The 57200-nt window shown below is 45.3% G+C and overlaps 1 protein-coding gene across 1 annotated transcript; it reads right to left on the bottom strand.

Moving 5' to 3' along the window:
- Window positions 1-38094: 38094 nt before the first annotated feature.
- PSMD2 (proteasome 26S subunit ubiquitin receptor, non-ATPase 2) lies at window positions 38095-56655 on the bottom strand. Its single transcript, XM_066603214.1, has 21 exons — window positions 56492-56655; window positions 51799-51855; window positions 51484-51648; window positions 50449-50570; window positions 50098-50322; window positions 49165-49323; window positions 47038-47182; window positions 46899-46959; window positions 45944-46090; window positions 45747-45853; window positions 45066-45193; window positions 43150-43237; window positions 42814-42976; window positions 42602-42703; window positions 40882-41015; window positions 40583-40666; window positions 40266-40434; window positions 40089-40183; window positions 39011-39137; window positions 38804-38922; window positions 38095-38398 (listed from the first exon to the last, which is right to left on the bottom strand). The coding sequence occupies exons 1-21, from the start codon at window positions 56597-56599 to the stop codon at window positions 38216-38218; spliced, it is 2688 nt and encodes an 895-aa protein (XP_066459311.1). The 5' UTR covers window positions 56600-56655; the 3' UTR covers window positions 38095-38215.
- Between the last annotated feature and the right edge of the window lie 545 nt (window positions 56656-57200).

The following is a 57200-nucleotide window of genomic DNA, read 5'->3' as shown; positions in this document are numbered from 1 at the left end:
CATGGTGATGGCAAATTTCTTGAGTATTACAATATTACATGTTATAATTATTAATTACTTCAGAAGGGTTGATGATGCAGGAATTATTCCAATTGCCAGATTGGAGCCAGGAAGGAATTTTTTTTCCTAAATGAGGAAAATTGGCTTCTACCTCAATGGATTTATTTGTCTTTCTCTGGATCACCATTGAGGGGTAATAGGCTAAACTAGATGGACGTGTGTCTTTTGTCAGCCTTACACACTGTATTACTATGTTTATGTTTCTATGTGATCTGAGTAAAGGATTTTGTTTAAGATTCCATGAGACCAATGAAGGATTCACTTCAACATCCGGCTAAGTGGCCTAGACATTGTACTGGGAGAAGGACATCTATTCCATCGTCTGAAGATGATTTCCAACCTTGGATGAGACTCATTCCTTTTCAATAACTGATAAAGAACAGGAAGAAGGAAAAATGCTTTTCTCCATAGATAAGATACGCTAGTTGCTAAAGTCCATCCAATCAAGGGACCAGGATGTTGACCAGTGGGACACTATAACCTACCTCTAAGGGGCCCATGGCTTTCAAAGGACAAGGCTTTCAATAAAGCCATGGTGGCTGAATGGAAACATCCAAAAAAGGCTCCAGTTCTCACCAAACATTTCAAAACAATGATTCCCATTAATCACTTAATGCCACAGGATGTAAGTTTATGTCCTGGCAGAGTTGTAATAAATGCAACAAGATGTTAACTGTGGATGGCACAGGTTCAGAAGTGAGACCACGCCATCTCGCAGTGGGAGCCAGCTATGACTGATAGCCTGCCTCCCACTGCAACAACAGGGATCGATGAGAACATCGATCCCCACTCTGGACCCTTTACATGCCATGATCAATGTACATTGCAGCATGTAAAGGGCTCTCCCTCTGTAACGTCATCAGTGCTCCAAGATGTAATCACGGAGGGCCGATGGTTTGCCATGGGTCTATGATCACTATTGTGAACGATAATGCATTGCATTATAGAAGTATTGCAATGTATTATCATAACGATCAGAGCTTTTATGGTTTTAGTCCCCAACAGTAAGGTAACCAGACAGCCCGATTAAGGCGGGACAGTCCCGCTTTAGGACCCTGTGTCCCGCTTTCTGCCGGGACAGTCATTTGTCCTGCTTTCGGGACATCTGGTCACCATGAAGGTGATTACCAGCCGGAGTGCCGCAGCTCCCTGGCTGGTAATCACTTTGCGGCGTCACAGTTGGATGCACACACTGACGACAGTGTGTGCATCCGGGATCTTCTTCCTCTGACCTTCTTAGTTCCGCAGGAGGAGGCGCTGCTGCAGGGACACACACTTCTGCCTGCAACAGCTGTGAGAAGTGCTGTGGCACTCTGGAGACCAGGAGGAGGGTAAGTATGTGGGTTTCATGGGGGCTCTTTTAGTACTGGAGCTACTGTGGGGGTAACTGTTACTACTGGGGTCAATATAGGGGACACTATTATTATAGTGTCTCCTATATCAGCCCCATTATTATTAGTACTGAGGCCACTGTGGGGGTCACTATTACTACGGAGACTACTGTGGGGGTCCTTATTACTTCTGAAGCCACTGTTGGGAGTTACTATTACTACTTAGGTTACTGTGGGACTCACTATTACTACTGGCGCCACCGTGGGGGTCACTATTACTTCTAAGGCCATCGTGGGGGTCACTATTACTACTGAGGCCACAGTGGGGGACACTATTATTACTAGGGACGATATAGGGGGCACAATTACTACTGGGGTTGATATAGGGTACACTATTATTACTGGGACAGATATAGGGAACACTATTACTACTGAGGCCGCTTTGCACGTGGCAGCATACCTTAATCAGACTTGGGGAATGTTTACATATGGCAGGAATGTCTGCAGCAGAAATTTCCGCTGCAAATTCCGCAGCATTTCTGCACCCAAAAAAACTGTCAAAATCCATAGCATTGGTGTGGATTTTGATTGAAAATCAGCCGCATACCTGCAGCTTATTTCATGCTTTGTGACGCTCCCCTTCACTTCCTCCGTAGCCTTCCCACTGTCAGTGCTCCCCAGCTTCCAGTTCCGAGTGGCCTGGTGAGGTGTGGCGCTGTAGGTCAGATGAGGCCACTACTGGTCGCTGGGAACTGGAAGCTGGGTAAGGGCGACAGCGGGAAGGCTTTGGAGGACGTGAGGGGAAGCACCACATAGTATGAAATCTCTCCTGTTCTTGTCACTACTGTCAAGTTTCTCACTATTTTTTCTCTTCCCATTAAACCTTTTCCTTGTCGAATGCATACCAGATCTTACACTAGAATCAATGAACCAACACCCAATAGATAAACTACTTTCAGACATTGATGATAATCAGTGCTCAAATCTCAATCTTGATTGCAGAAATGTATTATGTTTTAATGGTGTTATGGGAATAAATCATATTTCAGAAGACTTCACTGATCTGCCCCAAATTGGTTATAATGAGGAGATTCATGCATGATAATGTATTTGAACTGACTGGTGTTATCCGTCAGTCTTCAATACCTTACTGATTTATTTTTAATATCACAATACAGATGTAGTTGAAGATGTTGCACCAATTACATGCATGCCCCCCCCCCCCCAACATCATAACAACTCATGATTGGCCAAGTATGTAATGACGCTAATGATTAACATATGTTTACGCCCCAGGTGTATGTCGCTATGTGAACATGTAATTCCTATACACCCAAGTAGCATTGATTTATTAATATGCCTGTCTGAACCAAAGGAATGCAGTAAAAGATAAGTAGTTCTTCTTGTGAGCCATGCTGGGAAGATGCGTAGGGGTTTAGCTCAATATTGTACTTGGACATACCAGGGTACAATATTGAGCTCGTTAACCATTTAACTGCTAGCTATTTCCTATGAAGGTGGATATATATATATATATATATATATATATATTTGCCTAGGCTGATATAATAATCTTTATTTGTATAGCGCCAACATATTCTGCAGCGCTTACATAGACAGGGGGGATACAGAAAGACAAAAAGTACAAACATTACAGAACCACGGTTACATAGTAATCAATTGATGGAAAAAATAGGGGTGCGGGTCCTGCTCCAACGAGCTTACATACTACAAGTAATGGGGTGATACAGAAGGTAAAGGGGCTGGAGATGTGCATGGTATGGAGAGGTGGAGAGTGAGCGATGTTATACACATAGGCAATGGTCAGACATTTAGCCGTGTGACGGCAGAAACGGTATGACTGCAGGAGCGGTTTATGATGGCTAGCAGGGAATGCAGTCAATAGGTCAGGGAGCATGTTATCAGGCAGCGTACAGAGGGGTTTGTTTAGGGAATGCGGTATGCCTCTCTGAAGAGGTGTGTTTTTAGAGCACGCCTGAAGTTCTGCGAGTCCTGGATTGCTCGGGTATCCTTTGGCAGTGCGTTCCAGAGGACAGGTGCTGTTCTGGAGAAGTCTTGGAGGCGGGAATGAGAAGTTCGAATTAAAGGGGCGCTCAGTCTGGTTTCGTTAGCAGAGCGGAGAACCCAGGCTGGGTGATGGATTGAGATGAGAGAGGCAATATAGGGGGGCGCTGCACTGTGGAGGGCTTTGTGGATGAAGGTAGTGAGTTTAAATTGAATTCTGTATTTAACGGGCAGCCAGTGCAGTGACTGGCACAGGGCAGAGGCGTCCGAGTAGCGCCTGGACAGGAAGATGAGCCTGGCTGCCGCATTTAGGATGGATTGGAGAGGGTAGAGTCTGGTGCAGGGGAGGCCGATCAGCAACGAGTTGCAATAATTTAGCCGGGAGTGGATGAGGGCAACAGTAAGCGTTTTTAACGTGTCCACAGTGAGAAAAGAGCGGATTCTTGCGATGTTCTTGAGGTGCAGCTGACATGTTCGGGCCAGAGATTGGATGTAGGGGGTAAATGATAGATCAGAGTCGAATATGACCCCAAGGCAGCAGGCATGTTGTCTAGGAGTTATGCTGGCGCCACACACTGAGATGGAGATGTCAGGATGAGGTCGGTTAGTGGAGGGTGGAAATACCAGTAAGTCAGTTTTAGAGAGGTTTAGTTTTAGGTAGAGAGAGGACATAGTGTTAGAGACATATAAGAAACACATTTATATTATTACTACAACAATGGCAATTCACAGAATGGAAGGGAATTGAAGCATTATAAAGATCTGGTATATAAAAATGGAGATTTGGTGGAACAAGGTTATCTTGGAAAACTATTTGAGTTCGTATGTTCTCCCTGTGTCTGTGTGGGTTTCCCCCTGATACTTTGATCCTCCCCTCTCCAAAAGCATACTAATGGTGAACTTAGACTGTGGACCAAACCAGACAAGCGATGTACAGCGCTGCTGAATAAGTATGCACCATATAAATGTTAAGGCTTTAGAATTTGTAAGAGGTAGCATGTAAGTGCTTTCTGCTTTCTTCGGGTCACAGGGAAGACCCGGAGTGAGGAGAGGTGAATTTAAGCCTATTTGGTATTGTACTGCACGCAGAAGGGGTTTTATCTATAATCTATAACTAGTTTATCCAAGGACTTTTTGTTTTAATATACTCTTTTATTTTCCATGATCAAACAATAATAGTATACCAAAAAAAAAAAATAGACTTACAAGTAGAAGAGGAAAATATGTAGGTACGTGTGGTGAAGAAACAGATCAGGAGGATAAATCAGTGAACATAAAGGCGCATTTAGGCACAACGATTATCGCTTGCCTTCTGCATCCCGATGTTTTCTGCAAGGAGCGCCCGACTGTTATACAAATGAGCGCTCCGTGCCGGGTGTGGAGAACAGAGCTGGACCGCTGTGTTCTTCATATCCAGCTGTCATCAGGCATAACAAAAACTGCACGATGTCAGTGCAGTTACACACAACGATTATCACTCAAAAGATGGCTTTTGAGCAATAATCGTTGTGTCTAAATGGGCCTTAAGTCTAAACAGAGATATCCTGTGCCTTAGTAATCGATGGCCAAAAGATGAGAGAAAACCCCTTAAACAGCAGATCAAACCCAGAAGGTAATTGAGCATAACTTACAACAGTGACCTAGATTATAAATATAATATGGGACAATTTATATCTCGCTTCTTGGTACTTGTGAGTAAACTCAAAGATCACATCTCTCTGGGCCAGAGTAAATGAGATATCCAGGTCGCTTTCCCATTTAAGCAAATATGATGGTTTAAATTTTTGTGGCGGGGAGATCAGTAGAGCATAAAAAAACAAAGAGAATGACGAGCAGGGCCTCATCTCATACAGACTTTTTCAAAAGGTGTCATTTGTCAACAAAATCCTTTGGATGAGGGGTAAAGAGCTCACAAAATGGAAGGGGCTGCATAGACCTCCAAAGGCCCCGTTGGACAAGGGCCAAAATATCTGACAAATCCGATTTGGAAAGCCAGCGAGTTTCGAATTAAAACTGAGACACATATCTGCAAGGCACCAAGTTTTAAATGGGCCATTCGATAAGCCCGCAGAGAACTGTGGATTTTCCAAAATGGAGAGACAAGATCCTTTGGAAATAAGGTATCATAGGTTACCAAAGTGGGTCCTGTAGTTGGGTTAGACTTTAAGATCATAGGGATAGGGGGGTCCCATCCAGAGAAGCAACTGTAGGGGGAATGGGTGTTAAGGTTGTGCATCGGACCTGTGGTTCTACAGGTTTCCTGGTGAACACCTTCACAGGCAGGGGTTAATTGAGATGGCTGGGTGTGGTATTTTCTGCAGATAAATACCAGCAAACTCTTGGGAGAGATTGATGGTCATTTTAGTACTTAACTGTGTTGTGCCCACTCAGAGCGGGTTGTATGCATGCTAGTCTGTAGTGTCCCTCTCTCCTCCCCTGAAGACGGTCTGGACACCTGTAGTCCTTGTCTGCATCATGTGCAGCCCCCCCTCTTCCCTTCCCTCTGACAGATGCGGGCCTCCAGACGTCTTACGTCTTGTGTGTGTGTCAGACGGGTGATGCCTGACACTGTTCCCTATGTCAGCATGGTGGCTGATTCTCTATTCCCCGGATGTGAGTACACTTGGACTGCCTATGGTTTACCATCTGTATGCATGTGAGCTCTGGGTGGGGTTCCTGTTATATGTTGTATGCACAACCTGGTATGTAGGTGTGAACAGCAACATGTTTTGTATGTCTGTGCAACTGCTCTATGTGCAGCCCTGCTCTCTGTGGTTGTGTTACTCTGTATGTTGGTGTGAACAGCGACGTATGTCATGTTCGTGCAGGTGGCCAGACATGTGCTTTATGTGCAGTTCTATTCTGTGTTCAGTGTGTGTGAACAGTGTCCTGTGTGTTTAGTGCACTTCTCCAGGTTCCTGATCAGGGATAGCTAGGTCCCAGATGAAGACAGTGGGGCCAACCTTATCAGGATGATAACCCTGCTTTTAGGCAGGGGTTCCCCACTTTCCCTGATTAGTAGGGGACAGAGGTCCTTTCAATTGTACCTGGAGAGTAAAATTGTATATAAATGTGTTTGCAGGTTTTGAATGGACACACTTGCATCCGTATTGAAGTGTGGTGCTTTAGTGCGCTAAGCGGACGTAACAGTGGGGCAAAAGAGTGTTCTGTTGATACCCATTGTTTTGTGGCCTGATGTGTGCACCAATCAAGGACACGTTGTAAGAGGGAAGCATGGTAATAACCCTGTATGTCTGGTAGACCCACCCCACCACTAGTCTTCATCAGAAAGAGAATCAAGCACACTAGTCTGTCTAGTTTATTAGTCCAAATAAATAATTTTAATGGGGAGTGTTTGCAAGATATATAAAATGTGGGGCAAAATGTTTATTTTATAGATGGTGCGCCAACCAAACCAGGTATACAAGCCTTTGGACCATCTGTTTAGATCACTCCTCATGTTCCTAAGTAACAGTAGATGATTCAGAGTGTATAACTCCCCTTGGTCTCTCGAGATCCACACTCCAAGATATTTAATGGCTTCCAGAGCCCATTTAAATGGAAGGGTGGAGGCAAGAGAGGTCTGGATAGAATATGGTAGCAAGACATTTAAGGCTTCAGATTCTTGGAAGTTTATTTTAAAACTACAATTTTCCTGAAAATGGTGGAGTCCCATCAACAGACTTGGGAAGAACTTGATCACATTTGTTAGAAAAAAGAGCAAGTCATCCACATATGTCACAACTTTTATATCCATATTCTAAATAGTATGGCCTCTAATACCTGGATTTGTTCTTAGTGTCCATAGCAGGGGTTCTAAGGTTAAGACGATGATCAAGGGGTAAAAAAGAGGGCAATCCTGTCATGAACCATTTCTTATGTGAAAGAAGGAAGAAATAACACCATTATCATTGGTTGAGGCAGTGGGGGCCTGATATAAAGAATGAATCTATGAACGCATACCCTGGCCCAGACCAATATGTTTCAATTCTGAGAAGGGACCAACTCACCCGATCAAATGTCTTTTCTGCATCAATAGATAAGAAGCATTGTGAAGAAAAAAATTATACAGCTCACTGATAGATGTTGACTTAGAATGATCAAATGTCCTTGTAGAATAATCCACAGGTGCACGGATGTTGCAGGCTGAGCCCAGTCCGAAGTAAAGCCTAGAAGTATGAAGATTTGATCCAGCACCAATATTTTTTTTTTTTTTTTAAATCACTTCTTTATTGAATACATATTAAAAAATTCCCATGTGCACATGGGTTAAAAGACAAGCTGATACGTTTCGGCTGTTATACAGCCTTATTCATAGCTATGAATTTTTTAATATGTATTCAATAAAGAAGTGATTTTTTTTTTTTTTTTTTTTTAAATCTTCATACTTCTCAGCTTAAAAGCATTGTCCCAGGCTTCTAAGGCTGGGATAAATCCAACTTGATCAGAATGGATGATACTAGGTAGTAATGGGGCTAGGCATAAGGCAAGGACTTTGGCAAATAGTTTGGTATCGCCATTTAGCAGGGAGATCAGACAATAACTAGACCAGAGTGTGGGGTCTTGGCCATCTTTATGGATTACTGAAATGTGGGCATGGGTTATATCCAAAGGAAGAGGGCATCCGTCCTTGATGGAACTAAGGCCTTGATCCAGGGGATTGAATATAAGGTCTGTATATTTCTTATATTAAGAGGCGGTAAAGCCATTTGTGTTAGGTGCACTGTTCAGACACAAACTTCTGTTTCGGTATCTTGCAGAAATGGGCATCGTCCCATTTTCCCTGAGCTTATATTGGTGGTAGATCAACAGAAGGAAATCATCAGTTTACAGAAGCAACTGCTGGGCTTGCATCACTCAGGTACCAATGTCCGCATGGCACTGCCCACAAAGTTCGGTAGGGATCTCCATCAGTATACAGGCTTCCTCAATCAATGCCGGATTTATTTTCAAATGCAGCCCACACTGTTTACCAGTAACCGGAAAAGGGTATTTATTATTAACCTCCTCACTAATGACGCGCTTGCCTGGCCCTCGCCATACGTAGAGACCAACAGTAATCTCCTCGACAGCCTCGATGCCTTCATGACCGCTATGGGGCAAATCTTTGGTAATCGGAACCGCTGTGCCACAGCTGAAGGGAGGTTACATAACCTACGACAAGGGTGACGTTCCGTTGCAGAATATACGGCGTTTCATCACTGGGCAAATAATACCACGTAGAATCATGCTGCACAACAGAGCCAATTTTGCCAGGGATTATCTGAGTGGGTAAAAGATGAACTTGCCAGAGTGGAGACTCCTGAAAACCTGGAAGACTTCATCCAGTTGTGCATCCTGATTGACCAGAGACTTTTCGAGCGGCGAAAGGAGAGACTGCAAGGTTCAGATATCAGCACCTCATACTTCTTCAGTCAATTGACGTTGAGTCCCCACCCAAGGACTAAAGCTGCTCCTGAACCCATGCAGGTCAACATAATCTGCAAACATCTATCTACCACGGAGAAGGAAAGGCGCCGAGCTGAAAATCTGTGCCATTATTGTGGGAACTCAGGACATTATGCCCTAAACTGTTCAAACAAGCTCCAAAGGACTCTCGCCTTGTTAAACCCATAGCCAATCCAGTCGTCATGAAACAAGGGGATACCACCAAACACACCTTTCCACTAGTACTTCATGACAGTGTGGAAACCCTTTCCCCGATCCACCATTTTGTCCTCCCAATTGAGATTGTAACAGGTGATCACAAGACACAGTGCTCGGCGATCTTGGATTCGGGAGCAGAGGGGAACTTCATAGACTTAACATTCGCTAGTGACAAAGACATTGCAACAAGACTTAAGTGTTTCAGTGTTTCACATTCGCTATGTGAGGCACTGAACGAGAAATGTTTGAATGGAACAACGATTTTTATGCCTGTGACAAACGAGAAGCGAACGATGAACGAGAATCGTTCAGTCATTGACTCGCATTTAGACTGAACAATTATCATTCACTTTTGTTTGTTTGAACGATTTTTTTCAGTAGAATTGTTCCATCGAAAAGCACCCTTATGGTGACTTTCAAAATACCAATCAAGTTATAATTTTACCAGGTTTTGTCCAGATCCCTCCTTAGAGGACCAAATCAGACTTCATTCTCTGGATCTTGTTAGGTGTCTGAACATTTTCCTTTATAAATTTCAGGATATTGGACTTGAATAAAATCTTTTAGGTACAGTTCTCTACAAGGAACAAGGATCAGAAAGCCTCTAAACCCACCTTCAGTAGGTGGATCAAAGAGGCCATTAGTGTGTCATTCATATCCCAGGGCTTGAAGCTGCCTAATTTTGTAAGAGCTCATTTGACTTGTGCAGTGTCAACCTGTTGTAGCAGAGAGAAGTTTACTTCCTTTGTAATATATTTGTTCCCATGCAGCAGCACAAGATTCCCTGCAGATTTCTGTAGTCTTTATAATCATCACAGAGTAGGTAAGCTTTAGTTAGCCATATGAAGGAGGGGATGTGGAGCTAGCTGTTAATTTATTACTATTTCACGAAAAAATCCAATCTGCCCTACCAGTTCACAGGGGCAGGAATAACCTCATGGTTGTTCTGCTGTTTAGACTAATAGAAAGCAGATTAACATTGGAAATCAACGCTTAACACTGTGTTTTCTCCTCATAGCCAGCGGTCCCATCCCAGCTTACATCTGCAATCCCAAAAGTGGTTGGTTCCGCGAGAGCAGGGGGAGGTGGTGTCTGGCAGCATCACACTGACGTCACAGTCTGTGCCAGGATCATCACAGAGCAGGGGAGCTTCCACGCGGAGGAGAGGGTATGTGGGTCTCGGGAAGATAGGGGGCCGCTGGGGGATGTCACTGTTGGTTCTGGGGGCCGCCGTGGGGTGTCACTATTAGTACTTTGGGCCAATGTGGGGTGTCACTATTACTACTGGAGGCCGCTGTGGGGTGTCACTATTACTACTGGGGGCCGCTGTGGGGTGTCACTATTACTACTGGGGGCCGCTGTGGGGTGTCACTATTAGTACTGGGGGCCGCTGTGAGGTGTCACTATCATATTGGGGGCCACTGTGGGGTGTCACTATTATACTGGGGACCTCTGTGGGGTGTCACTATTATACTTAGGGGCTGCTGTGGTGTGTCACTATTATACTGGGGGCCACTGTGGAGTGTCACTATTCGTACTGGGGGCCTGCTGTGGGGTGTCACTATTATACTGGGGGCCTGCTGTGGGGTGTCACTATTACACTTGGGCTGCTGTGAGGGTCACTATAACCGCTGGGGCCACTGGGAGTGGGGTCACTAATACCATTGGGGTATGTTTACATATGACTGCTTTCTGGATATGAAAATGCTGCTGAATTTTCCACAGAGGACATTCTGCAGCATTTCCGCATCTAAAAAGCAGTCAAAATCTGCATGCTGCCTATTTTGAAGCGGCCGTGTCCTTTTTAGAATGACGGTGGTAAAATCCTACATTGTGGTAAACCCCGCCCCCTGATGTTTCGGCACTTTGCGATGAATAAGTGGGTTTTGGGTTTGCAGTTTGGGCACTCGGTCTCTAAAAGGTTCGCCATCACTGGACTAGACTAACTAAAAATAACCTTTAATTAATGTAATATATAAAAACATATAAAGGGTACTTAAAGGGGTTGTCCCGCGCCGAAACGGGTTTTTTTTTTTTTCAACCCCCCCCCCCCCCCCCCGTTCGGCGCGAGACAACCCCGATGCAGGGACGTACAGAAAGCTCACCGGAGCGCTTACCTTAATCCCCGCGCTCCGGTGACTTCTATACTTACCTGTGAAGATGGCCGCTGGGATCCTCTGCCTCCGTGGACCGCAGCTCTTCTGTGCGGTCCACTGCCGATTCCAGCCTCCTGATTGGCTGGAATCGGCACGTGACGGGGCGGAGCTACACGGAGCTACACGGAGCCCCATAGAGAACAGGAGAAGACCTGGACTGCGCAAGCGCGGCTAATTTGGCCATCGGAGGGCGAAAATTAGTCGGCACCATGGAGACGAGGACGCCAGCAACGGAGCAGGTAAGTATAAAACTTTTTATAACTTCTGTATGGCTCATAATTAATGCACAATGTATATTACAAAGTGCATTAATATGGCCATACAGAAGTGTATAGACCCACTTGCTGCCGCGGGACAACCCCTTTAAGACGAACACCTAAACATAAATAGTACCAATAGAGATTGATACGCTAATGTAAACCTGAGACAGCCACTATAGCTGAGTTAGTGGGAAAAATCTCGGTTTACCAAAACAAAATGATATTTAGATGTAATTAGGTTTTAGAACAATACATGTACCTCCACTGAAATAGTGTTCTAAAGGTGGAATCTGTCACTGGGGAGCAGTATGATGGGATAACTCCCCTAGCTAAGCATGGATGAGATCATGCAACTGATCCACCTAGGGTCTAGAGCAACTACTAAGCACTGGATGCATCTTTACTGAAGTGGTGTTCTACCCTGTTTCACCGACAATAAGACAGTGTCTTATATTAGTTTTTGCTCTCAAAGATGTGCTAGGTCTTATTTTCAGGGGATGTCTTTTTTTTCCATGAAGAATTCACATTTATTGTTGAACAACAAAAAAAATGCACATTTATTATGTACTGTACAGTAGTTCTCATCACAAACCAGCATAACCAGACAAACTGTGAATCCGATCAAGAATTTCTTGTTACTACCATTATTTCCATGTACAAACTGTCTGGAGACTGTAACAATCACCGCCCCAAGAATCAAAGTGACACACTGGTTGCCTGACTCACACTCAGGGTCACAAAAAAAAAAGGGCTGTAAAGTACCGGGCTCCCACACACTGTCTGGAGACTGTAACGATCACTCACAGTAGTTCCTGGACCACGTGTACAGCAGGGACGGTATTTCAGCTTCCGGACACCAGGGAGAGCTCATCCCAGCAGACTCACAGAGCAGGGACAGGGCTAGGTCTTAATTTCAGGGAAGGCCTTATTTTTAGCACTTCAGCAAAAGCTTTACTAGGTCCTATTTTCAGGGGATGTCTTATTTTTGGGGAAGCACGGTAGATTTCTAGCGTGGGATCAATAACCAATGAGCACTATGATGAAATATCTTCCCTAGCTTAGTAAAGAAGCAATCATGCAACTGGGCCAACAAGTTTCTCCAGAGGGCATAGATCATCAGGGACTTTGATAAAACCTCAGAAATAATTTCAAATATCCAGATATGAATGGTGAAAGTGTGCTAAACGGCTAACCGGAACCCCTCACTTCATATCCATTAACCCTTTCCAATCCACTGTCCGACGTCTGAAGACATTCTGATTGAAGGCTGTACAGCTCCGATGTCAGAAGACGTCTGGCAGGGTATTCTTACTCTATATTACTGGCCGCTCTGCTGTAAGGGGCCTCTCCAGCATGTCCCATACTGCAGTACTGGCTCTAGCCAGCAGATGGCGCCATTGTATAATAGGAGAAAGAGAAAGCTCTCTAGGAAACCCTGAATCTAAAATTGGATTGCAAAGGGTTAAAGGTATCAAATTCCCACAAACAAACTTGGTCAGAATCTCAACTCTTACTACCAATATTTAAAAGATTCCCAATGCTCTGATGAGGTCTTACCATAAACTGCAGTCCCCGTAGGAGAAAGAGGTAATAACTACAAAACTGCAGAAATGGTAATAATGCGTTCAGGAGAAAAATGTTAAATTTGTCTCCGACGCATGCTATGCAACGCACAAGAGTGGCTCAGGCCCCTTTGAAATCAATGGGGGATTATCGTTATCCACTGCCACTGCTGTAACAGCAGTGGCAGAGGATTCCTTCACCCCCGCGGGAGTCCCCTCATCGCTGAACACTGTGACAGTGTTCAGTGATGAGGGGACTCCCCGCGGCGGTGCTCTTCGGGGAAGGGGGGGGGCAGGACTTGAAATATAAGCCCTTCCCCAAAAATCATCCCAAATGTGTGTAAAAAAAAAAAAATAAATAAATAAAAATATATATATATATACACTCACCTCTCTGCTGCTATCAGGGTCTCAATGAATTCAATGAATGGATTGAGCGCTGCCTGTGATTGGCTGAACGCTGTGACCAATCACAGGCAGTGCTCAGCTGTCATTCAATGAATGGCTGAGTGCTTAGCCAATCAGACACAGCACTTTCAGCCACGCGGCAAGACCTGCCGGACCCCGACAGCGGTGGTGAGGTTAGTATATATATATTTTTTATTTTTAACACAAGCTAGGGAGGATTTTTATGGTACCATTTGGAGAAGTGAATATATGTATTTTTTTATTTTTTACACAAGCTAGGGATGATTTTCAGGGAAGGGTTTATATTTCAAGCCCTTCCCCAAAAATCACTGCTGGGATTCCCTGCATCTCATTGCATCATATCTCCTAAACTATACTAAAAATTTTTAAAAACATTACACTCCCAAGTACAGAAAAAAATCATACAATTAAAATTGCTAGTAAAAAAGTGTCATTTTTAACCCGCAAATAATGAAAAAATTCGTCACTTAAGTGGTTAAAGGGGTTGTCCCGCGCTATTTTTTCAATAGCCCCCCCGTTCGGCGCGAGACAAACCCGATGCAGGGGTTAAAAAAGAAAACCGGATAGTGCTTACCTGAATCCCCGCGCTCCGGTGACTTCTTACTTACCTGGTGAAGATGGCCGCTGGGATCTTCACCCTCGGTGGACCGCAGGGCTTCTGTGCGGTCCATTGCCGATTCCAGCCTCCTGATTGGCTGGAATCGGCACAAGACAGGGCGGAGCTACGAGGAGCCGCTCTCCGGCACGAGCGGCCCCATTCAGAAAAGAAGAAGACCGGACTGCGCAAGCGCGTCTAACCCGGCGATTAGACGCTGAAGATTAGAAGGCACCATGGAGATGGGGACGCCAGCAACGGAACAGGTAAGTGAATAACTTCTGTATGGCTCATAATTAATGCACAATGTACATTACAAAGTGCATTAATATGGCCATACAGAAGTGTATACCCCCACTTGCTTTCGCGGGACAACCCCTTTAAGGAAAAAAAAGTCTATGCAGCTTTGATTAAAATCGTATTCTATTTTGCAGGACACTAGATGGTTAAATATGTATGCTGTCAAAGAAATCCATAAATAGGCTAACATAATGGGGATATTCTCATGCCCATAGCGGTACCACATTATTATATGAGGTAAGTCTCAAACCATTTAATAAAAACTGCCATTGTGCTAAAACTACACTTTAATCCTGTGTTAAAAAAAAAAATCTGCTGGGCATGTTTGTCGGAGTTCTAGTCATGGGACCTGAAGGCCAGAAGAAAACTGCAGAGTACACAACCTGTAGGGGAGAAGCCACAGAACTGGATTCCTTACAGCAGAGGTCAGTGATATCGTGATGGATTTCTCAAAAAACACACACAAAACAACGCAGAGTGCTTCTTTTTAAACAAGTTGCCCAACTTAAAGAGTGACTACACTTTTTGCTAACTTTAGACATGTCATAGAGACATGTCAAAAGTATTGATCAGTGGGGGTTCATTTGCAGGGATTCCCGCAGATTGATAAATTGCTGTGCCCCCTCAGCTATCTTCTCTGTTTTTCAGAGGTATATAGAAATCAATAATTTTGACATAGATCTATGATATGTCAAATTAACTGAAAGTGCAGCTACGTTAATTTTTTTAAATGGGTTTGAGCACTGAGGTCTGTGATTGGCAGTAGCAGCCTGTGATGTTGAATAAACCCGCTGCTGCAGCCTGTAATCACAGGGCAGACCAGTGGCATATTATGTTTACGCATGGGCAATCAGTTGACAAATAAATCAGACAACCCCTTTTTGGGTCAATTCACATGTGTGTTACGGCTCAGTTCTGGGTTTCCGTCTCTCTGTTTCGATTTTGGAGCGCCAGAAACAGAAATAAAATGGAATTAAATGTTTACATTTTTTCTCATTGATTTCAATGTGGCTTCCAAAAAATTCTGAAAGATTTCCGTTTGTTTCCATTCCATTAGGTTTCTTCGTTTGAATGGAAAAATAGTGCTGCAGACGGCTGATGCTTTTTCAATGAAGCGCCGGATAATTCCTGGTATGTTACAATTTACAGATGGAAGTGCGCTTCTTTTAGGGATGGTTAATTGATAGAATATGCCATCATTTTTTAATAAACAGGCATCTGATTACTGGTCATTACATGTACAATAAATATTGCCAACAGTTGTGTCTTTTTATGCAGATATTATGTGTTTGCTGCTTCATTTTTGTAGCCATGCCTTACTGGGGATTTTCACACTTAAAGCGGTTTTCTGACAATCCCATATATTGGTGGCAGTGGGGGAAGGGCAGAATATGTAATAAAAAAAACGTGCATACTCCCCTCCCGCTGTCCGTTGCTGGCCCTCACTACGGTCTTACATTGGTTGCAGCGGTGTTGTGGGTTCCTCACCCATTGTGACCGATAAAGCCTATAGAAGGACAATAGGCACATCATCAGTTACTTCCCATAAACCCGCCTCAGGGTTTCTACATTAGGGGCCCTTGTGACAGGTTTACGGGATGTCACCTGTCAGATGCTGTGGCGACAGTCGGCCATGGTGAATATATAATTTTTGGCATGGGGAGCCCAAAACCCATCTGTTAACGTTCCCCTGGACGTAGCAGATGGGCTTACACAAATTTCATCCTGCATTGAGCAAGTGTTTGGACCTGATGACCCTGGAGCTCTCTTCCAACGCTACCATTCTATGATTTTATTCACTTTTGAACACTAATGTATATAGGCTGAAAATTGTGTGCATATTCATCTTTTATAGCAGTTGGAGCTTCATTTTGCTGCCACAACAGTCTAATCCCCTACATGTACAGAGTTAAATGATAACATTTTCGGCTGGCTGCAATCACCACTTGGGTAATCTTAGAACCTTACTATATAGTTTTACTATGGCATTCAATGCATGTACAGTATAATCCTAAAATCCCCTTAGTGGAGGAAAAGACTGGCACAGATTCTACAGGAGAAATGCCATGCACTCTAAATGCAAAAGGGTGGAGTCTGTAATAAATCCCCAATAGGTATGGAGTTTACCGCTGCAGAGACCCGACCCATAGGACCACAGGCTTAGGATGCTTTCACAGAGGCGTTCGAATTGTGGTGATGAATATGGAATAATTCTGCCCGTCTGAAAACACCCTTAGGCCGTTTTCACATGGCCAAGAAAATAAAGTGAGCTTTGTGCGTTGCGAGGCGCACAAATCTCACATGTATATAAACCCCATTCTTTTGAATGTGGTCATATACGATGCGGGAAATAAATCACCGCAAGCTCTAACTGTGGGCGTACCCTTGTATTGCCCATTGTTTTCAATGGGGCAGATGGAGCATCGCACCAAGTGCTAGGTGCACACAAGTGTGATGCGAGCTCTCCTCATTGAAAACTTACACATTTACTCCCCGTATGAGTCGGTTTGTCAGGGCATTTTCAATTTTTATGTACAATTTTTAAAAAAAAGAAATGGCCTGGTTTAGCAGAAATTTAAACGTTAAAGTTGGAGGTTGAGGGTCAATTCATCGCAAAAAATAGTGTTTCTCTAATAAAGATACGATGGTATTGTTGCCACTGCTCATTATCCAATATTCCAAATAGACCAACTAAAATCTCATTAGGGACTGGAATCTGTAAAGGGATAAGATCAATCACCTGACTCCAAAATATATTTAAAGAGGAGCAGCCCCAGATGTGCCAAACATCAGTAGGGGTGTGATAACATCAAGGGCATAATGGAAATAGAACTTTACCCATTCTATGGAGCCATTCAGGGGTCAAATATGCTTGGTGTATAATATATAACTGAATGATTTTGTCTTTAGGGGCTAGTGAAATTAAGGTGTGTGATTCCAAGATCTCAGACCATATACCATCAAAAATTTCAGGAATTTGGCTCTGCCACCTAGCGTGCAAGGAAAGAGACCAAGGACATGTTAACATTGAGGAGATGCGTGTGTATAGGAGTGAATTTCTTACCGAAAATTCCGTTTTTCCGAGTCATCCTGACGGCATACCTGGAGGTTGCACCTTGACCTTGTAGGGACAGGAAGCAAGAGACTTCAAAAGGCTCCTCTCGCCTCCCATTCACCAGTGTCTTCTAAACTACTTACATGGACATGTCGTGGTTAACCAGGGAAGATATTTATTTGCTCCGAAACAAAAATAACATGGTTAGTTCTATTTGAACATAAGCAAGAAGAGGGTAGCTTACCCGGACTTAAACAAAGGATAATATACACAAATTTTCCGCATAAAAGGAATGTCCGTCATAGGAGCCTCTGGGCTACAAATTCGTGCCCGCATAAACGTAAATATAAACGTGTGAATTTTGGGAAGGAAATACGTGCCGTCAGGATGACTCGGAAAAAAGGAATTTTCGGTAAGAAATTCACTCCTTTTCCCCGGCGTCATCCTGACGGCATACCTGGAGTATACCAGATTATCTCTTTAGGGAGGGACCACTGCTTGCAAGACCTTTCTCCCGAACGAGAGATCGGAGGAGAGGTCCGTATTCAGCCTGTAATGTTTAGCGAACGTGTGCAGGTTGGACCATGTGGCTGCCTTGCAAATTTGGTCTGGCGTCGCCATAGCCCTCTCTAACCAGGAGCAGGATACTGCCCTGGTTGAATGGGCCTTGAGTCCTTCCGGGATAGGTCTGTTGCAGGAAGAGTAGGCCTGCTGGATGGTGGATTTTATCCAGCGGCTAATGGACCTCCTAGAAGCCGCTCTTCCTCTGCCCGGCCCTAAAATTGAACAAAAAGACAGTCAGCCTTCCTAAAGGATGATGTCTGCTCTAAGTAGCATAGAATGGCCCTTCTTACATCCAGGCTATGGTAATCTCTTTCCCTATCATTTTTGGGATTTTGACAGAAAGATGGGAGAATAATTTCTTGCTGTCTGTGGAATTTTGAGGCTACCTTCGTAAGAAAAAAGGGGTCTGTTTTTAGTATGACCTTATCATCCTGGACTAGTAGATGAGGTGTTTTACAAGATAGGGCCTAGAGCTCGCTTACGCGCCTCGCTGTTGTGATAGCTACCAGAAACACGGTTTTAAAGGTGAGGAACCTAATTGGTATCTGGTCGATAGGCTCGAAGAGGTCTTTGCAGAGATTTTGGAGAACTAGGTTTAGGTCCCATGGGGGGACCATACTACGGCTAACTGGCCTCATTCTTTCTGCCGCTTTCATGAACCTGTGGATCAGTCTATGATCCGCTAAGGGTTGGTCTAGAATGGCCGAGAGCGCTGATACCTGTACTTTCAGGGTCCCTGGTCTCAGGTTTTTATCTAGACCCTCCTGGAGGAAGTCCAAAATCTCCGCCACCGAAGTGTCAAGATTGGAGACTTCCAGCCCCCTCCAGGAGGAGAATTTTTTCCAGATTTTGTTATAAATAGCTGAGGTCACAGGTTTGCGAGACTGGCATAGAGTCGCGATAACTCTGGAGGACAGACCTTGTCTTAGTAGCGTCTGTTCCTCAATATCCACACTGCGAGGTTCAGTCTCTCTAAGTTGGGGCACAAAACTGAGCCCTGCGCTAGGAGATCCTTCCTGGGTGGAAGGCGGATTGGCTCCGTGATGGCGAGTCTTAGGAGTACTGGAAACCATGCCCTTTTTTCCCAATATGGGGCGATTAGGATCAGCGTGATATGGCTTTGCTGGACCTTCTGAAGAACTCTCAGGATCAGGGGTATGGGGGTGAGGCGTACGCCAGACTGAAGTCCCAACTCTGGGAAAAAGCGTCTAACCCCTCGGCCCTTTCCCTCGGATCTAGGGAAAAGTAGGCGGGGCATTTTGAATTTTTGCTGCTCGCAAACAGGTCCACCTGTGGACTGCCCCAGGTTTCTGTAATAAGACAAAATTCCTCTTGATTCAGAGACCATTCCCCGGGGTCTAGGCGTCTTCGACTGAGAAAGTCAGCTGTTAGGTTCTGGGACCTTTTGAGATGGACCGCTGTCAGGGACTGTACCGTGGTCTCGGCCCATCAGAAGATCCGGGCTGTTAATTTCAGCAGATGAAAATTTCTGGTGCCTCCCTGGTGGCGAATAAGTGAAACGGCGGTCACATTATCAGAGAAGATCTAAACATGTCTCTTCTTTAGGATATCCTGAGCTCTGTGAAGCGCCTCCCAGATGTTCTCTGAAATTTGAGGTCTGGGCACGCAACGTCGGACCCCATTCGCCCTGGAGCAGGCACTGCCCCACTTGCGCTCTCCAGCCAGAGTGGCTTGAATCGGTGACTACAGAGATGAAGGGCTCTGCCACCCATGGGGACTCTGCTTCTAGATTGTCAGTTGACCGCCACCAGCGGAGGGACCCTGTGACAGATGATGACATGGGCATTCTGCTGTCCAGAGAGGTTGTTGCCCCGTCCCAGTTGCCCAGGATGGCTCTCTGTAGCGTTCTTGAGTGCGCCTGGGCCCAAGGAATAATGCCGATATAGGAGGTCATGAGGCCCAGGAGCCTCATTGCGTGCCTAATTGTTATTTGCTTCTTCTGGCCGCATTTCCGTGCTGCCAGTCTAAGGCTTTCCTGCCTGGGTGGAGGCAAAGACAAGGTCTGCGACACCGAGTCTATCTGTACCCCCAGGAAGGTTTTCCGCATCTCGGGGAAAAGACTAGACTTAGGGAAGTTAACTATCCACCCCAGTCTCTGAAACAGGAAGATGACTCGGCTGGTATCCTCTTTGAGGGTCTTCAGTGAGGAAGCAATTACCAGGAAATCGTCCAGGTATGGGATGATGTTTATGCCTGCTCCATGGAGATGCGCCACCATCTCTGCCACTATTTTAGAAAATATTCTGGGTGCCGTAGAAATGCCGAAAGGTAGGCACTGGAATTGAAAATGGCGTACACGGCTTCCTATCCTGACGGCAAACCGCAGGTACTTGTGATGTTCTGGCAGGATTTGGACGTGGTAGTATGCGTACTTTAGATCGACGGTACTCATAAAGTCCCCTCTTTCGATCAGAGTTACTGCTGACCTGACGGTTTGCATTTTAAACCTTTTGTAGGTAATAAATTTGTTCAGGCCCTTCAGATTAAGGATCATCCAGAAACTGCCGTTTGGTTTTTTGATCAAAAATAAGGGTGAGTAGAATCCCAGGCCCTGCTCTACTGTGGGGACCCGAACTACCGCCCCCATTTGTAGCAGCTTAGAAATTTCGTTTTATAAAGATAGCCTGCAGGGCTGGGGATTGCGTGGGGGTGATTCTGAAGAAATTAGGGGGCCGGCTGAAGAATTCTATTCTGTACCCCTGGGCTATGAGCTGCAGGACCCACGGGTTATCTGTAATCTCCTGCCATTCCCGGGAAAAATTCAGTAGTCTGCCCCCCCACCTGGTACTCCTCTATGGGGGTAGGGGTTGTTTTTGTCTTACCCCTGCTTCCTTTGGGGTAGGACCAGCGCCCCATCTTTCCTTTGCCCCGATATGGCTTGAAGGATGGCTGACATTTGTGGGGAAATCCCGTTCTCGCCTGGTCCGGAAAACTGTGGGTCTTGTCGGTAGCCTTTTTAAGGATCTCCTCCAAGTCCGCGGCAAAGATGTGCTGACCATGAAAAGGAATGTTACACAGTCTTCCTTTGGATGTCGTATCTGCCTTCCACGTTTTCAGTCAGACCGCCCACCTGGCCATGTTAGACAATGCGGCGCTTCTGTCCGCCAGCCTCATAGATTCGGCAGATGCGTCTGCCAGGAAGCCTGTTGCTGATCTTAGTAGAGGCATGCATTCCAGTAACGCGTCTCTAGGGGGCTTCTGTTTGATCTGGTTGTCGAGTTCACCTAACCAGAGGAACATTGACCTTGCCACAGAAGTTGCTGCGATATTGGACTCCAGCGTATAGGCCGTTGTTTGCCATGCCCGTTTCATCAAGGCGTCTACCCTGTTGTCCATCGGGTCTTTAAGATGAGAGGAGTCCTCGAATGGTAGGGCTGCCTTTTTGGCCATTCTGGCCACCTGCGCGTCCACCTTGGGAACATCCTCGTAGATGCTCACGTCTTCCTCCGCAAAATGGAGTCTCTCTTTATACTCGCGGGATAAATAGAGGTGTTTGTCCGCGCAAGCCCATTCATCCGTGATCACTTTTTTCAGGGTATCATTAACCGGAAAGACGATGCGGTTCCTTGGTCTGAGCCCGCCGAACATGTCGTCCTGTACGGACCTTGGCTCGACCACATCCTCGACCTTCATAGTATCCCTGACTGCTTTGATCAGGTCATCGAGGTCCCCTGATGAGAAATAGTATTTTTTATTCTCACCCTTGGCGTCAGGGGGACGGTCAAAGAGTTCACCATCTGACAGGTCGCCCAGGGATTGTTCAGACTATGTGGCTAGACCTTTTAGAGGCCCTTCTTTCCCGCTGAGCTGAGGGGGGACTGGAAATCGATGTCCGGACCTCCTCTCTAACCAGGGATCTAATATCTTCCCTAAATGCGGCCTGTTCATCCGTAAGGATCTTGGAGGTACAATCAGGGCATAGCAGCTTTTTATACGCCTCGTCCAGTTTTTTAAGACACAGGGCGCATTTCCTGTGTCTTTTCTTAAGGTCCTGTTTAGACCAGGTGGATTCCCTGTCCTGCAAAGATATATGCATGCACATAAGGGGAAAAAAAAAACCCCACACAATGCTAAATCCCTGAGCATAACATTCCTGCAACAAGTCACACTTACAGTTTGCAGGGCTTCTATCTCTGATTCCTTTGTAGTCATGATGCCAGATAGAGTAGACAGAACCAGATAGACAGATTAATCCTTCTCTGAAGGTGTGCTGTCAGTGGAAGCTTGCCGGGGGGTCTCCATTTTTAAATCCCGACACTTCCGGGCTCTGCCGACGGCGTCTGACGTCACCGCGTCACTGGCTCCGCCCCCCCGACGTCGCGCGCGGTCACGCCGGCATGCCTGGAGGAGAGAGGCATCTGAGCCTATGGCCCGCCGCTCTCCCCGGCTGAAAAACGCTGCATAGAGCTCTGGAAGAGGAAGGAGGGGACTCAAGGACCTATGGTCCGCCGCTCCGACTGCTGCGGTGGTGAACCACGGGCGGTCAGACCTGTGGCCCGCCATACTCCCGGACCGCGCTGACACCCAAAGGGAGATGGGAAAGGAAGCAGCCCTGTGGACCGTCAACCCTACTGTCAGCCTGCTTGGAAGAGAGGTGAGGGGGGAAGCAGCCCTGTGGACCGTCCCCCCAGCTGTCATCCTGCGGCTCCCCGGAGGGAGCTCCTCTTGCATGTCCCTGTAGGGACAGGAAGCACTGGAGAATGGGAGGCGGGAGGAGCCTTTTGAAGTCTCTTGCTTCCTGTCCCTAAAAGGTCAAGGTGCAACCTCCAGGTATGCCGTCAGGATGACCCCGGGGAATATATATATATATATACTGTATATATATATACTGTATATATATATATATATATATATATATATATATATATATACTGTATATATATATATATATATATATATATATATATATATATATATATATATATATATATATATATGACTGAAACCAAACCACGAGGACCTTGAGACAACACGACTCCTATTCAGGCCGCATGCACACAGGCGGGTCAGATTCCGACCCTGCGCCCAGCCGCCATCCGCGCGTACTAGTATTTTATTTTTTTCTGAACTGCAGATGGTCCGAACAGCTAGCTAGATTTTAAATTTTTTTTAAAACTCCTGCTTTTCCCGCAGAAACCACGGCCCATCCCCAATGTCAATTGAGGATGGGCCACGGGTCAGACGGCTTTCACTGACTGCAATGGAAGCCATCTGTGCAGAATCCGCAGAAAAAAATGGAGCATGCTGCGATTTTTAATCCACAAGTTAAGTTCCGCTAGTGTGGATGAAGAATCACTTTTGCACTGTATGCTATAGGCGGGATTTGACACAGAATCCAGAGGTGTCCGCTCATTACGGATTCCGCAATACAAATCCGCCCGTGTGAATTCAAGCTAAGGGGTACCTGGAGAGAAGTCAGTGTACAGGGGAAAACTGTACAGAGGGCGCATCGTAGTTGAAAAAACTTAAGGATCAAATAGTTGCTTTAAACATCATGAAAAGAGCACATACCCTAATAGAGCTTTACCAAGATTGTGTTAGTAACACCATGTGATATCCAGAGAAACAAGATGGGGATGGCATTGATTATATCATAAGGGCTTATCTGCTATAAAAGCAGTGAAGGACATTATTTCTTTAGCAGCCATTCAACCACTGTGGGTCAGTCTAAGCACAGAGGCTAAAGGGCATGGTGCCATCACAGAGACTTCTAAGATGGGCCACAGTGTATGCCAACCTAGGTAAGTGAGAGGATAGAATCCTGAGTTAGGAAGTGGGCTAAGGAAAAGCCAGTAATCTAATAAAACAAAGTGGAGCTGCCATTATATAAAGAAATCAGGTAGAGCTAGGACCCTAAGAGCTGGATGTTGTAGAGTTGATCATTTAAGCATATGGCAGGATGACCCTCAGACAAAGGGAGTTATAACCAAGTTGACCTGACTTAAAAAGGTTTGAGGGTCAGTATTTGAAACATGTTCCAGAACATACATGAATTATGATAATTTAATAAGATTAAATACAACCAGTGACATTAAAAATGAACTTATCACATCCCCACAGCACCATAAACTGAGTTATGGTACTGTTGGGGATGTAACAGAGCTGGGGCGGATGTAACAGAGCTGGAGGATGTATTTTTTTTATACTCACCTGCTTCTGTCATTCAGCAGTGCCCCCCTCTGAAAATCACGTGGTGCTGGAAAATCGGGCTTTTCAGAGACCCCATGCACATGCTTCTCCCACAGACTTGTATAGGAGAACATGCACAAGGACTCTGCAAGGAGTTAGATTTTCCAGCGCCATGCAACCTTCGGAGTGTGACAGCGCTGGATCGTGGGAGCAGCAGAGTATTAAAAAATACTTTCTCCGGCTCCCTATCACCTCACCTAATAGTACCATAACCTAAGTTTAGGGTGCCATGGGGACGGGAAAGTTTCCCTGTAAAAGGGAGACCTCTCCAGACAGAAAAAGGAAGCTTGGAAATATTCTTTAAAGGGGTTGTCCCACGAAAGCAAGTGGGGTTCAGCACTTCTGTATGGCCATATTAATGCACTTTGTAATGTACATCGTGCATTAATTATGAGCCATACAGAAGTTATTCACTTACCTGTTCCGTTGCTAGCGTCCTCGTCTCCATGGTGCCATCTAATTTCAGCGTCTAATCGCCCGATTAGACGCGCTTGCGCAGTCCGGTCTTCTCCCTTCTGAATGGGGCCGCTCGTGCTGGAGAGCTGCTCCTCGTAGCTCCGCCCCGTCACGTGTGCCAATTCCAGCCAATCAGGAGGCTGGAATCGGCAATGGAACGCACAGAGCCCACGGTGCACCATGGGAGAAGACCTGCGGTCCACCGTGGGTGAAGATCCCGGCGGCCATCTTCGCAAGGTAAGTAAGAAGTCACCGGAGCGCGGGGATTCGGGTAAGTACTATCCGGTTTTTTTTTAAACCCCTGCATCGGGTTTGTCTCGCGCCGAACGGGGGGGGCTATTGAAAAAAAAAAAAACCCGTTTCGGCGCGGGACAACCCCTTTAAGTGAGGTGATATTGCATTCATAAGCCAGGTGTGGGTCTTTAGTAATACCCAGATCTTTAAATTCGGTCACTACCTACAATCCATACAATACTAAAGGGCCAAGGTAAAAGGCACAGAAGCTGACCTGTGTTTGAGCAGACCTGTTTTACTGTGAAGTGAAAACCAATAATCGCAATGCCATTAGAAAAGGAGGAGAAACATTAGCGTTATCGCCAACTGGGCAGATACAAAAATCATTAAACCACAAACATTTAAAAGGAGCACGTAACATGGCTTAATTAATAATGGGCAGCCCACAACTGGGATCAGGTCTCTTGGGCACATAAATAACTTTAGCAATGTGTGGTTGCTTAATATCAGAGAAATCAATATGGTACGGTCTACCGTACAACCTGGGGAATCAATGACAGGTTAATACAAAACAAAGGGTTTTTTAAACTACAAGTCATCCCAACGAACAGTGCATAAACACTACAGGAGAACAGTTCGAGCGGAATCCGTTTAGTGTAGAGTCAGGTGCTCTCTTTGCTCAAGCCAATCATTTGCATGCTTTGGAGAGATTAAAGAAGAGCTTTGTCAGCCACCACCCTGGGATGCACAGGCTAAACCATGGGATATTGTATATTTTGATCTCAAAGAAATCTCTTAATATCCACAAATGATGGTCTTTGATGTAATTCCAGAGAAGTGTATTAAAAAGAAACAAAAAAAAAAATTGAAGACTGAGAATTTTCAAATCGCATCTCCTTGGCACCACAGGCACTTTATAAGATCTTATCTCTATCCGTGCAGTTTAGTAGGTGCGCCAGCAATGGACGCGGAGGTCTTGGAGGTAGAGGATGCGCAGGGCCTCTGTGTGTTCTCTCCACAGGAAAAGCATCCAGAAAGCTTTCATCAGGCAAGGCCTTCTTGAGCCAGGATTCTACAAAAGCGTCTGGACTGCTGTGGCCTCAGTGCGGTCTTCGAGTTGATATGCAGTTCTCAGTCTGAGACACTCGGTCCCTCAACATCTGCATGTCTTGTCTCAGCAGCCCCACATTTACCTTCACCTTGTCGATTTCGCTTTACATGCTGCAACGGCGGCCAAATCCTGCTTGAATACTTGTTTAAGTGTGGGTTCTGGCTCAGTTGTTGGACTGACATTTGTGTGGAGGCGATATAGGAGAACTTCTAGAATCCTGGGTGTCTTCAGCAAATTTCCTGAGCCACTTTGTGGTTGAATTAGAGCTGCGTTTCTCATCGTAATAGTGGAACTAAACGCTTCTTCTAGTGCACTTAATGCGAAATAGGAGGGAAATGAGAGCGTATGTGGGTCTCTGGAATGAGGAGTACAGGGATATCTTTCCCAAACTGCAGATATGCAGACTAATATCTAATAGCATTCCCTAGGGAGCTGAGGGGGAGGTCACTAGTTACGCCTGCTGCTATTCCAGTCTAGTTCACAGCCTTTTGGTAAAGCTGAGACATAGTGATGACTTAACGGGGGTGGGGGGGGGGGCACTCAGGCTGAGCTGTGAAAAGAGAGGAAAGCTCTGTATATCAAAAGATGTGAAGCATGCAGTGCCAGGGCGGGTGCAAACGAGCAAGGAGAATACGTGGTACCAATCTCCCATAGGCAGCCATGTTACTGCTCGCACGATTTGCACAAAATACGCACACACACCAAGATAATACATGGCGATGGGCGGCACGCAGCAAGTACGCGATGTCATTGTGCGCTGTGAGATATGGCCGTGTGAGCCCAACCGGACTCTCCTAATGCCGCCAGGCACAGCCAGCTCCTTCTCACAGTCCCTCGGTATGAAAGCTGCAGTCTCTGTTGTTGTACTCCCACTGGGCAGATGGAACATGTGGGCTGAATTATATGCAGCCCGTTTGAGTCCGGCAGCTACTGGGGCAGGTGACACTGTAGTGATGGCACAACCAACATTCACAAGGATCCTGGGGGAACAGAGCACAGGCCAAGATGTCTGACACCTCCTGCACGCCAAGCACTGGGAATCCACTGCAGGGCAGAACCTGAAGGCACTCAAATCATGTCACAAGATGAGCACCACCCATCCAGTCCCCCCCCCCCCCCCCCACCAGACACACACACACACACACACACACAGACACACGCACCCCTTTAAAATGCTGCATACAAATCATTGCTGCACAAACAGAGCCTTTCTGTGGTGGCATTTCCCCCCCCCCCCCCCATCTATTGTGGTTTTTTGGGTCTATGGCATTTTTAATTTTTTTTGTACAGTGGAGAATGACATCTTTTGCCGTTTTCCCATAGTTTTTTCTAGAGCAGTGGTGGCGAACCTGCGGCACGCAGAGCCCTCCCTGCTGGCACGCGCCGCCATCGGCCGCTCACCACCTTAGTGAATGCCTGCAGGGGCCGCGGCTCCCCTGCTGATATTCACTCAGCGCTGCTATCTGTGCTGATCCCGGCGCACACTGTGAGTCAGTGTGCAGCTAGGATCCTTCTCCCCCCCTCTTCCGACGTCTCCTACTTTGGTTCCGCAAGAGCAGGGGGAGAAGGCATCCAACAGCAGCACACTGCCTTCAGTATGCACCTGGGATCAGGCAGGAGAGGAGCGGCGCTCCCGCGAGGAGGAGGGGTAAGTATGTGGGGCAGGGGGCGGGCATTCTGAGAGCTGGGAGAATCGCTGGGGGAGAGGCATTCTGACTGCTGGGAAAATCGCTGGGGGGAGGGAGGAGGGGGGCATTCTGACAGCTGGGAGAATCGCTGGGGGGGAGGCATTCTGACTGCTGGGAAAATCGCTGGGGGGGAGAGGGGGCATTCTGACTGCTGGGAAAATCGCTGGGGGGGGGGCATTCTGACTGCTGGGAAAATCGCTGGGGGGGGGGGGAGGGGGGGGCATTCTGACTGCTGGGAAAATCGCTGGGGGAGAGGCATTCTGACTGCTGGGAAAATCGCTGGGGGGGGGAGGAGGGGGGCATTCTGACAGCTGGGAGAATCGCTGGGGGGGAGGCATTCTGACTGCTGGGAAAATCGCTGGGGGGGAGAGGGGGCATTCTGACTGCTGGGAAAATCGCTGGGGGGGGGGGGCATTCTGACTGCTGGGAAAATCGCTGGGGGGGGAGGGGGGGCATTCTGACTGCTGGGAAAATCGCTGGGGGAGGCCATTCTGACTGCTGGGAAAATCGCTGGGGGGGGAGGGGGGCATTCTGACTGCTGGGAAAATCGCTGGGGGGGGGGGGGGCATTCTGACTGCTGGGAAAATCGCTAGCGGGGGCAGGGGGGGCATTCTGACTGCTGGGAAAATCGCTGGGGGGGAGGGGGGCATTCTGACTGCTGGGAAAATCGCTGGGGGGGGGCATTCTGACTGCTGGGAAAATCGCTGGGGGGGGAGGGGAGGCATTAGGACTGCTGGGAGAATTGCTAGCGGGGGAGGGGAGGTATTAGGACTGCTGGGAGAATCGCTGGGGGGGGAGGCATTAGGACTGCTAGGAGAATCGCTGGGGGGGGAGGCATTAGGGCTGCTGAGGGAACCGCTGGGGGGGGGGGGCGCATTATGAGTGCTGGGGGAACCGCCTAAGGGGAGGGGGGCATTATTGCTGGCAGACAGCTGGGGGTGGCATGGTGACTGCTGGTGGACCACTGGTGGGGGTAATATGACTGCTGTGGGAATCGCTGGGGGGGAAGCGGGCATTATTACTGCTGGGGGACCGCTGGGGTATGTCACTATTACTACTGGGGGGGTCACTATTATCGCTAGGAGGGCCACTATTACCACTGGGGTATGTTTACATGCGGCAGAAACTGGCAGGGCTGTTTCAAAATAGACAGGGTGCAGATTTTGACAACTTTTTGGATGCGGAAATGCTGCAGAATTTTCCACATCCAAAAAGCAGTCAGAATCTGCACCCTGTCTATTTTGAAGCAGCCCTGTCCTTTTTAGAACGACGGGGGTAAAATCATGTGATAAGCCCCGCCCCCCGATGTGCTGGCACTTTGCGATACATAAGTTGGTTTTAGGTTGCAGTTTGGGCACTCGGTCTCTAAAAGGTTCGCCATCACTGTTCTAGAGGGTCTTTGGCACAGGCAGATTTCAATGAATTCCGCACCCAAATCCGTACGGCTCCGTTTAGATTTTGATTCAGAATGAAAACAGCTTAAATCAGCCTTCAATTCTGCATTAAAATCCACGGCGGATTGTAGTGCAGAATTCCGCAGAGTCACAGTGGAAATATTCCGCCGATGTAAAAAGACACTTTTAGGAGGAACAAAAAAAGTCTTCATAGAAAGCAAGTGGAAGGTAGTGGGCTGGGAGGGGAGAGGATTCCATGCAGTTAGTTTTTTTGTCTGAAGGAAGTTTTAACTGAGTTTAAGCAATTTAAGACAAACCCTCCACCCACCCACAAAACAGAATCCAATTGCTATGAGCAACAAGGACAATTTTTATATTTCGATAAGGTTTACAGTAAATGAGGCTTCTTCAGTCAAGGTAAAAGTCATAAATTAGTAGATCGATAAATTAATCCATTCTTCTGTGTTTAGAAAACAATATACAAACACATTCAGAAAGTCTTTACACCCCTTTATTTTTACATCTTATGTTGTGGATTTGTGCAAATTTAAAAAAAAAAAAAAAGTTTCCCCCCCCCCATCATTCTGCATTCAATGCCCCCAGATGAAAAATCTTTATAAACATATGCTAGAAAAGGGAGGGAAAAAATGATCACATGGAAAGAGTGGGACATATCTAAAGAGGACAAGCTAAAGCTAATAATTTATTGAGGCTTGCAAGAGAGGCCAAAGTCAATAAAAGTCAAAGATGCTGTAGGATATTTTAAAGATAAAAATGGTGAATTGGTTAAAAATGTTGATAAGGCCGAACTTTTAAATTCCCATTTTGTATCGGTTTTCTCTCAGAAAGTAAATGTAACGTCAACTAATCTTCCCTGTGCTATTGAGGGAACAAAAGAATGCAGACTAAATAAAAAATAAATCTTATTTGTTTAACGTCAATGTTTTCCGCAGCGCTTCCAGGCAATTTTTTTATTCATTACCCCCTACTAAGCTAGGAACTCATTTTACCAATCTTGAAAGGATCAAAGGCTAAAGTCAACCTTGAGCCGGCTTCCTGAACCAATCTTTACATCTATAAGCAAAGATATGGGGAGGGAGTATTTAGCTAACTTAAATGAATTAAAGACTCCAGGTCATCCAGATGAATTACATTCTCGGGTACTAAAGGAAGCAGCAGAGGTAATTGCTGAACTACTCACCCTAATCTTTAAAAATTCCTGGAGAACGCCATATTTAATAGAGGTACTTCGGAGACTCGAATTTGGAGGATCATTTATTAAGTGGATCTCTATTTTGTACAGATCTCCGGTAGCCATGATCGTGGTGAATAGCCTGACTTCCACCTCCTGTTTGCTATTGCCATAGAGCCTTTAGCTCTAATAATTTGGCAGCGTGTATCATACAATGGCATAGGGATCAGATCTAGAGACCACTGGGTCTCTCTGATAAGTGGGTTTAGGAGATTTTCAGGCTTACGCATTAACTAGCAGAAGTCTGCTTTTATGCCCCTGAGACCCGAGGGTTGGCAGATAGGAGACGTGTTCTACAATGTACAGGTCACTTCCCAATTTAAATATCTCAGGATTTATCTCTGTAGGGATCATGCTCTGAGCTTTGATCTGAATAGGGTCCCCCTATTAACATCTCTGCAGCATAAACTTAACACATGGAGTAACCTGCCATTATCGATGGCCGGTAAAACAAATCTTATTAAAAGGATTGTCCCTCCCAAGTACTTATACTGTCTAGAGCATGCAGAGACAGTACAGAAATTTTCAATAAGACCAACTCATTAGTAGTGTCCTTTGTATTGGGGAATCTAGAGCCAAGCTTCGTATGGAGACTCTACAACACCCATGGCGGGAATGGCGCTACCAGATTTGAAGCTGTATTATTTGGCCAGACAAATTAGGTATATTGGCCACTGGTTGTTGAACTCTCCTCTCCCAAACGCCGACCACTTAATGTTTTTTTTGTCCGAAATCTCCTTCTGGATCGTCCTGGAGAAACCAGGGCTACTGGCCAAGCAGATGCTACCTATTCACAAACTGCCGGTTAGACTGTGGCAGACATGTACATCACTGACTAAATATATACGTACCCCTTTGAAAACCCCTCTGTGGAATAATAGAATGCTCCCATATCTTGTGAACCTGCCACATAAGCAGTTCTGGGTGAACCAAGGAATTACCACATTGGCGGGGTACTAGCCTCCTATGAGCAACTCCAGCAGGTCTACCAGGTCCCTAGTACTGGTTTCTGTAGATACTTGCAACTCCGGCATGCCCTTATGATAATTCCCAGAACCAAGACAACCTCTTTCCCTGTACCCCATGATAGGCATAATGTGCACCCAAAAACCCAGGAGCCTGACATCAAGAATAAATTATGAAATTTACCTAGGAATACTCCGGGTCATCCAAAACACAATTCTAAATTACCCAAGGCAAAAGAAAAAAAACAAAAACAAAAAAAGATAATATCCCCTAAATTATAATCCAAATACTTAAAAAAAAATTTATTCAAAAACACAAAATCGAATGGCCAACTCCCAAAAGCCTTCTGTAGAGATTAATAAATCAGCACCACCAAAACTATTAAAATGTAATCTATAGCCACGCGGTATGTTTTGCCTTGCAGCGTCCTCAGGGGGAACAACCACCAGGGCTATAGTGACTCAGAGGGATTAACGCTATTCTCATTTGCACAACATAAACTAGAAGCAATGGGATGAAACTGAAAGGGAAGAGGAAAAAAAAAGTGTAGAACAGGTTGCTATACAATTTGCACAAGGCCACAATATAAATAGTCAAAGGGTCTGAAGATTTACCAAATGCACTGTAAAAAATTGTCATTACTGCAGTTTTAGGAGGACCTGCTGACACTCCTGACATGCCCGTTTTAGTTAATTCATTGCATTACATAGTAACATAGTTCGTAAGGCCGAATGAAGACAATGTCCATCTAGTCCAGCCTGTATATCTTCCTGTGTTGTTGACCCAGAAGAAGACAAAAACCCCAAGAGCAGAAGCCAATTAGCCCTTCTGGGGAAAAAATTCCTTCCCGACTCCCTAATGGCAATCAGACTGTTCCCTGGATCAACCCCTAATAGTTCCTACCTGCTGTATACCCGGATTAACAATTAAAGGAGATGTCTCGAGGAAGCAGTGATTTTTTTTTTTGCCCAGTCCCCCTAATTAAACATACATTACTAATTACCCCTGTAAATGACTTTCCTAGCTGGTTTGTACTTACCGTTCCAGCGTTTCAGCAACTTATAAAAGTTTCCCCAAGATGGCCGCCGGCTCTTTCCCCGTCGCTCGCTGCAGCCCGACGTGCGCGCTCCCGAGACGCTGCCAGCTGTGTCTCCATGGCAACCGGACGCCCTGCAGCCGCCGACCAGACGCCCCGCAGCCGCCGACCAGTCACCCACCGCCAGGCAGCAGGTAACCGGCGCTAGCCCCCGGCTCCCCAGCGCTACGCTCCCGGCTCCCCAGCGCTAGACCCTCAGCCCAGGTGAAGGCCCCGGAGCCCAGTGCTAGGTTCCGGAGCCCAGCGCTAGGTTCCGGAGCCCAGGTGAAGGCCCCGGAGCCCAGCGCTGGGCTCCGGGGCCTTCACCTGTCAGTGAACATCACCCCCGACCCATCACTTACCCCCCTGGCCCAGCGCTAGTTCCCCCGGCCTAGCGACAGCCCCCCCATCGCAGCGACAGCCCCCCCCCGGCCTAGCGACAGCCCCCCCATCGCAGCGACAGCCCCCCCCGGCCTAGCGACAGCCCCCCCATCGCAGCGACAGCCCCCCCCCGGCCTAGCGACAGCCCCCCCATCGCAGCGACAGCCCCCCCATCGCAGCGACAGCCCCCCCCGGCCTAGCGACAGCCCCCCCATCGCAGCGGCAGCCCCCCCCCCCCGTCCTAGCGACAGCCCCCCCATCGCAGTGGTAGCCCCCCCCGGCCCATCACTTACCTGGACGGCAGGACAGCTGGGCGGCTTCTCCGGACAGCTGGGCGGCTCTGCACCTTCCTCTAACAGAGGAAGGTACAGAATGGCCGCTCCAGCGCGCTCCCGAGCAGTGACAGCTGATCTGCGCATGCGCAGAAGAGCTGTGGCGGGGAGCACACTGAAGCGGCTCGTGCTGAATGGAGAAGACCGGACTGCGCAAGCGCGTCTAAAAAAGCAAGCTGCCAGCGAATTTAGACGGAACCATGGAGACGAGGACGCTAGCAACGGAGCAGGTAAGTGAATAACTTCTGTATGGCTCATATTTAATGCACGATGTATATTACAAAGTGCATTAATATGGCCATACGGAAGTGTATACCCCCACTTGGTTTCGCGAGACCACCCCTTTAACCTAAGATTTATAACCTAGAATATCCTTCCTCTCCAGAAAGACATCAAGTCCCCTTTTAAAGTCCTCTATGGATTTTGCCATCACCACTTCCTCAGGCAGAGTTCCACAGTCTAACTGCTCTTACAGTAAAGAACCCTTTTCTATGTTGGTGATGAAACCTGCTTTCCTCTAAACGTAGCGGATGCCCTCTTGTTAACGTCGTAGTCCTGGGTATAAACAGATCCTGGGAGAGATCTTTGTATTGTCTCCTCGTGTATTTATACATAGTTATTTGGTCGCCCCTTAGCCATCTTTTTTCTAGAGTAAATAATCCCAATTTGGATAGCCTCTCTGGGTATTCCAGTCCTGTCATTTCATGTATTAGTTTAGTTGCCCTTCTTTGAACCCCCTCCAATACTGTAACATCTTTCCTGAGCACCGGTGACCAGAACTGTACGCAGTATTCCATGTGAGGCCTGACAAGTGCCTTATATAATGGAAGGATAATGTTCTCATCCTTCGCCCCTATACCTCTTTTAATGCACCCAAAGACTTTATTTGCCTTTGCAGCAGCTGACTGGCATTGGTTACTCCAGTTTAGTCTACAATCCACTAGTACCCCCAGGTCTTTTTCCATATCGCTTTCCCCTAGCAGTACCCCATTTAGTGTATATTGGTGACATCCGTTTCTCCTGCCCATGTGCATAACCTTACATTTATCAACATTGAACTTCCTTTGCCATTTCTCTCCCCAAGCCCCCAGTTTATCCAGGTCTGTTTGTAGCCGCACACTGTCCTCCGTTGCATTAATTATATTGTATAATTTTGTATCATCTGCAAATATTGATATTTTGGTGTGCAGCCCCTCTATCAGGTCGTTGATAAATATATTGAACAGAATGGGGCCCAATACTGAACCCTGTGGCACCCCACTAGCGACTGTTGCCCAATCAGAGTACGAACCATTTATTACCACCCTCTGCTTTCTATCATTGAGCCAATTCTTTACCCAATTACAGACGTTTTCAGCCAATTCGAGCTGCCTCATTTTGAATATTAGCCTATTATGTGGCACGGTGTCAAAGGCTTTAGAGAAGTCCAGATATACGGGATCAATAGACTCTCCCAGGTCCAGCCTAAGGCCTCCCTCACACAGGGCGTTTTGTACAGCGTTTAGCGCTGCCTTTTCAGCCCAGCGCTAAACGCTGTACAACACTCCCATTCATTTCAATGGGGCTGCTCACACAGGGCTGAAAACACAGCGCCTTCCAACGCTGCGCTTTGACAGCGATGCATGTTCTATTTTGGGCCGTTTTCAGCCCTGCGTCGCCCATTAAAATGAATGGGCAGCGGTTTTAGCACTGCTAAAAACGTGGCAACACTTGGTGCCGCGTTTTTGGCAGCGTTAACCGCTCGCCGATTTTCGGGGTGAGGGCTTGTAATAGAAGCCCTACCCCGAAAATCAGTCCCTGCTAGGCTAGGTAGAAAAAAAGAAGGTAATACTCACCTAGCCGCTGCAGTCCGGGTCGCGGCCGCTGCTCTCTGCCGCTGATCCGGGCTTCCTCTGCACTCAGAAGTCTATTGACGGAGGCCAGATTTGAGAACCCCGGCTCCGGCAATAGAGTGCTGTGATTGGTTGTCGGCGCCCAATCACAGCCCTTCATTGACTGTCTCAGCCAATCAGCGCCGGCAAGCTCTGATTGGCTGAGACAGTCAATGAAGGGCTGTGATTGGGCATCGAGCAAGCGCTGACAACCAATCACAGCACTCTATTGCCGGCAATAGACTTCTGAGTGCAGAGGGAGCCCGGATCAGCGGCAGAGAGCAGCGGCCGCGACCTGGACTGCAGCGGCTAGTGAGTATTTAGTTTTTTTTTCTTTTCAGCATTCTTGGCTGCGTTTTCAGCCGAGCTGAAAACGCAGCCAAAACGCTGGCATAAAGTATGCCAGCGCTGCTGAAACGGGGCGGAATCTGCAGTAAACGCAGCGTTGCAAAACGCTGCGTTTCTGCAAACGCCCTGTGTGAGGGAGGCCTAAAGCTTACTTCATCGTGAAACTGATCAGATTTGTCTGACATGAGCGACCCTTCATGAATCCATGCTGGTGAGGAGTTTTTCCCTTGTTCTCCTTGAGGTACTCATCAATGGCGTATCTCAGAATCCCCTCAAAAATTTTTCCCGTTACTGAAGTGAGCCTTACTGGCCTGTAGTTACCAGGCTCACTTTTGGTCCCCTTTTTGTGAATTGGAACCACGTTGGCAATGCGCCAATCCAATGGTACAACACCGGTCTTTATAGTGTCTAGAAATATTAGATATAGCGGCCTAGCTATCTCATCACTTAGTTCCCTTAGTATCCTTGGGTGCATTCCATCTGGGCCTGGCAATTTATCGATTTTAATCATCTTTAAATCGGTTCCTCACTTTTTCTTGCGTTAGGTATGACATTTTGTGAGGGGTTCGTTTTATTCCCCTGCAGCTCGTGTGGCATTACCTTTTCTTTTGTGAATATGCTTGAAAAGAAACTATTTAATAGATTTGCCTTCCCTCCATTGTAGTAGACATGATGATTAGTTAGCGTAAAATGTCTATCGATTTGTAATAAACTAGAAGGATTACGCAGCTGTAGTGACTAACTCTGTAGAGGCTAATGGCTGCATAATCTCATTATGGTAATTGCTGGACAATGTCATGGTGAAAGATGTGTGTTTCATAATGTTAGCCTAATACAAAGTTCCACAAGCAGCCTCTAAGAGTTAGTCACAATATTATGTATACGTGCATTCATTATGTGTTACCCCAGCCCTACCTTCCCCCACACCGAAACTCCCCCCCCCATACTGAAACTTCTTAGAGACTGCCACATACACTGAAATTCCTTCAGTCTGACCGCATGCTGAGGGGACCAAGTCCACACTACACTGGACTTGAGAGAAGGTGGGCAGGGGGAAGGGGGGGGGGGGGGGGGGGGAGAAATTCTATATGACCCAGCGAATAAGAATATATATATGTTACTGATGCAATCTGTTGCACGCCCATAAAGGGCAGGTATTATGTGTTTCAATAAAAAACCCGAGGCCTCTTGTAACTAGAGAGAGCTGGTTGAGATTCAAGGCTGATGACTTGTGTCCGATTGGTTTCTTTCATTATGTGTGCACACTAAACAATTAGTAAGCTACAGAATACCCTGAAACCTGCTGGAGGAAAATATGATCCAGATCACCATCATCTTCAATGATTTCCCCTGCATTATTTGTTAAAGGGCCAGGGCTCTCCCTGTAAATCCTTTTGCTGTTAATATAGTTGAAAAATAGTTTTGGGTTGTTTTTGCTCTCTTTAGCGATCAGTCTTTGCCTCCTCCTTGGCTATTTTGATCCTATCTTTGCATATTTTCTTTTCCCCTGTACGATTTTAGCGCTTCTTCGCTGCCTTCTTGCTTTAGTAGTTTGAACGCTTTCTTTTTTTCGTTTATTGCCCCTCGTCTTGTCGAGCCACATTGGTTTCCTTTTAGTTGAGATTTTTATTTTTAAAAAGGGAAGGAACTGCTCACATGAGGCGATTAGGATCCTTTTAAACTTCTCCCATTTGTCCTCTGTACTGATATTTTTGAGGATGTTGTCCCATTTAATGTTACCGATAGTAGTTCTAATCTGATCAAATTTTGCTTTACCAAAGTTTTGTTTATTGGTTGCTCCCCGATAAGGCTTTTGTTTGAATGACAGCTGGAAGTTGATTATATTATGATCACTGTTCCCCAAGTGCCCCTCAACCTGTACTCCCTTTAGTCGGTCCGGTTTGTTAGTTAGTACTAAGTCCAGAATGGCCCTCCCTCTCGTTGGTTCCTGCACTAGTTGGTTCAGGTAATTATCTTTAATTACTCTCAAGAACTTATCACTATAAAAAATTATGATTCTGAATCATTTTTGCTTAGAAATCTATGCTGTTCGTCCGACAAATGGCCATTACATTCTTCTTCGGCTATAATCACATGATTGCAAGACACAGGCAAGTTTTAGGAGCTGAGCCATGCAAATATGAACTCCACTCTTTTGAATGGAGTCCTACAAAATGATGCTGCGAATTAAAAAAAAACAAAAAAAAACTGCTGCATCACCTAATATTTTCAATGGGACAGTCAAAAAACAATGCATGCCATGCGATGTGCAAGTGAGTGCTATGTGTGGTTTTCCATTGAAATCAATGGGGAACGCTTGCTGATCCTGATGCAGGAAACAAGCAATTGAGGAAAAATTAAAATACACAGAGACCATTAAACTTTGTCTTAAAACCCATAGAAACAGAATTCACTTTATTCTCCTGTTCCTGTAACAGTAACAGTAGGTTTTAAAAAGGGACCAAACATAATTACTATGTGTGTTCATGGAAAAGTCCTTTGGGTAAATGTTTTATAGAATATTTTATCCATTTTACTTGGCTTGTGTATAGAAGGAATAATTTGGGAACCCAAAACAACCCATTTACTATAGAAATAAAATGCTAAAAAGTAGACGAAGCTTATCCAGTGATACTATTTGTCCAATAGATCCTCAGAGATACTCGTTTCTAGGATATCAGTACTTTCCAAAACGCATAGATTTTGCTTTTGATCAATGGGAAAAATCTAATAATTTAGATTTTTTTGTAGACGAAATGATAAAGTGATGGGAGGAACCATTAATACAGAATGTAGTTATGGTCACGAAATTATTTAATAAGATTTAGTAACAAAGAAAAAAAAACAAACAAAAAAAAAAACACAACTAGTCCCATGTTCCCACAACATTCCCACCCACCCACTTTTTCAAGCACTACACATCATAATTAGGGTTCTTTCGAAGGATCACAAATCCCTCAAGAATAGGGGTTACGGGCAGGTACTCTTCTGTGGCCAGTTCTGCCCGTTCTCCATGTGCCAGCAATACAGGCGTTGTGTGTGTCTGAAATCCGGTGATGGTCTTCGGCTTGCCAGCCTGGCCAACAACGTCCACAGCCTGCAAAAAGACATTTGTATGTAATCTTAAAAAGGATCGTGGAGCCTTCATGTCTAAGTGTATTGTAACATAATCGCTGTATGACATGAATAAAGCTAAAAACTATTTTATTCCTTAAAATTTTAATAGATTATCCCGTTATGAATAAACCTTTATTTTATAGACACTTTATTTTTTGGTGTAGGATGCAAATGGACTTCCGAAACTGAATAGGTGTCTCACAAATGTAGCCCAAAACGCTGCCTACCAACTGATCAGTGGAGTGCCAGTGGCTGCTCATCACCATTTTATACCTGCGTTACCTCTGCAATAACACATTGTGGTCTGTCTACACCCTGAAACTGGTATTTTATGTATCAGTAACTAGTTTGTTTCCTTGAGCGATACACAGAACAGAAAACTTACCTGGCCAACTCTGACAGAAACTGGTAAAGGCCGTAGCTCCTCATCAAATGTGACCAACATTCGCGGTTGCATTGCAGCTACTAAACCGTACAGTATATAATGGGATTTGCCCAACACAACTATAAAAATAGAAGAAAAAACACACAAAAGTAAAGATGCATATAGCAGGCAAAAAGCACCAATAATTACAATAAAAATACTACTTACTGTTCCTAACATCCAAGAAGGAAACGAGGACAGTTAGTAATCCAGCCACCGCCACTTGACTCATGAGCTGCCGATCACTATGGTATGGGCATAGTGTGAGTGTTCCTTTACCCAAATGAGTAAGTCCCTAAGAATACAGGAAATTCACACATTTCAAAAAATAGCATCTCAACCTATCACACAATTTGAATAAATGCATTTATTGCCATGTTCCAATATTTGAGATTAACCACACGCTCACTCCTGCATATCTTCAGGATTGCCTGAAGTGGAGAGAAGGTTTTTTTTTTGTTTTTTTTTTTTTTAAGATGATCCACAGTACTATATATGTTTTACACATGGATTTACAACAGTTCCCCTCTATCTATATCTCTATAGATCATCATCTTTTTTAACCTGCCAGTTTAAAACCTACAGAAAGAGGTCCAATCCAGAGGGAATACAGCACTGGTTAGATTTTTTAGAAGTCCCAATCTTTCCCTACACATTCCAATTGGCAATGCAAAGCAGATGCAATCATAAAAATGAAGGATCTCACCGCATTCCTATGGGACACCCATAACAACTTTTTGTCTTCTTGGACCCACTGGTTCTTGTTCAAAACTTCAATGCATATAACCGGTTTCCCTGAAAATAAGCCCCATCATGATTTTTGAGGATGCAGAATGATTTTTCAGGATTTGAGGATCCTTGAAATAAAAGTCACTCCAAAAATAAGCCCTAGTTTCAGTTACTAAAAAGTCAGTGTCCAGTTACCTATACATGTAAAAGTGTAAAATCTTTTGGAGCAAAAATGAAGACCCTGTCTTATTTTCAGGAAAACAGGGTAGCTGTCTTGAGTGGGACAGACTCATCTATTTTTTTTTGCATCCTCTCTCCGCTCACGCCAATAGTTTTGCTTGTGACAATGGCTTGTTTTCTTTTATTAGCATTTCTTAGGTTACTAGGTGTTCAGAACCAAAAGTGCGAATTTTTTTCTTTCAAAATCAGCCCTCCATTTCATCGCAGTTCTAGACTGCGTTTAGTCCTCCAGCCTTTATCATAAGTTGTGAACATTCTTATTAGGTTTTTAATTTACCTGTGCCAGTCGCACCATAAACAGGTTGTTTGGATCTTTTGCATGATACTGGGCTAACTGTCTCAGCATAGCAGCAAGGCGAGCATTGTTGGTGCCTATGGAAATTGAGAACAAAAAGCTCTAGAAACTGAACAAATAGAGAGTAAAAAAAAAGACAGACAATATACAATTGCTTACCACTGCCCACCATGCCCATAGCAAAGATGGAGTTATAGGACACTTCAGGGTCTGCATCATGGGAGAACTTGCTCAAGGTATCCAAGATATTCAACCTTGGATTGGAGACGGAGATGAGGGCCAAAGCTAAAGGAACTGCTCTTCGGAGCGTGGGCTCCCCATACCTTAGCTGCAGCAGAGAAGCATAAAAGTTTATAAAAGGCCAAAACAGCCAGTCCTTATCTAAAATAAAGTAACTTGTGTAATATAACACCAGAAAGAAATATCTTGTTAACATTTTCCAGTAGGCAGGGGAAAGATCCAAAACAAAAGCTTACCAAATGGCCAAATGTGCGCAGTGCCATTTCTGATCCAATTTCTTCACCCATTGCAATGAGTGCGATGCCAAGGACTGCCACACCCTGTAAGAAAAGATTAGTGGAGGAAAGGCTATAATGAAGTTAAATTTATAGAATTTGGCTGAAATATTGCACAAAGTGGCCAGCATCCAATAGAGCTACTGACTATCTGATCCATCAACCACCACTCTGTAATGGTATCTGCCACACAGCAAGTTAGTTTTCAAATCTGTGATGCTCTTCTCTTCATACACTTCTAGATCAACATAAAACCGCACCTGGTGTGATCCCATATCAGCAGCAGTTTCTTTTTTCTCCTTTTTGTCTTTCTTCTCTTCTTCCTTCTCCTTGGAGTCATAGTGTTCACTGCAAATATGGAGAAGCTGCTGGACCTTCAAAACATTTCCAGAACCTAGTAAAGGAGTATTACAATGCTTAGTGAAGACAACTGAAGACAGTATTTGAAGAATATAGAGTTCCCATAGTGCCTTACTAGTAGGGCCTAGAATATGACTACTTTTTTTTTAAGTCTGAAAATTCACTTTAAGTTGGTTTATGTGACTTCATAGCAATCATCATCTCGGAATTACTTGTCCTTCTGTTCTCTTGGTGAAGATGAGATGGAAGGTGTCACCAGAACTTCCTGTATGACGAAACTGCAAGGACTATACCACTCTAGCTCTTTACTTGGGAGCTAACTGCATAGTGTTATACTTTACATTGAACTCAACAACATGTTGACTGGATATTATGTGGTTATTAAGATTTTGTAGGCATGTCTAGTCAGAATTTAGATAATCAGAAAAGGGAGCTCCCTGCCACAATGAAAACAATTTAATCCGCACACAACTTTGTACTTTAATCGACAAAAGAGAGATTCGCATTAGAGGGAAATCTCCACCTTTAAGGCTCTGTTCGCGCACGTGTTGTCGTTAACTGGAAACCACAATGCACTGCCAGATCTAGTGCTATTCTTGCAAATTTGCTGGGTCTGCTGATAGAGGCTCTGAAAGAAGTGTGAATGAAGACTAAAGTCCCTCTCACGCAGAATGACTGAGGCGCAGAAGCAGACAGCCGTGTCAGCGATTATCGCACAGGAGCATCATCAGTGAATGGAGGCGGAGCGGTCAGAAATTGTTCCAGCCCGCTGGCTTCTGTTCGCAGTCAAGGCAGTTATTCATATGCCTGTTTAAACTAAGTGATGCAGAGGTAGACCAACAATTTTATGGTCTAACATGAAAGATATGATCAGCGATTTATCACCAATTGTTCTTGAACTGCATACAGTCAGATGGCACACTTATAGTGCAAATGACTCAATCTAAAGTGTGATTTGAACAATTGTGCCATGTAAGGGACGTTTTTTTTTTGTTTGTTTTTTTTAAACTAGAAAGTGGGAGTAGCTTGGCTGAAGGGGCAGCTCCATCCACCACCTGTCACACCAACTATAATTTGGTCAAAAACGGGTGTAAAATCATAACGCAACTCTAGGGCAGATTTTAACTGCCATAGATTTCATCAAGTGGCACACAGCCTCTTGCACCTCTTATTACATTTGATGCATCTTACTCAAGTCTTATTTATGAATGGCATATAAAAACACTAAAAATCTAAAAAGAAATGTGCCTCTAATATTTATCATGCAAGTGTAGCATGTGAAGTCCATAGAGCCCAACGGTGTAGCTTTGAGAGTTACTAGATTGCTTGCAATAACATAATAGCCTTTATGGGCTCCAGCAGCTCAAGAAATCCACTCCCATGTCTAGACAGTAGTAGAAAGCGTGTTGGTGAAGGGAGAGTGCTAAAAAGATGAGTGGTTTGCATTCATTCAGGAGGCAGAAAACCACCGCAATATTTCCATTTTACACTGATGCTCATGGCACAAGAGCACCCCATTGCAAGTTCTGCTGTGGGGCATTCTGGTTGCTATACATTTTTAAAACTTTCATGGTATTTAACAACCAAAGTAGAAGAAAATAAATAAAAACCTGAGCCTACCTGCATATGCACAGATATCAACAAGAGTATTGGCAAAGCTGCGGAATGGCTCAGAAACAACCTCCAAAGCAGCAAGGATTGCCTCAATAGCTTCACCTTTCCCTTAAATGAGAAATAAGAAAACACTACTTAGAAACAGGAAGCAGTTGCTCCAACAGAAGCTTCTCTGGCTTTACAAAATACTGTGACCGTTAACACAAACTATCAGTCACCTAGATGATTCAGTCCTAAACCAAGAGGAAGCCAGCGTGCAAATGTGTCTTTTAGTTCTTGCTCAGATTTCTCCATAATTGTCTGCAGGATTGTAGAGGTCACATCACCATTGCACGACCCTACAGCAATCATCCCACAAGCAAGGGCTGTTACTCCAACCACCTAAAAACAAACAAAAAGGAAGAATAAAGATTGAATATGTTCAGCATTGTCCAAGAAAATGTCCACTACAAAGAAATATAGCTAAAAATAATGAACTCAGACCCCTGACAACCCGATGATACAGTTTTCTGAGAACACAGGGATCTAACATCTCATGAAAAGTAAAGTCTTACCTCCATGCTGGACTTTGAGTCCCCCATTACTGGAAGTAGAAGTGTCAGGACATCCTCACGATTGGAACCAGCATATGCAAGTCCTAGTCTGTAAATATGGAACAAAGAAAACATTAAAAAGGTGTAACAGTAAGATGCAGAAATCAAACAAGAACACCACTTCTGAGTAGTGGCAATCACACAGCTAAGCTATATAGTTTTACATGTATTGATCAAAAAGAACATGATGACCTTTCAATGTGTTGTAATATGATCAACTAAAGTTTTGCACTTCACCCTTTTCTATAGAGCTCCGACAACCTATCTCCTTGTGACTAGAAGCTTTTATATGGATTAGTCCAGCTTGAGATGAACAGAGTTAATTGATCATACAGAGAACTCTCAAGAGCAAATAAAATTATGCTTTAAAAGGGAATCTGACAACTTGAACATGGTGTCCACTTGCAGGCATCATGTTATAGAGCCGGAGGAGCTGAGCAGATTGTATATGGTTTTATGAGGAAAGATTCAGCATAACATGTATTTTATTCATTTATATCTCTGCACATTCCGAGCTGAACAGTCCAATGGGCGGAGCTATCAGTGATTGACAGCTGTCTGTATGACTGTACACAGAGCTAAGGGTATCACGTTACTGATAGGACCACCCACTACACATCTAAGCTTTAAATGAATTCTACACAGCCTATACTGAATCTTTCCCCACAAAACTATTCAGGAATCTGCTCAGCTCCTCCGGCTCTACAACATGATGCCTGCAGTTTGGACAGCAAGTTCCAGCTGACAAACTCCCTTTAAAAAATGGAAGAAATTGAAGTGAACCCAGACAACCATCACACATTGACTATATGCTTCTCTTTGAGAATCAGACTGGGCAACCATATAAAACTCATGAAGGGCTGAATACTAAGAGCCCAGGGTTTTTTTCCTTTGCGAAATCTATCATATCATCAGTGATTTAGCTCATTCCCTTCAAACAGTGTAGTCTACACTTTTCTCCAGGTCACAGGACCCGAGCAGACAAAGCTTTGTGCACTGCAGTTAATGGATCAGCCTTATGACAACTGCCATAAAGGAAAAAAAACAAAACATTGTCTTTCTGCCCATAGCGACCAATCACACTCCCCCTTTCATTTTGTATTCTGCTCTTGCAAATGAAAGCTATGCATCTATGCGAGAGGGGGTGGGGGGGAGAATTCAGGACACAGTTGTCAGTGTTGGTCATGTGACCAGGAGGCCAGGAAAAAAGTGCAGAATACAAGCTACATAACTGGGTTCTTCATAGTAGAGGTCACTGATTATGGGATGGATTTCTCACAAAATTAAAATTGTTTAATTAGAGAAAGGAATACTAGGACTATAAACTAGAATGGACTATTTTAAAACATCCACATGCCCTAAATTGAGCATCTGGAAAGGTGTTCCTTTAAGGAGACAATACTCTATGCTTATTTTTAGGCAAGCTTTGCACCAACAAGGAACAAAATTCTAGAACTGGATTATTTTGTAACTGGCTGTTCCACTTGTACTTCTGGTTTAGTCACCTACATCTTGAACTGGACAATGCAGCTAATCTAATGGATATTGTCTCGTAGGGTAGATACTATTCCAGTAGGTGTCACTGTGGAGAATTATACCATCACCCATTGCATGGCCTATATAAGACTGCCTGCACCCTTGTAGTGCTCTGTCTGGTGGAATCTCCACTAGGATAAATATTACCTCCCAAGACTCTGCTTAATAAAAACAGACTTTTACTTAAGTTAAAGGTAGCATTCAAATTTGGGAGCCACACACCAACGATCATAATCATGAAACCTGTTACCAAATATGTAATTTTCCATGCAATACAAATACGATTCAACTGAAACCCAACCAGTTGCAAATATATAGTCAACGTGTTCAGTGTTACTTACCCAAAAATGGCACCAAGACGCATAGTGTTGCTATTATGGAGGACGTAATCTGAGAGAAGAGCCAATGCTGGGTCGCATTCATTTCTCACCCCAGAGTTCACAATACCACAGGCCAAGAGAGCTCCCGACTGTAAAGGAAAAAATGCCTCATGTTAAATAAATAAAACAGAGCAGAAGCAGAGGACAAGTCTTTCCCTGTCTTCCCCAGCCGATCACCTTGCTTAATGATCGGCAGCTTCTTTCTACAATCATTAAGCAATGGGGAGGAGCCGAGTAAGACCAAGAGCAGAAAAGCACATAACCAGTCGGAACCATGCAGCCCGCCCATCAGATGGTCTCGAACTTGTTTGTATATAGCTCACAGGGCAGACAAATGAAGGTTCCTTCATGATGGAAATGCTACCAGAAGAAATCAAGGTATGATGCCCCTCCACACCTGAGCAAGTTTTCTGATACATTATATAGGTTGTTAAATGGTGCCATTGGGGAAAAAAAAATATTTATATCTATCTAACTGCAGGGATAAAGATACTGTTAGAGATATTAACCCCATCTCATATCCATATCTGCCGTAACATTAAACTGTCTATGTGATGACTGATGTTTCTGAAAAAGAATTTTGAAACCCCAAAAATCAAAAATGTAAAGTATGTATTTCTTTAACTATAAAGAAATCGTTACCTTAATGTAGTCCTCCGAAGAATATAAGTACTTGTCTATCTGAGTAAGACCTCCATCCACATCCCAAAGGAGGATCATTCCCAGAGAAGCCGCTGCACTCAACATTCCTAGGATTTTACAAATATAGACAAATGAAATTCCTACGGCATAACGTTCTGAATGAAATGGCAAAAACTGCACTTTGGATAAACCCTTACCATGGTCCTTGTTCTTATACAGCCACTTGTTTCCATCATCAGTCAGCAGCTTGTCTTGACCAAAGGCCGCATTAACAAATCCATTCACAAAAGAGGAAGCCAAATTCATCCTTGCTGAATCCACTTGAGATCCACTACCTCCAAATCCTGATGAAGAGCAAATACAACATAAATTATGCTCACCTTCTACATCTAAACCTCTCCACTTCAAAGCCATTTTTTTGTTTTGTGCCCACCAGCCTAAAGCGGTCATTTTTATTTTTCCTCCAAGATAGCTGTAGGACTTTTTTTGTAGGACAAGTAAGTTTTAAAAGGTGCCGTTTGTTGCACCATATGAATTTACTGGAAAACTTTAAAGGTTTTTAAGTTGGCCGAAACTGAAATTACGCCATTATTCTTTGGGTTTCGTTTTTGTGACATTCGTCGTGTAATAAAAAAAAAAAAAAAAAAAATTAGTTAATTTTGTTCTGTGGGTCAGTGCGATTGCAGCGATACCAGATTTATATAATACACACAATAGTGTTTACTGTCACCACAGTCAGCACTCTATAGCTTTGTTTCGTCGATGGGGCTGTGTGAGGGCATTTTTTTTTTTTTTTTTAAATGTGTGGGGCAAACGGTTTCTTTTGGTGCCGTTATGGGTTACACATGATGTTTTGAATTCAATTTTCACCACCACCACCACAAATGTTGTCATCGGGCAATTTGTTTTTCCTATGGCATTCACGGTCTGGGATAAATAGGATATTTTAATACTTTAAACTTGCACAGATGTGGTGATGCCGCAGTCAGCATTGGATCGTTACATCTAAGGGGTTTAACAATCAGTTTACCACAACTGTCACCAGGTATGAAGTGGGCTTGGCTTTTGGGCATGCCTCATACACTCCCCAGCACCAGAGAACGCACATGTACACCCAATTGCGCAAAATGGTTTAATGAGAACACAACTTACGGTTATTCTCCAGATGTGTTTTGTAAATGTCATCGGGCACTTTGGGCTCCATGATATCAAGCTAAAGAAAGAAAATAAAGAAGTTTATACTGTAGAGTACAAAAGGTGTGCGTGTGTGGGTGCCAATGCCAATACTCACTTCACGAGCCAGAGCAAGGAAGTTGCTATTAAGTTGAACATTAGACATAATTTCGGTTAAATCCTCATATTCTTCAACATCTTCATTCAGACTGAGGTAGACTCCATGTCGACCAAGCATAAATGCCATCTGTTTCTGAATAACCCTGAAAAACACAAATATGATGTCAGTAGAGAAACATTTAAAGGTTCAGCAATAAACATACAATATTTTAATCCCAGTGATGCATTTAGCTTTCACAGTATTAGTATGCTGTCTCTTTGTAACAGATTACTAGAATGGGTTATAAATACTTCAGACTGGCATACCCCTTTAACTAAATTTCATTTTTATTATTCATCTGCTGCAGATGTGATAAATGCTACATGTAGGGTGTCAGAACAGGGTCTCCATTCCTTCTAGATCCAAGGCGGCTAGGAGTTTGAATGGAGCCGTTGTTGACTGTAGTCGCTGGGCAGATGCTCAACATCTATGGCAGCGACAGCAATAGCTGAGTGCGGTCTTACAGCTGGGTAATGAGAGACCAGGGTGTAGATTTTTCGCAGCAGAAAGAAATATCCACATCTACAGCAAGTTTGACTCTTCAACTGAAGGGTTGAAGTTTGACACGGACTTGTGGAAGAGAAAATCTGTAATGTTTGAACACACCCTTAGGTTAGATCAGGCGTCAAGTGAAGGACCCACAGCTCGTCAAAACGCAGTTGTGATGAGGCAGCGAGTCCGTTTTTCACGGATTTTGTTAATGTTCATTTCGACATACCGCAGGATGGCGCTCGGCTGATGTACCAATTTTGTCAGCTGTGGATTAAGGTTTGGCTGTAGGTTTCTCTCTGCAATGATTGCAGATGTTGCTGCCAGGAACACATACATAGGCATTCTGTTGTGTTTTACACAGGAAGCATGTGTCTCAAATCAGGAACATGTAATCCAAATGAATCCATAAGCCTGGCAATCAGTTTAATGTTCCTTTTACAAGTCGTTAAAAGTGGCTCTGCAGTTTTGAACTGTTCGTGACGTACCCTCCAGATACTTCAGCAACAGTTCATTGGTGGGGACCTACAGTCCAGGACTCGCACCAACCAGCTGTTCATCGGATCTGCTACAGCTCCGTACACTGACAGCAGCCCAGCAAACAGCTGGTTGGCATAAGTCCCGCCCAGCAGCAGCACCCACCACCCCACATGAACTGATGAGGTATCTGGAAAATAGGTCACGAGTTTAAAGCTGGAAAACCCCTTGCAAAAGAGGGAGGGGGGAAAAAATAAAATAAAAATAAAAGTTTAAGTCTACATCACCACCACATGCACAGCAACCAGATTTTGACTGCATCCTGACTAGTTTGTGTTTCCTTTCCCTAAAATGATGTTTCCCAACTCCAGTCCTCAAGGTAACCCACCAGGTCATGTTTTCAAGATATCCTATACAGCGTTTCCCCCCCAAAAAAGCCCTAGCTTGATTTTTTTCAGGATTTTTGGGGAGGCTTCAAATATAAGCCCTACCCTGAAAATAAGCCCTATTTACCTTACATTTTAAAAAAATATAAAATTAGATATACATTACCTAGCAGGCTTGGTCCAGGTCCTTTCCACAGCCCTCGGTCACCCACACAAGATTACTTCTTGGTTACAGAATTCATAAATCCCGCCTCCACAAAGCAATGGCTGTGATTGGCGTGATTCTGCGAGTGACGTGGACAGCCATCGCTTCATGGAGTTGGTTTTTTTTTTTTAATACTGTAACTATGAAGTGATCTTGTGTGAACAGCCGAGGACTGCAGGAACAGCGCTGGGGCTTTGGAAAGCAGTGGGAGGGACCTGGACAGAGCCTGCTAGGTAAATAGAATAAGACATCCTCGAAAAATCTCCTCCATTTTGGGGCAAAAATTCATATACGGATAGAATAGAGTGACCTGTTGGAGTTGGGAAATACTGCCCTAAAAAGGTAAGGAATCCAAGTTATCAGAAAATCTCCACTGCATAAGTGTAATATGGGGTGGAGGGAAAGTTTAGCAGCGTATGCCATCTAGTATTTCTAAAAAAAAAAATTAAAAAAAATTATGTATTGGTGTTAAATATCCATCAAGAAACTTAATATAAATATATACTGAATAAAATAATTGATGCTTACACATCTTTGCAAGAAGTGAAGATGTCTTCCACAAGCTCCATGTCATTAAGCATGAGAGCAAGACGCAGCGCCTCGGGGTAACGATTGAATTTTCGGAAGACAGAGAGAGCACAGCGCAGAAGCGAGGAATTCTCGGGTTCAGGAACATAACTTACACAACTGAATGGAAGATAAATAAATTAATTGTTAGCTGCATCATTAGGAAAACTATCCAGGATGGAGGAAAAGACAAACCACACCCCATTACTAGCTGAAGAACGGTTTCTGAAACAGTGCTCACATTTCTTACTAGGAGTACAGTTTAAAAAGGAAAAGCATAAGTCATATTAGTTGCTTTAGATAATGCAAGACCGTTTTCTTATATGTGCCCAAATCCTACTTGGAGTTGAACAGACTGTAGCAGCAAAAACAAAGATGCTGCAACTCCATTAGGAATGTGAAAAAAAATAAATAAATAAATAAATAAATAAATGATAATCTCTACGTTTCTGACGTAGTGCCAACTATTAGAAACTAAGTAAATGTTTTGTTTGCGTTCAAATGATATATTTTTTAAAGCATTTGAGTTTTTATGCACTTTCCACAGAGTAATACCTTTGTTTGGTGGTAGGCAGTCATCTGAACTTTTAGGGCTCCAGCTAAGGCCGGTTTCACATGGCAGAGATGATCATGCAAGTTCTGTGAATTGCGAGATGCACAAATATAAACCCCATTCTTTTGAATGAGGTTACATATGAGCAATGCGGAGGGGGGGGGGGGGGGACCTCACACACTGGCAAGCACAATATTGGCCAGAGTTTCACAGCTCAATATCACACTTGCCCGTGTGAAATTATCAGTTTTTAAGGCTAAGTTTATTTGGGAATTGCTGCATTTTCACGCTAGTCCTATTTTTCAAAGGGCTGGTAAATTTGATAAGCACAGGACACTCACCTGGTTAGGTAGAGGCAAACTTTAGCATATGCATTATCATCAATGTACTTTTCCAGCATGTCCATTTGCTCGATTTCCATGAGCAGGTCACAGGCTTCATGTTCAGCATTGTGGGCCATATTGTATGGGACAATCTCTTTCACCAATGTCAACAGAGTATCCCGCTGGGATTTATCAGATTCTTCCACTTCTTGCCATTCTTTGGCAACCTCCCCAGCCAAGTGCCTAGCAGGAACAAAGAAAGACGTGCGAACCCAAGTTAACCTTTAACTTCAATGTCATTGAGAAACTTTATCTCATTTACGCCAGTCAAGAGATGTAGTAAAAGCCAGACATGGTTTTCTGCCTTACCTTACATACTCGTGTCCCCACGATGCTAGTTCTTCCTGTGACCCCAGGAGTCTGTACTTAAGACATTCTCTTTCACCACTCATAGTCATTGCAAGAACGGAAATTATATCAGCAGCAAAACGCTGAGAAAAACAGAAGAAATTATGAGCCTTAGTTACACTTTTACCCAAGAATACTACAACATTTACTGAAAGAATCCTATTAAATGCATATTATGCAGGTTTACATATGAACACGTACTAAAACACAGTCTGCTTCCACAATTCTCAGATATGGACATAGAAGAGCATTGAACTCATTTGAAAGATCTGTAATATAAATGGCTTGTCTCATACCTGTCCCTAGGTCATACGGGCATTACAGGAGGGCATCCAATGAGCCAGATCGTATTACGTTACAGAGCATCTCTCCCATGAGATAATGCCCAACTAGCTGTTTGCTGGAGGGGGGGGGGGGGGGGGGGGTGTTACAAGAATGTATGTGCAGCAACAGCTCCAGACTGCAAGGGGATGTCTCTGATAAGACATCATTTCCTTTCAGCTCCTAGAATTAAAAGCCTCTCTTTCCATGGTACCTAGAGGGTCAAATATCATGTCATGCTTCATATCATTGCCTTACACTAGGTGCAAGGAATGAAGCAGTCACATTCAGACTGCCTTGGTCATGTCACATCAATTAGCTAGAAGATTTAAAAGAATGGGACCCCAAGGTGAGCGACTGCAATATGGACATAACTTATTCTTCAATTAAAAGGAAAAAAAAAAAAATCATGTTAATAAAAACTCAATGCAGTCCTGTGCAAAGATCACAAGGGTACAGTCCAATGTTGCGGTAGCCACAATTCTACCTATCAGTGGCAGCTAACAGCTGCACAACCTTACCAGTAATGCAGAGAGGACCACGTCTTCATTGGCCACTGTGGGCGCATGGGCAGGGCCCTCTCTTACAACTTCAGAGTGTACCCTTAGGAGAGCAGCCAGTCACAATCCCATAACACCCTACACTGGTTGTAAAAGCAAGTTTGCCAACACTCACCTTATTTTCCCCAGGTTCCATACTTTCATATACCTCCTTGAGTTTCCCATAGTGGGGTCTCAAGAACTTCAATGGTTTGGGAACAGAGGTCATGGAGGTGGTGGAAGAACGAATCTGTCTACGGAGTTCCTCCAGAGCAGGTTTGTAAAGGGAGCTGTCCTTCTCCTAGACAGAGGAATATTTATGGTACCGTAAATACAAAAAGAAAGTGTATTTAATTCCACATGTAAAGCTGATGATCATGAGAACCTGCAGGACATACATGGAGCAGTGATCATATGTATGCCACAGAATGATGAATAGCAGGACACTCACCCCAAGCCGCTCCACAAGCATTTCAAGTTCATCTTGGAGTTGCTTGTCTTCTTCAGACTGTAAAGACAAGGATCACATGAAGTGACAAGTGTAGTTATGTCGTACCGTAAGAGTTCTGAAACTCTGCTGCACATATACCACTAAACAGTAACCAACTCTTGGAAACCACACACACAAAAAAGGGGCATGCACCTTCAAATCAAGACTCCTCTGCCAGCCTCACATGACCTTTTTGGAATTGCAGGTGCTGTGATCGCCGTCTGAACGGATTATCTGTGGGCATTGGGAGTTTCAAAGTTTCCTCCACACTCACCAGATTGGCTGAGCCAATGACAGCACTCGCTTGCTGGAGGCGGGGTATTCAAAGCCCCGTTACCAGGAAGAGAATGTTGTCAGCACAGAGGACATGGCAGCCTGCAGCAGCGCCGGAGACCAGAGTAAGGGATCAGAATGTCACCGGCTTGTGAGTATTGCTGTTTTTTTAGCTAGTGTAAATAGAGCTTATTTTGGGGGGGAGGGTTTATATTTCAAGCCCCTCATCCCTGAAAATCAGGGTAAGGCTTATTATCGAGGTAGGTCCTACTTTCAGAGAAACACGGTATCACCATGCTCACGGTCTTTATACATGATGAATTTGCTGTATAAGCAGGTCCCTACTGTATAAACACAACTCCCCAATATATTTCCTTTGCCCGAATCATGTTTGGGGACAATCTGAGACAACGGAGAAAGCCGCTAGCTGTTTTCTGCAGGGTTAGCTGCGGTGTATATTCTATTACTAGTAATAATTAGGAAACTATAGTACCAGTATTTCTGGTGGCGCAATGGGCCACACAGCTGCTCTACATGGTACATGCATTATGATCCCCACATATCAGACACACAGCTCTACTACATCCATCTTGATTCCCACACAAGACAAGCATAGCTTAGCTCCTCCCACAGCAGTCATGTCACCACAGGTCCTTTAGCCCACCGGATCTCTGAGGCGACGGTAAGTCGGTGTCTACTGTCAGTACCGCTGAGTTGTGTCTGACATAATAGCGGCTTAGTTGTATTCTGATTTTTGTTTTTGTCCTCCCCTTTCCAAGAGCCCTAACTGTGCTGTTCTTCTGTCGGTCAGGCTCTATGTTTTATATAGGTTGTAGGACCTTCGATGGTGTCACCAGGGGGCGAAGCATGAGAAGCAGTCACATACATACTCACTGACAAGTGGTCGTTAGTATGACCAGAGAGTGCAGATGCTGTCATGATGCCCGGCAAGCCACCCACTACTCCACATCAGACTCAAGACCCGCCACGAGGTCCCAACACAGAAAGACCGACTCTCTGCTTTCCCTGGAGGATGGATCCGGCACTTAGCAGAAGAAAAGGTGCCAGCACAGGGAGTGTGTGCCATCTTGGATTCCAAACTGTGGCACACACCTCTATACCGCACTGTTCAGCACAGGTGGGGGCACAGCTCCGACAGCCCTACCAGGCCTTCTAGCCACCTCCAAGGTAGGAAGCACTGTGTATGGCAGTGATTTTGCACTGCGTTTGACAATATCTCACACACGCTGTCATGTGCAGTCTACCGTTTTTTTTTTAAAGTTTCATGCTCTGTTGCTTAGCGCTGGTGCATAGCAACGCCGCACATACGCAATATAATTGCGCATGTACATCGTTTATTAAGCACCCAGAGAACAATAGGGCTCTATCACACATGTGGTAAACTACAATATGCAATAGATGGCATGCGAAATGTTATGCGCCATTCTCAGAAATCTCGTCCACACGGGACGGCAAATCCAATGCGGCTAAGCCAGCAGAAGCCGCCGCTGCAGAATTGCCGGACGCAGCATGTTCATTTTTTTTTCCCACTGCGGCCGCGCTCTCCTCTATGGGAGCGCCGGCATCAGCAGAAGAGCGAGCGGGCCGCTTCAAAGCCGCCGCGAGTTTTGAAGCAGCGGTTCTCCTGGCGGAAATCTCACGTTTTTTCGCTGCAGCCAAACCGCGAGATTTCTGTCGGAAATCCGCCCCGTGTGAACCCAGCCTTAGGGCTCATTCACAGACGTGTGAAGTTTCAGTCTGTGAAACATGCAGCGTTTTCACTGTATTTAGATCTTGCTTTATTTGTTCACTTATTCACTGCGTTTTTAACGTGTGCAAGAAAGACGAAAGGTTCCATAGATTTCTCTGCCTTCATGCCAAAATAGGCAGTGAATACATGTGCATCATATGTAGTCACGGCTAATTAGTGCCAACCTATTGACTTTGATGGAAAATTTTCGTCAGTATTAGGGACTCAGGCCCAGTGTCCACGGGCGGACTTTAATTATAAAACCCGTGTGCGAGATCCTCAGATCTAGATGCCCATAGAGATGCATTAGCATCTGCAGGGCAATTTATTGCATGTGGATGCGATTTTCCCGCACGTGTGGGAAGAAAGTGCAGCATGCTCCATTTTTCTGTGCATCCCATTGATGTCAATGCAAGCCGTCATATCCGCGGCACAGCTGTCATTGTGGCAGTGCTGCGGATCCGCAGGAGAGCAGGAAATTCAACAGAAAGATAGACGGTGCATTCGCGCAGCATGCTGACGGTGTGCTGAGAGCATCTGTGCGTGCCCGTGGACAAGAGGCCTAAGGCCCCCTGTTCATGGGCATGATTCCGCCGGCGGCGGTTTACCGCCAGCGAATCACGCCCTCTGAAGCTTTCCATAGCACTGCTATGGAAAGCGCTGCCACTGTCCATTGCGATTCTCCGCTCGTGGCGGGCAATTCGCAGCATGCTGCGAATTGCACAGATTCTCCGCGGTCAGCCTATCTATCATATAGGGCTGACCAGTAGAGATTCGGCGGTGGCTCCTGCTCCCGCAGCAGAGCTTCCCCACAGAATACCGCAACGCCTGTAGACAAGGGGCCTAAGGGATCCCACACACGGCCAGATATTTGTGGCGCAATCCGAGGCAGGCGTTCACACCGCGGATCCACAGCATATAGCGCCCATAGCATGCTGTGTGAAATTGATTCTTCCTCCACACTTGTGGAAACCAATTGCGGTTTCCGCAAGCGGAAGAAAATGATGAAAAAAAAAAAAAAGAAAAAGATCGCAGCATGCTCCGTTTTCCCAAGGATTCCGCGTAGACGGCTTACATTGCAGTCAACGGAAGCCATCCGATCCGCGGCACAGCCACAATGTAATTGTGGAAAGGTTACGAATTCTGTGGGATAAGCAGGAGATTTAACAAAAAAAAAAGTCTGTACTGTGCATGTGTGACAGCTCGCAGTGCGGACCAGCCGCAGTACAGATGAAACTGAAAGCCAGCAGGTGAGTGCGGATGGCTGCTGGCAGGGCGGATCCGCTGCAGAATGCAGCCTTGCAGGTGGGCGAAGATTTTTATTTTTTTTTTTAAACATGTAAAAACCACATCTGAATCCCCTAATGTAAGCCAGGGTGCATAATACAGAGCACTAACAGCTGTGGGGGCGGACCCTTACAAACAGCTGGCTTGGCCTTTGGTGAAAAGGAGATGTACTCCCCTAACTACTCAAAAAAACTGACAACATTTAGTGCAACTTTAGGCCCCCTGCACACGGGCAGAATTTCCGCCACTGGAAGCCTGCATAGGATTGCGTTAACAAACGCACTCCTATGCAGATGGCCGCGGTTTGGTCACGCAAAATCTCACGCGGCAAACAAACCGCAGCATGTCCTATTTCTGTGCAGAGCCTCGCACAGAAACGTCACTCACCCGCCGCCGGCTCCAGTCTGCGCATGCGCTGGCTGCCCGGCAGCCGGCACATAAGAGCCGGAGCTGCGGAGTGCGGGTGAGTACGCGCTCGTCCCTGCAGGCGCTAGGGTCGGGTCCCGCTGCAAGAATCCTTGCTGCCGGATCCGACCCGCCCGTCTGCAGGCGGCCTTACGGGGTGTCCAGCAGTAGACTACTGATCGCCTGACCTTAAAGGGGTTTTCAGGGAGATTACTGAGGAGCGATCCTCAGGATAGGTCAACAACAGTTGACTGGCTGGGGTCCGCCGCTCGGGACTCTGATTTCAATGAGAGCTGTGCCTGCAGTTACAAGCGCCGGCCACTACACAGAGGTCGGTGCGAAGGCTTTCACTGCGGCCTCTATGTATTTGTGAGGCTGACAACATGCAGCAGCTCAGCTGGTCGGTCGGGGTCCCACTAGATCATCAGTGGTAGTCTCTCTCTGGAAAACCCCTTTAAGGCAAATCTTGGATAGCAGACATCCAGGAGTCCAACAGTCCCACTGATCAGCTGTTCACCAGGCCCATACATTCATGCACTGAGCTGGTGTCTGCAGACAGCGCCGTTCCCACTGCAGTGGACAGGCTTGGTATTACAAAGTTCCCAGCTGAGGGCAGAAGAGTTCCGACCCCTCATGCACAGTGCGCGGCTCCATGTGGGCAGCCTCGGGGCACCCTGCTCTCCCAGTGTACACCAGGGGCTGCCGGACCACCCGACGGGTACGGCCGTCCTCCAGCTAAATACCGCAGTGCCCCCCGGAAGCTCCTGCTTCCCGCGGCACTTGTACAATGTCCGCGCTGTCAGTAGCACCGGCTGCCGGCACCTCACACCCCGGCGCCGCCGGCCGCCTCCTCATGTACAGGTCGGGTGACTCAGCTCGCTCCGGTCTAGGCCGCTGCCGGCCTCCTCCGCTGACTCAGCGCATTCTCCTTAGCCTCACCAGCTCCTGCTCCTCCTTCTTCTCTTTCCCCTGGTCGCGCTGCTCTCCGCCGGCTTCCTTGCCTTTCCCGCTCGGGGTTGTCTGCTGACTCCGGCTCTGGTCCTCCATGTCCGCCAACGAGCCTTAGTACATAAGCATACAGAGCGGAGGATCTGCGCATGTGCGGACAGGACGTCAGACGCTCACGCAGGGCGAAGCGCTGAACATCCGGGGCCCCATTGTCCGGGTGCGGCGCATGCGCGGTCCGCGAAACGTGACTCGTCATTTTGGGGCTCACCTGTGACTGCCATGTTGGTGCTCCTCGCTGCACACTGTTGTATGACTATGCGCCATCTTACTCCTCCTGACTGTAGAGTAGCAAATGCCTTTTATTGGGATGAAGAGACTAAACGCAAGCCATGTTCTGGAAGGGGTTAGCTCAGGCAAGACAGTCCCAGTTATGGTTCTTTTAGAGGACGTTGGACACTCGTCTCAGTGATGCCTGTTACACAGGAGCGAGTATTGCTCACAGCGCTGCAGACATGGAGTTCTCCCCCACCTCCATTCACAGTAAGCAGGCAGTTGTTCAGAAGTGAACCGCTGCTGTTTACACTGAATGGCGCGGCGGTCAGTTTACTGCCTTCACAAACTGAATGACTGACCAACTCAGTGGCTGCCTGCAGTTACACAGAGATCGGTGAAAAACTGATTTCACTGCGAGTCTTTGTGC

Source organism: Eleutherodactylus coqui, chromosome 1 (assembly GCF_035609145.1).
Source record: "Eleutherodactylus coqui strain aEleCoq1 chromosome 1, aEleCoq1.hap1, whole genome shotgun sequence".
NCBI classification, from domain to species: domain Eukaryota; kingdom Metazoa; phylum Chordata; class Amphibia; order Anura; family Eleutherodactylidae; genus Eleutherodactylus; species Eleutherodactylus coqui.
The sequence above is the reverse complement of the archived record's forward strand: the minus strand, read 5'-3'. Positions and strand labels throughout refer to the sequence as shown.

Coding starts and splice junctions, on each gene's coding strand:
- PSMD2 (XM_066603214.1), bottom strand. CDS start 56,599: ATGGAGGACCAGAGCCGGAGTCAGCAGACAACCCCGAGCGGGAAAGGC. Junction 45,854..45,943: donor GTATAAGAACAAGGACCATG/GTAAGGGTTTAT, acceptor GTAAAATCCTAG/GAATGTTGAGTGCAGCGGCT. Junction 45,194..45,746: donor CTTCGGAGGACTACATTAAG/GTAACGATTTCT, acceptor TTTCCTTTACAG/TCGGGAGCTCTCTTGGCCTG.